A 72,089-nucleotide genomic window follows, 5' to 3' on the forward strand; every position below is an offset into this window, starting at 1 on the left:
GTGAGTTATTACATTATAGTATTATGAATATACGAGGTACTATGAATAGAGCATAAAGTTGAACTAATTCAGACTGCGTGGGTTCTGCTTTAAAGATTAATTACCTAGAAGCGTACATAGCATTAATATGTTCGGTTTAAAGTTGGCAAACTACGATATAACCTCACACCCTCTCGATATACTTCTCACAAAGAAAGCTTGAATTTTCGCTATATAATAAATTCAATACAACATCAATGTAGTATTTAAATATTTATTTGTTTGTGAGTTTTGTGCGGATTGTGACATTGCAACAGTAAAATGGCAGTCAATTTAAAAATACAGACCGTCTCAAAATCCGTACCGTAATATTCCAGTCATAAATGAAATTCTCTTCAAAATGCGGAATGTCATAATTCGTACGAATTGAGTTCAAAGTCTTCACATTTAAAGATGGGCTTCTTTTTTTAAAATATGTAACTTTTACGGAATTTTTTTTTACGAAATTTAACCGACGCAAAGAAGACGAAGTGATTTTTTGTATGTGTGTGTATATAAAAACATATAAACATTATATTTTTATAGACGTAAGTGAAATAAATTAATCTAAAATTGGTTATAAATAGAATCCCTTACATGTTTAATTAAATATAAAGTAAACAAGTAGCAGGATACATTCAATAGGTACGTATCGAGTAAGTTTAATAAAGTTGGAAACTACGTAACACACAGGTATAGACAGGGTTAATTCTACGGGCGCACTTGTGAGGGCATTGTGTTTTAATCTAATTTATAAGGAGAGGATTTATGAGGCCGTAGAGGAGGGAAAATAGCCTCACGCAACGTGTCTGTGCCGGTTCTATTGGATACGTGAGTGTGATACATCGAACGGCTCTCCACAACACGTACGCCGGCGATTTATCTCGGCGACTCTTTGACAAAACCCGAGCCGCGCCGCCGCCCGCCCGACCTCGCAACACGCACCCACGCACTCCACTTGTCCGCACACAATAAAATAAATAAAACATATCTTCATCCGAGACGTTTACTTAAACGTCAAAACGTATTTACTCCAGCGAAATATCCCAAACGTTTCTAAATTTAACTATAATTAGCTCAGGGAAAGATTTCTCATTTTTATTTAGTAGCGGAAATGAAAAATATTAATGACACAAATTTGAAGCTGAAGCCAGCGAGTCGGGGCCGGGCGTACTCAGACCAAATGAAATGTTGATTTTACGACGCGCGTTTTACGTTCTACTGACGGCAGATGAAACAAAATACACGTTCATTAGCGCAGACCGGGAAATTATATTACAGTTGGTACTTGATTATGAAATCACCGGGGCCCACACTGCGAGTTCAAGTACCTACTTTCAGGTATACTACTTCACCCGCCTACTCTGCAATTAGTGCATTCGGTTTCAACGCCCCGGCTAAACTTTATCTTTTCATCCCTTTTAGAGGTCTTCAAAGGGTCGTACTATGAGTTACAAACACAGCCCCTGATTAAAGAAAACCTTAACAAAAGTGAACAGTCGTACAAAATTGAGCAGTCGTACAGAAGCATTTGATATCGTGGATTTAATTAAAATAATGGATTCTTTCGGGCTCGTTGCCTTTGCAGGGTTACATACGTGACTTCTTAAGAGTTCGTATTTTAAAATTAGCATTTGCGCTTTGAGCGAGGCTGTGAGCAGCGGATGACATTAGTGCCGGAGCTGGCGACATGAAACAGAATCCTCGCGATGCATGCCGACTTAATCCCAGGTAATGGGACGTAATAAAATGTAAGAGGCTAAGGGTAACGACAGACGTGCGCGCGTGACCTGTTATCTTTACCTTTTGGACTACTTAGGAGAACACAAAATCTGATTTTGTTGCCTACGGACGGAATCTCTTATGGACGTAGTTTAAACATAAAATTAAACGCAGTTTAGTCCGTGGGTTACGGTGTGTGTCGATAATGCGATGGCTTGAATGAAAGTGATCGATAGAGCGCTGGTAGAGTCATCATGTGTGAATTTTCTAACTTTTTCTTTATGACGTCGGGTTTTGACAAATTAACACGTCAGCGAAGAGATACGGCGCGCGCCCCCGGCCCGCCCATCAATATCGACACGGCCACCATTACTCAATATCACTCAAGTGGAACTGCCCAATTTACAGCTACATTTAACTGATTTGATTGAATCCACCAAAAGTTATCACCTTCGATCGAATCGCCGCTCATATGCGGTCAAGTAGGTGAAAATTAGGTGTAAAGTTTAGGCATAAATTACACCGGCATCGTGAACTTATACTGCCAAGAGTCCTTGCGGCATGAATATTTATGTATATCAAAGAGTTATAGCGCATAAATATAGGAATACATTAAGCCATGTATGCATATGGGTTCTTCAGGAGTCCCTTTTCTCACACCGATTTGTTTGAGCGCAATTTTTTAAATTCACCGAATAATAATATCTAATAAAGTACTATTTCTTTTTCAGATTCATATACATCATAAACCAATTTATTACGGATATCCAGAATTTCTTAAAAGCTTTCCTAAATAAGGAACTAACGCGATATCAGAATTTCAGTTCACGTTCCTTGCTCTTGACCTTGATAACATTGGACTTAACCTTCCTCAATGAATATAATTCCGTGGGGTGAAAACATTATTGCACGTTATCGGATTTTCCTTAAAATAACTTTACAGATTCTGGAAATCAGTGTGGAGTGACCAATCTTTTATACACAATACTTCTAACAATAGTATATACTTACCTTGTAAATGGAACTAGAATATTAGATATTGTAGTTTCTCACAAATAACTGTAACAATTCAACCCAACACACTCACAATTCATAAATTTAACGACACAATCTCCCAGGGTAGTTACTCTGTTCGTTCTTATTTAATTTCCGCCTGCTGTTTGTCCTAGGTTTTTCATTTGTGGCGTCGCAAAGTTAAACATAGCGAGAATTTCCGGACGCGACACATAAGGAGGTATGTTGTGTTGTGTATGAGTCGACACGACTTTGATGTATCGTAGAGCGTCGGCAGTCGGACCCTGAATATTTACGAGTAGGAAGCGAAGGCCGGCGCGTCTCGCTTCGCCAAGCTTGTCGCCTGCCGCCTGCTCGCGCCCCGGGAACCCTGTCACATTATTCATGAACTATATTTTATGTTACATCTGCCAAAATACACTCATCGAGCGTCGCGTATGATGAATGCTCTGCCATCTTCGGCCATCTAAATATTGGCACAAGCATGCCTCTTGAATACGTAAGGACCCATCTTCATATTGAGTAATGAGTATTCTTATATTTCTTCCTATAGTTCTAAGAAACACTTCCAGTTTCTGCTCGAACCATTTGTTTTTCGTTATCAATGAAGATAGTTGTATTCATCTTGTTGAACTGACGAACCCGTTGTTTATGTTATTGACTTAAAAATATTTTCTGTAAACATAAATGTAAAATACGATCTTGACAGCTCGACGCCTATTTCCGATACAAAATCCTTTCTTTAAACCCTATACAACATTGTTATATCAAATATTTTCGCATACATTTTATGTTATAAGAGCGCACCGAATTACCTTACGATACCTTTTATTTATCGTTGATTACCGACTTCCTGACTGAGCATTTCGTTCCAGTTAACGGAGCAAAGAGGTATTTTATTTTAAACATTTTATTTACGAACCTGTACGCAACAAAACAAAGTGTGCAATTATTCGAGCAATAAATATCTTTATTTTAAACTGGCACGTGCGTAAAGTAGAACAATGCGCGAATTAGGCGTACCTCAACCGATATTACCTGACATTCGGACCTAAATGGTTTGTACGTTAAATGTACTGCCAAATGTATTTGTATTCACGAACGTTAACTACCGTCACGAACATTTAAAGCTGAAATATGATTATTCTAGTTCAAATGATCGAACACCTGGCCTTTGTTCGAACGGAAGCTGCATTGTTCTGAAGTACAAATCAATTTTATGTTAAAACATTTAATTTCAGGGCTTACCTTTGTTAAATACAATAATATGAGTATACTTGAATCTGGACCCAAAATATCTTTACAAGTATTTTATAATTAAAATACCATATTTGACATCCAGACTTAATACTGTATAAATATTGATGCCTTTGATCATATCGTTGTCTGTATATTTTAATTTCTAACAAATATTATGTACATTTGCTTATTAATCTGCCTTTAAATAAAAAGTTCAACATCTTAGACCAATTTATTAAGTACACTGTTTTACTCTTTATCATATTATTATTATAATTTAGATCAATAATTTCTGAAACGGTAAAAAGCCTGACAAAAGTTATTGTAAGCAACACAATTCAAACAACGTATATCTTAACTAAAATTAACTGGAGCCCATCTCGCCGCACAAGTATGTTTTATTCAACTAAACGAAAAATGTTAAGAAATAAACGAAGAGGTAAATTACGGGCACTGCAATAATTTCTCTTGTGGACATTTTGTTTTCCTTTATTGGTCATATTTATCAGTGCGAACGCCCGGAGTGGCAAATAAATCGCTTGCTCATTTCAAGTGAATCTCTTATTTTCTTAGACTGGCGCATACAACAAGGGACGATTAAACTACAGGATTTTGTTCACATTTTCTGCACAGTTTTCGCGCCGTGCAATGGATTGCGGATGTCCGGTATTCGACATGACTTTCCGGTATTTATCTGTGCGCATCAAAATAAAATAAAAACCGTTGCGAAAAACACAAAAGCACTGTTGACGTTGGTACGTTTAATTGAAACTTTATGCAGAAAAATATTGTACAAAAATAAAAGTTCTTACAATAACGATTAGCTTGTTTCCCAGTTTTAAATAAAGTTTATTTTTAGCTCGCATGCTGTTTTACACTTTACAATAAGTATCTTTCAACTTTTGCCTATACGTATACCTACACACCTGACGCAAGTGCGTGGGTTCGCTGATCAAGAAGGCGCTGTATAAGCAAGAATTATTGTTTTACCCTTTAGTATGACCTTTCAATACCTAATTAAACATTTGTATCTTATTTCTAAGGAAATAAATTATCCTATTTTTACTTATATGGTAATGGGTGAACTATTTACTACGTCCTGAAAGTTAGATCTATTAATGTATAGCATAGATACAACTTAATTAAAAATACATCAACCTTCGCTTAATATAAACACCTAATTGAGTTTCAAATATACGAGTAGGCATTAACGGGGATTTTATTTAGGATTATACTATCAGCTTGGATTTACTTTGAATATTCTGACAACAAATATAAGCCCTAGAATAGAGACTGCTATATTTTTAGAAATAAAGCCTTAGATTTCGCACCGATTAATATTATGCAGTACAATTACTGGCAGACAGAAACAAAATAACAATATGTAATAAAAAATAAAGCAACAATGCAACGCGAAAGTATAAAATAAAGTATTTTAAAGCCACATTATCAAGCGCAAAATATAAGGACAGTAAAAACTGCCTCGCTATTTTATGTGTGCTCATTTTTCCAGTGCGATGTCCGCTACGTTAAGGCTAATTGGCGACTTGGACAAAGAGAAGAATCAGCTTACGTAGAAGCCACATCTAGGCTTTAATGACTCATGAATCTAGGTGCTTGGTTGACTGGTGTTTCACGATTAGATGCTCCGGTGACTACTTAATGGTGCGAGAGTGGGTCAAGCCTTCAGTAAAAGATTTTTATTTCTCTTTATAAACATTTATGTTATTTGTTGCCAATACGTTGAACATTTGAAATGTTGAGCATTTCACTTCATTGTCTGTCGTTACAAGTCTTGTTTTATAAGTTTCGGCGTTCAATCCACTCAATAGTTTCACCGCGTTTTCCGTTCGCAAGTTGGCAAAGACAAGCCGTCGTGTATTTTACATTTATTATTTAACCAACCAAATATAATATGGACAGGAGGGTATGGCATAAAACTAAATCTTCTACAATGGGATTAAAAAACGAAAGTACACAGATGAGTTAACAACTTCATAGGTAAATGTTGGACAACTTTATCATAACGTATATCTGTCTGTTTCGTGAACATAATCTAGAGTGCCAACACAGGCGTGTCTGAACTAAGCTCGCTACACTCTACCGCGGAACACGCTAGCAGAACACACCTACGTAAATTGTGGGCTTATAGCTTCATTCCGGATGTCTTAGATATTACACAATGACGTAATTGGATCGTAACCAAGGTGTAACCCGCGTTAATGGGAAATATAAAGTCCGCAAAAACCCAAAGAACATAAAACAAGAAATAATATTTTTTTAAATGGAAAATTTTGTCCAGTCAGATTCAAAAATCATAACAACAGCGCTGATTCGGAAAAATATTCTTAGAACAAGATCTCATGAATATAAGATTTTACTGGCACAGAAACTTAGCAAAACAATTCCTATACCCGACATTTTCGGAGCAGTAAACATAAGTCAAAGACGCTTAAAGGTTCTGGGCTTAATCGAGCAGAAAGTAATCGGTGTTTTGCTAGTACGGTCTGAAATTATGCTCAACAAACAACAATACAAGACTCTCAAGGTTTTTTCTCATAAAATACAATATTGGCGATGAATATATTACATCTGTCGCCGTACCGACGCTATATCAAAGAACACATAATATTTCAACACATTTTCCAATCCCAAAGTGTAAGACGTTCGATCCAAGGAGATCGAATTATGAGTGAAATCTCGGCGGGCGCCCACGGGAGCTCAGCCGGTAAATAGGGAATATAAATTTGTCTTAAACAAATTCTCCCCTTGATGACGGCGATACGTTCCGAGGGAAATTTACAAGCATCAGTTAACACCTTTTTTGGTTAAGCTTTTCATTCCAAGGTGGTTTTTGATGAGGTGATAACATTTGTTTTTGATCTCGCAATAATTACGTTCACGTGTAAGGTTTACATGTCTGCATGCAAAGCCGTGTCTGGCAAATGAGAATATTTCACAGTTTGATAAGTTCACGCTTCTAAAACAACTCTTTGGAGTTGGTTCGTCGATTATATTTTCCGAGAAAGATCCGTTGTCATGCAAATAATTTCTGAGAACTTGTGTAATCTACTTTCAAGTTGTTAATAGATTTATAGTTGATCAAATGATATCCATCGACCTTAGGTTACCTTTTTACCCATATTTCCGGCCTAACAAAAATAGCAAAGTACTTAACGGCTATTCAATTAGTAAAAATATGGGCTTTAAAAATATCTAAAATTTAAGTGCCTAACATGGTAATTCATTAGTTGAAAAAATAATTAAATTAATAAACTAGCCCTGAATCCAAAGAAACCTCAAAACTAATTAGAGGGTTTTCAACTCACGTACGACGATTGAAAATTAAAAAGCTAGGTCTTCTGAAGTAAAAAGTTGCTTATAATTAAAGCTGTAGGATATTCGAGACCGAAGACAGACGAACTGATAATTACACGAACTTGCTAAAAAATAGTGTTTCTTGCCACTGTTAAGAACTATATTGTCATTGAACCAGAATGAGAAGTGCTTTTAAAAACAATATACAAAGTGTTGGCAAAAGTTCACGCAAATTTAAAAATCCAGCCTAAACATTCATTACAACTTTCCACGACTTAATGGTTTTACGACACAACGTTTTACAAGAAAGCGAAACGGTTATAACAATTATGATTTTTACAACTTTTTTCATGTTGTTGTATATTCTAAGTAGGCCTACAGCTATAAGGTATCATGAATCTAGTTACCCTCAAAGGGCTCACATATTATAATTGTTCCAGTCGAAATACCACCGACGTAGTGACTAAATTCATACATAATTAATTTGGTGATTTGTACTGTACGCATACGTAGTTAGGCAATATAAGCTTGTAATTGATTACATAAGCTTCAATATTATTGCTCGATGATACGACAAATATATTGTATTGTTTGGTTGATTAATCTCCATGGATATTATTAGTTTCGTTATAATGAAACAAAGACGTAAAACGTATCGGCTTATCTTGAACGGGTAAGAATCAAGCGAAATAGGTTAGTACTATTAGGTATCCTGAGGTATAGTCTAGTGCAGCTTGGCGATGCGCCAGCTCACTCGCTTTACTTAAACAGCATTGTAGTTTTATGTGCTTTCAAACGATACTATCGCGACTTTTTGTAGTACCGTAGCCTTCTACACACAAAGTATGAACGTATACCTGACAAAAAGGTAGTCTTTACCTTGAACAAAAGTTACGGGTCGCTCGCAATATTGAAATTTCCTTAATACGTTTATGAGTCGGTCCCTTTAAACAAAGGTAAGATACCTAGCTCCCAGAAGAACACTGAAGGTCTAACACAAGTTCACAAGTAGCCGACTCGAATTTCGTAACACGAAAAAGTTTGTGTAACAACAGTGTGCGCCGGCGGTCTTCCCCGAGGACGCAGCCACAACAAATTACTGGCAAACAACTTCGAAATAAATTAACTCTCAACTTTCAAGCGTTTTACTTTCTTTTTGTTAGACGAAAAACAATTTCCTTTGTGTTTTGTTTACGTTGTAACGTCCTTTGGCGTGGAAACCGTTCGGTAAAAATAAACATATTTTTTATTTATTGGAAACTGACTGATGTGAAAGGATCAAAAAATAAATTTTTCATCTCGCCCACTCAACAAATATGTATGCAAATATAGGTTGAGTTCTGAAACCCTACTACCTCTGTTCATATATGTTAAAAAAACAAACGAGAAAATAAAAGCTACATATTATATACTTACACTATATACAAACATTTTTATTTTAAAGTCATTGTAAATAAATAATATCGTTGTCTATATTATTAAAATATTATTATTACTATGACATTGTCAAGCGTTCGTCTGAAAATTAATAGAGATAGCCAATATTTGCTTACAGAAATAACAGACTAGCTTTCGTGTGTATTACATTGTGAGTATATTTGTGTTTGTCTGTTACACACTATTCAAAAGCGTATAAACTAGACGTTGTAAACTATGCCATACAAAGTCCCATGTCAATAAGACGGGTTGTTTCTACGTGAATCTGTAGCAAACAAACTTGCGTCCTCATATTGTTCCTAAGACGTTTATGTACTCATGTAAATTAACAACCTTCACACAAACAATTTACTGTGACACATTTTTGATACGATTTCTTTTGTATACTAAAATTGAATATAATCTTCCAATCAGTGTTTTAATTGAAAGTATTTTATATTGATAGAGCTGTTCAGTAGAAACTAGTAAGAAAACATTTTGTGTACAAGAAAAACAAAGAGAAAACGTTATTTCATTCTGTGGTTCTTATCTCGGAATACATCTATCTCACTACAAACTAGAGCTCACAAGCATGCCCGATACTACGAAGGGTCGGGTAGAAGGACACGACCTTACAAGGAATGCCCACTGGCGATGAGACCTCAAAACACATATCCATACACATATGACAGTAACCCAGAAACCTGTTTACATAATCATCAAAAAGACAAATGTGATTCCGTCGTTATGATCTCGGATGTTATATGGTTGTAGGTAGGACAAGTTGCGGGTGTTCAAGTGCGTGCAAGGCTCCGCATAAATTGCTTTTAATTTCCCGCCTTGTCCATAATACATGATTCCACGTTAATGAGCACAGGACTTTAATATTCAAGGTCCTCTGTGTAATCATTTCTGTGTACCGCCGACAGGTAAAACAGACCCACTTAGTTACATTTACTGTAAACTTCCCCCAGATATTGTTGTTTTCGCAAGAAATTTGAATTTGTTTATTTAATTTTGACTGATTCTGAAACATTTTGTTGTCAAACAATATGCAAAGGATACAGTAAATTTGATTTCGTCTTTGATTTTATAGAGAAAATTAATTTCGGGGTGCTTATTAGCCCTGACGAGACGTCTATATTATGTTTGATAGAAGTTAACAAGCGTAAAGAAATACGAAGGAAAATTAAGAAGATCTCTCTCAAAATGTAATATTTTCGTAAGAATTAAACGTACGGGATTACAGTTCACTTTAATGGCGTACGTATTTCGTAATGCGAAAGTTATTTGGGTTAATCATTTTTGTTTAATTACATGTGAAATTCGAAACTAGGCTGTTTAAAACCTGACTTAACGGCTTTGGACGGCCCACTTTTTGTATTAATGGGGAATATTAATCTAATAAATGAATATAAATGAACACAATGAAGTAGAAGTCTTTATACAAACATAATATCACTCCTGTTATACCTAACAATTTAGACAGAAGTGTATGGTATTCATATATAAGGTATAACTTGGAGATGTCCACACGGAACCTGAATTACATGATGATCAAATTTGCCTTTGTCTTTTATCTCTTCTGTGCTGTGTTTCTTTCTTTTCACTCATGTGCTGTATGGTTAGATTTAAAACTATTCGTCTATGTTATCTATAAACAATGACTACTAGGCCTAGCACAGTTATTCAGTGCTATCTTGAAACTCCTCTGTGTCGGACACAACAAAATCTAACGCGAAAGACAACGTGTTTGACAACTACACAACGTGTTTTTTTGTCGATAAGTAGGTAAACTTTCGTAAAATATATTCTATCTCATTTTTTTTATCGAAGCTATATCCAAACCAATATAGGTTAACAATGATAGATAATAGTGACAGAATAATACTATTAAATAAAAACTAGTTAAACATACCCTGATAATTTAAAAGAAATCCAATAAAGCCGCGACTAGTAATATTACTGAAAACGAAAAAAAAAAGCAGAAATAAACTCTTTACGGAGATTGAATAAATATACAATTTTCCTTTAACTAGGTGACCCTCCGTGTCAGTTATGAAGTAAAGGTAAAACTGAACGCTGCTGTAAAATGTATTTAACGCGAACATTTCATTTAAATTACTACCTTTTAAATATTAACAGCTAATTAACACAGATCTTAATACAAAACCACTGTCGATAGACGTAAAGATGGCCATTCCGTCCACGACAATACAGATTGACACATAAATTGCGGTACAATTTCCCTTTATTCTGCGAAATTAGACATTCAAAACTCAATTCTCGGCCAAGAGCCCAATTTTAGATGCAATTTACGGCTAATTAGACTCTTAAGTACAGGGGCCGGTGGCGCCGAGTCGCGAGACTCAGAGGAAGTTTGCAATGGCCGCGTTAATGTTGCCGAGGCGCTAGTGCCACCCCTAATGTGCAATAACTAGCACTGTTTTGTTACTGTCGCCAACTTAGCATTCAGCGCGCGGACCACGCGCATCTTCAATGGGATCATGCGCTCGCCGCACACCCACAGATCATATTATTATATGTATGTATGTGTATCATCTGTATTTTGTCTCAATGTTTTTAGCGTTTAGCTTTGTTTAGAAATTTTGAAAATAATCAAATAGTAGGTTTGTTGTATCAAAATACCGATAATAAAATTACCTGTTACGTTGGGCACCTAAAATGTTGCGGTGACCGGTGAGACTCTCACAAAATTAAATGTCCAATTAAAGTCCTTTGAGATTGTTTTAACAATTTCTAAACCACTCTCTTTACTTATTCAAATATCCGCAATGATCAAAACTGAAAGTAATATTTTCTCAAAATATTCGCCGAAATTATTTCTTCCCCTCAAAATTCGCCTTAGTTACATTCACGCTAAAAGCATTCCAGAGCTTCTTAATCAACGGTCTACGAATATTAATTTAATTAGTTAAAAGTTTTTATAACTTTTAAGTAAAAAGGTGGAAACGAAAAAAGCTTCCGCGCGCGCGCCGACGTTAAAGAACTTCAGCTTTTGAAATCGGACAAGCAACGTTTATTTATCTTACCTACTTTGCAAATCAATTAAGCGAATGAATAGGCAATATCTTCTTTATACTTACCTGGGAGGTCATTTCTTGCACGTTATCGTGTTCTTTAGGAAATATGAGTGTAAATTGTGTAATGACTAATGTATATTCATGGCGCCGAGAGGCGGGCGGCGAAGCGGCGAGGCGGCAAGGCGCGGCGCTTCGCAGAAGCAAGATGTATTACAGACGTGCAGGTTCGCCGACGCGGCATCCTATAACAAATGTATGTGCCCTGTGTATCTCCACCCCTGATACATGACATGCCGCTCGCGTCAATGATTCAACTACAAATTGCGTGCCGCTCTCAGATAATCGCGCTTTGCATTAACAATCCAAGGATTAATTGAAACATTTCATTTGAATTGCGGTGTGTGAAATTTTCCTTTTGAAATAGGAACATTGTTTTTGGGGTAACGTTTTGAATTGGAGGAAAATGCGCTTAAATTTAATTAAGGATAACCCGTTCCGTATTCCAGGCAACAAACCTTGACTGCGATTGCATTTTAACATTTCTGTATTTTTGAATATAAAATATCATCACCGCCGAATATCATTGAAGGGTTGGGAAGGTGGAAAGGTAAATAAACGTAACAATTTATGAAACGAGTCTATGGTGGTTAACATTGTATTACATTTGTTTTATTTTAGTTAGCTTCTGGGCTACATTTATTGTGAACTGGCGATGAAGTCATTAGAGCATATTAGAGATTTTATAAAAAACATAGATTATACACATATTACAAAAGCATAAAAAATTATACTTTAAGTTATACTTAAAATTAATTTTAAAGAAGCTCATAAGTTAAGAGCCCTCGTAAATTACTTTGCAGAATATAATTTGTCACATAATAACATACTCTTCAGTAAAATCACAAGGGATTTACAGTACAACGATAATTTAAAGTTTCAACGCACATATTCTGTAGTAAAACCAGTTCGTCTAATATCATAATATCATGGCGGTTCATCCCACGAGGATGACGTAAAGTAACGCATATTGCCAGTCATGTCGAAGCCATTTTGATCACGGATACTTTTAATATTTCCGAGTTTGACATCGCTATCATCATGCACGGAATAGTACAATGTCCCTGAAGTTAGTTAAAAAAACTCATTTTATTATTTTTCTCATTATATAAAAGGAACGATCAAAGTTTAAAAATAAGGCTTTCACAAGTACAATCAGTAAACATAAATAAAAATAGTTTGTAAGCAAACAGATATTTTAAATTCCACGCTTAAAACCTATTGCCCTACCTGAGTGACCAACAAATATTTTACCATAGCATTCCACATTTTTTTGAAATAATAAACTATTACTAAGCCCTTGGTAACATAATTGTTGACATAAAAAATACAGAATTACAATAAACTATGTTCGAACAGCTATATTCGATTTGATTCGATTGTGATAAGTTCACTTATAAATATTTAAGTAGACAATTAACTACAAGGCTGGTAGATATCGTAAATCATTTATCTATTCCAATATTATTTATGTCCTTCAAATGTAATGTGTTTTATACATATTTACCTTGACTAGTTTAAGTTACTAGATTCACTTGTATTTTAATTTGAATATCGCTGCATGTTTGCATAACTAGCAGGGTTACGATTAACCACGTTAAGCTAATATGACGTCATAATACGGTTGTACCATTAGCAATTCAAGTATCACATCAGAAGTCATTCTGCATCTTCGTAGAGTCAATAGTCGATCAAACGACTGTACTATAAATTTATTCTAAGACAGGTTTTTCTTTCTAAGTTTCTCGAGTTCTACTTTAAGTCTAAATTTGCTGAAAACGAACTAAGTACAAGCACGTATCTCACCGATTCTACCAACAAATAAATCTCTCAGAATGCCTAAAACATATTGCTGATCTACACACCTATTTTTCTACATTAAACCTAGAATGTTTAGGTTTTTTTTAACCCTAAATGAGATTTTCCCGAGACGAGACTTAGCACAACGTTTAGGCGGACGGTAATGCGATCATATTTCGTCATAACATTTAGCGTCCGCTTTAAGAGAAAGGTTTAAAAAACAAAATATATGTATCGTCTTAATACCAACATTTTTGCTACCTTACTAGAATAATATTTTACTTTTTACCTAGCTTTAGCAACAAACCTTACTACACAAAAAAAAACTTAAGCACAAACGGACGCTTGTACTTAAAACTCAACATAAAATATTATAACACGAACAATATTGTACCATCCATTGCACCAGTATGACGCGGACTGAAAATAATAACATTTTGATTGACGGCTGCATTTCACAGGTTATTGAACTCGAAAGATGGCAATAAAGGAACCCCGAACAGACTTTCACATATCTTATCCCGAGAGATAGACTGAGCGCCGTATGGCATCACGTGTCTTTCGAAACCCGTTTGTATGCGGACTTACCGAGGTGAAATCCGAGAGATTGCTGGTTAATAATTCCTTCGATAACACTGACAAGGCTTCAGAAACGTGTGTTATTCTTTATTACATTGAAGTATGCGGAAAAGTGAAGGCGTATGAAGGTTTTCAGGTTGTTGTACAAAGTTACTTTGAAACCATTCATCACTTTTATATTAATGTACATTGTGTACAAATCAATAATTATATTATTATTACAATTTTATGAGCAATGTACTCGTACTCTTTTCATATTTATGTTAAAAGTTGTACTACTTTTTATTTGATATTATTTTACTTGTCTTTGCTGCACATGTACGAAGCATTAGATTCGACAGGTCTCATTAAATTTCAACTCAGCAAATCCTCATTTAATGCACGCAGATTATCGTAACATTATCATCTAAACCACATAACGTAGAATGAACGTAGAATATATCTGAGTTTTAAAAGAGATTAAAAGATTACTCAACGGTGCCGTCTAACAATAAAACTACAAAAACATTAAAGATTTAGTGGTCCGATACAGCTCTAGTTTAGGAAAAAGTTTAAAACCCCAACACGAAGTTTTTCGTTAAACGACAAGCGAGTTACTATCATTGTTACAAACTTGGAAGTCGCATTATCTGATAAGTGTTAACCTCCTTTTTCTGGAAACTTCCGAGTTATCTCGGTCAAGTCACGGCTTAGTTCGAGATTGTGTCGCTCGCTAATTCATCTGATCCAACCCGTTTACAACAGATTTACCCGTCATGTAATTTATTGATTTATGCTTATAGTTTTGATTAAGATTTTCGAGATTTAAAAAATGATTTCTTTGATTAGTTTTAGCCAAGTAGCATTTTGTAATACTTTTGCGATATAAATATTTTTTTTACTCGACAAAAATGTAAGAAGTTTTAATGCAGTATGCATTTTAATGGCATACTCAGTATATGCGTTGACATTTTTTAAAATAAAATTCAATACAATCGAGATAAAATTTATTATCCCAAGCTGGCTTACTAGCACTATTTTACTTTACAATTTCTGTACATTTTTGGAACAGTAAACTGTGCTAAGCTCGGTGATAATTCTGTGTCGTCTAATTTGGCAGCGTCCCATATCGGCTAAGTCTGTTATCGCTCTTAATACTGGCCGCTAACTGCTATTATTGTAGGTACCTATTAGAACAACTACATTGTAGATTTTAAAGCGAATACTAATAAGCAACAGTATTATTTGTCGGCAAAGCATATTACAATTTATTAGATTATTTATGGTCGCCTCTGGATCCAATTTGATAAAATTTAGTTCGCTGATGTTTTCTGTTTTTAAAACATAGTGCTAATCTATCTGACAACGACTTTAGCAAATGTATCACTTTGTGAAACATAATATTTCTGTGCTCATAAAGGAAGCGAATAAATATACTATTCTAACAACGTAGAGAATAACTAAATTAATAACAGTAGTTATAAGAAAATACTTGTGGAAATATGAAGTTCTCTCGTTAGTGTTCTAGTGACTTGTCAATTGTTGCCGAACTTTCATAACTTTACTGTGTAATGAAGTACGGCTGTGACTTCAGGCTTTTGGTACGCAAAAACGACGCAACGAGATACATAAATTTATGTACCTATAAAAATACACATTAAACTGCGGACTAAATCCAAAGTAGAAGAAATTTTTCAATACGCCATTAATTTATACAAATATAAGATCCTCGTATCGACACGACACCTCGTATTAACACGACACCTCGTATCGGCATAATAACTATATATTTTTGGTTTAAAAAAACTACATTTTAGTATTGGACTAATTTTCAAGTTTCATAATTAATATTTCGATTGCTATCTTATTTATTGCTAATCAATAATAAGGCCAATCTTCCAGCATCCGTTAGATAAAATACCCGACAATAAATGTAGAATAGTGTGTCAAAGTAGTAAAAAACAATATTGACTCATAGTAAATTCCTAGTTCAGTTAATAAAGCTACCAAATGAATAAAACTAATCAAAAACAGCCAAACACAAGTAGAAATCTATCGGTGTACTCCTGTATAAAAATAAATAAATACAGAGTTCTAGTCAAATCCCGAACTTCCCTTAACCCCATTTTTGTTTCAATTTGAAAAAAGTTCCTCTAAATTTAGGCGTACCGGATATCCATGTCTTTTAAATATGTAATACGGTTTGTTTTTGTTTGTACCAGTGGTTTATATTCGTGCTTTGAGTTATATACATACTTACACTATTCTGTGCCGTACTACATCATACTACAGTCCTAAATAAAAAAAGCATGAAACGCTTCAACTAGGATTTTCTCTACATTAAATGACTGTGTTCTATTTAATACATTACTTTACCCAGGAAAAGTCTGAAATTTCTGAAACATTTCACATTTATCTATACTAATATTATAAAGCTGAAGAGTTTGTTTGTTTGTTTGTTTGTTTGTTTGTTTGAACGCGCTAATCTCAGAAACTACTGGTCCGATTTGAAAAATTATTTCAGTGTTAGATAGTCCATTTATCGAGGAAGGTTATAGGCTATATATCATCACGCTACTACCAATAGGAGCAGAGTACCAGTGAAAAATGTAACAAAAACGGGGGAAATTTTGACCCATTCTCTCTGATGTGACGCAAGCGAAGTTGCGCGGGTCAGCTAGTTACTTCTATGAAAACATACACTTCTGGTATTATTACACTGAAACTCCCCAACTAAGAGTGAGCTTTTTCTTTATACCCTTTCAGTAACAGAGTCGTGTGATAACGTCACAGCACTAACAATGGTAATGCATCCTGTGTGGTATTTTTAAGCCAGCCTTTGACGGAGCGCCGCTCTTACCAAAATACTACATGAACCAACTGACTTTGAAGATAAAGTTTCAATTAATTCTGTTTGTAGATAGAATCCATTTATTTCATTTGTTAAAAATGTATTCATTTATACGTATGTATCCAGTTCAAGTACTTTAAAATTCTGGTATAAAATTGAAAGCAAAAATATTGCAAATGGAATATTGTTTACAGTACAACAGTTATTAAACAATGTTATAATAGAATACCTAAATTGCTGCGCTACGTTCAATAAAAAAGTGTGTTTGCTTTTAAATTTGCTTTCAGGTTGTATATCATTTTAAACACAATTACTGATCTTGCATATAATGGAGTCTAGAATATTTAGTAAAAAGCTACTAAAATATTTTTTTACGACTTCTTTTAAAACTACAACTTATTGAAATAGAGGAAAACAATACAAACTTTTACATTCCAAAAATAATAAGAAAGTCAAATATAAGCCCAAAACCTTTTAAAATAAGAGTTTTAGAGTTTTAGAAATGCATGTCAACATCGTGCAACATGTTTCCTGACACAAAATCCCGCAGCGAGAACGTTGAGTCTCATTGTCGCCTGCTGAGTAACAAAATGTTCCCCCGTGGATACAACACTTCCAACAGCTTCACTATAAAAGCTACGTTTAAGTAAACAGAATCATCGGTACGACTCAGACTAGATTAAATAGTGCGGCAGAAAGTGACGCGACTACCATAATCCAGCTTTTAAGTAAATACAACGAGTCCACGCTTAGAGAATAACTGCCGCGGCCTTCTAGCCTCTTTGAATACATAATGAGCGGCCTTTTTGATAATTAAAATTATTGTTTATAATACAAATACACTGTCAACATTCTTGTGTTTTTCTAAGGGCCTCGGGGATTTGTCAAGTAAACCGTAAAATAAGTAATTTGTTTTGTAGTGAAACTGCGATTGTTTTGAGAAAATGATTTGTTTTATTTAGTAATTCGCTTCTTTCGTCGTCACGATAAAGATTTTGTTAAAATACTTCTTTTTAGAGCCGATAAAACGTAATTCGAAAATCAATACCAAGGTAAGCTAGTGAAGAATAATAGTGTCTACGCATGATCGTCGTAGCCAGTCTACGACGTAGCACTCTACGCGTAGGTATATGGAAGAGTACAACCAAACCAATTGTGAAATCAAATTGGACGATTGTTCACCTAAACAGAAGCCGACACTCAATTTGAATTCGCACTAATGTGTAACACATATAAACGATGTAATTGGACAATTACTGTAAACCTGCGGTGGCATGTGTTGTACGACATTTATACGGAAAGTGTCATCGTAGTCACGCAAACGACTAATTATTATATGTACACGCACAGCGTTATAGCAAAACCACTGTCATTTATGCTCCATCTTGATTTCGGTGTATTTTTATACCTCGTAGTATAATAGGGATACTTTAAATTAGCTTTTGCCGCAACTTCTGTTATGCGACCTCCGGGATTGTGCAAAAATGTTTAAAGCTCTTAACATAACGTCGCTAAATGGCTGTTGCGGTTTTTACGCTCATTGATTATCGAGGTTTTAAAAGTATATGAAACACGAAAAGTTTCATCCACAGAGTCGCGATAACAGTCCTGCGGTTATCGGACAAATATATTATGTACGCTCATACGAGGCCCGGCGATGTAGCGAGGACGACCTCGGCCGGGTAATGTCAAACGTCACACGTGAGCTAACTCTTTAATTTGAATTCGGTGTCTGTTGTTGAATTTGAAAAACGACACTTTGCCTTTATCTGAAAGTCCCTTTCCATATTTATACGCGTCGATTACTTTATAAACGATTGTAATATGTCTATTACGGCCCTCCAATTTTTGCCTCAATCTTGAACCGTTTAAAATGTACTTGGGCGTAAAATAAACGAGGTACAATATCGAGCTTAAAGAAACAACAGCTCATTCGAAAATTATTAAGACGGTATAAGCGTTCGGGCGTTCGTTATTTCTAGAAAGGAATTCAGGAATCCGGGAAGGAATTCTCAAACACAAAAATATTTATTTTGCTGTGAAATAATGAGCGAGGTGGCTAACGGAGATAGCTACTGGAGCTGCTTGCCTGACGGAATTAAGCTGCGGATTGTCTTCCAACATTACTTTTTTAGTTTTTGTACAGATTTCTCCCCAGATCTGCAACACAAAAAATACAACTGGTGGGCGCTTTACGTAATTTGAAAGAACAAACTGTGTGAATTAAATGATTGTTGTGTTCTTAGCCGTGGACTTAAGTAATTCTGAACAAGACAGATGTAAAGTTTTAATAAATTATGCTTTCGTGATAGTCAAATTACCTAACTATTCACGATTGGGAAACTCCTTTGAGCATGCAAGTATAGTTTTTATGAAATAGGGGAAAAAACATGCAATTATTTTGTGTTACAATTACCTTTATTGGTTAACGTCGATTACATCTGAGTAGACATACAAAGGAGAGTCCTGTTAGATCATTTTGCTGAGGATAGCTAGTTAAGCAATGATTTCAATCTATACTTCTATACTAATATTATAAAGCTGAAGAGTTTGTTTGTTTGTTTGTTTGAACGCGCTAATCTCAAGAACTACTGGTCCGATTTGAAAAATTATTTCAGTGTTAGATAGTCCATTTATCGAGGAAGGTTATAGGCTATATATCATCACGCTACTACCAATAGGAGCAGAGTACGGGTGAAAAATGTTACAAAAACGGGGACAATTTTGACCCATTCTCTCTTATGTGACGCAAGCGAAGTTGCGCGGGTCAGCTAGTATAATATATATGTTACTGTAAAAGTCCGAACGGTGGTAAATCCTAAGATTTTCCGGTATAACCTAAGATTTACCAACTCGGAATGGTAAAAGTCCGAACAATTATTTTATTTCGAACTTTTACCTATATTCACTTGATGATGGCGAGATGTCGCCGGAGCCCCGCTTCGCGGGGCTCCTCCTTCTGGGTGGTTAAAAAAAAATAACCACGAAGGCTAAGGTGGGAGCGAGCGAAGCGAAGCTCCCACCTTAGCCTTCTAACCTAACCTACCCATGTCGCTGTGCCCAAAACTCCTTGTTTATAACTATGTCACAGTATATAATTATACCGTGAAATAGTTATAAACATAGTTATGAAGGAGGATTTTTTTATATACCGTAACATAGTTTTTAAACTCCGGCTTGTTCGGACTTTTACCTTTTACCTACCTTTTTTAAGTTAGAAGGCTAAGGTGGGAGCTTCGCTTCGCTCGCTCCCACCTTAGCCTTCTAACCTAACCTACCCATGTCGCTGTGCCCAAAACTCCTTGTTTATAACTATGTCACAGTATATAATTATACCGTGAAATAGTTATAAACATAGTTATGAAGGAGGATTTTTTTATATACCGTAACATAGTTTTTAAACTCCGGCTTGTTCGGACTTTTACCATTGAGAGTTGGTAAATCTTAGGTTTTACTGGAAAATCTTAGGATTTGCCACAGTTCGGGCTTTTACAGTAACATATATACATATTTACTCATAAGATATGTAATGTGTTTAACAACTACCATGTTCCCTTGGTCCATATTATTTTCCCTGTGAAATATGGTATGAAAATATCTGAACAAACAGAGCAAAGCACCCTGCACCTCGGAGAAAAATGCAACTTGATAAACATTCTCTCTTTAGCAGGTAACTCAGAAAAACGTTCATAAATTCTTAACGTAGAAGGAAATAAGGAGCGCAAATCGATTTTGAATTTAACGGGTCGTTATTTCGAGTAAAACTTAGCAAGTGATTTTGTTCATTCATTTACTTGATAGTTAAGTGCGAACTTATTCTGTTTCGTAGTACGAGCTTTGCTACGGAAATGCAGTGCACTTCGAGACGAGCTCGACTTATAAATTATTCAAGTAGTGAGACACTTCAAATATAGCACAGCCGCTGCGCGTTATTTTGAGAACAACGACTGCTCTGCCGACGCGGCAGGCGCGCGGCGCGGCACCACGCGGCATCACGCGGCTCGATGCGGCCGCCGGCGACGCCGCGCCGCTTGACCCACTTCTGACCTTAGCCTGTAACAATGCCACACCACACAACACCTAACCAAATCATTTAGCTTCGCAATTACTAAAGAATACACTAACCAGTCACATAAACGCTGACAAAATATTAGGATGAGCCTCCACGAGCCGAAGCAAGATAATGCAAGCGATGATCTTACTTTTGTAATTTATTGCCCCATATAACAGTTTATTGTTGAACAAAGACGCTGCTTTATGGTAATTACCTCGTATTACGCGTTCGAGGCTTCAAAAAGAGGCCACGTATGACTTTTTTGATCATTTTAGTTCTCCATAAATGGCGGGAAATGCGCAATCGTCTTTTATTTTTATTACCGTTACATGTATACAAATGGAAGTATTTTGGTACCGTTTAAAATGTACTGTATAAAATTTGGATTTATTACAAACGAGTTGTTTGACAATATATTTTTATTAAAAGATTGTTGTATTATTTTTATATCCGAAAATGGTATCACATGGCTTCACTTTGAAATCGAATACTTTCCGCGAATTCCAAATTTTATCAATATTGTGTCCAGTTTAGTACGTTAGTCAAAGTGAGCTCTGTAGTTTAAAATCACATTTTTGGAAAATAACTCATAATAAAGAATATGTTAGCTTGATAGCTCAATTACTAGAAGCCGATCCTGAGTAATCATTCCAGGGTTGCTCACATGTACAAGAAAATTCAATAGGTACATGTGGAGTGTATAAAAAGCTTGAAAAGCCGATGAGAGCCGGTATATGCCGCAAGGGGGCCGTGGGACGTCGCCGCCGGCTGGGACAGCGTATTTGAATAACGTTTGTACCAGGATACAGTTCAATATTTTCAAACCAGAAAGCTTTTCATTTCGACACCAATAAAGAATGCAAATGCCTTTGACGCCAAATATATTTTTCATAATGCCGTCTCTATTTAAATAACGTTTTTTGTTGCTCATAATTCTGCGAAATATTTTAATGTAAAGTCTCGTGATACGAATAAAATTACTCATATGTGTATTCAGAACGCGATACAATTATAAACAGCCTACCATTTGAACTAAGCTTTCTTTGAGCTGTATATTGTAATATAAAACTCGTTCGTTACACAAAAGCATTCAAAAAGTTTCCAGCCACCCATGTCAGATAACAATTGAACATTAAACATGGTTGCTCGATATTAAATACCGTTTTATTATTCCATCGTAACACATAAAATCGTATCTATTTTATTCACGTAAAGCGTACAATTTAAACACTAACATAATTTACCAGCGTCTGCAATAATACGCTTTATTGAATTTTACGACTGTTTTAAATTTGCGAGACGTGAGTACGATTCCATCGTTAAAAATAGAGAACGCCATTTGTAAATGATACCAGAGAGCAGATGCAATAAATTTTACAACAACAACGCGCCAATGTGACTACAATATTCACTTATACTGCCAAAATTGTAGCCCTGTCTATCATAGGGTTTATTTAGCTGCTTTTATGTTCGCGTACGGGAATTATGTTGGTATTATTAAATATTTAATATTTGTGACAACTGTTCATAAACGCCAGTATGTTTAAAGACTACTATAAAACACAATGATGCCTACTCGCGGCTCTATCAACATTTTATGAGGCCAGTAGCTAATATACAACATTTACCAATTAAACTTTAATGTGTTAACATACAGTGCTTCATGACCAAATAAATAATACGAATAAACGAAAATACATACTATAATTTTTAAACAATTATATATTTACAATTTAAAGTTGTAGATAGGTTTTGTTCAATACTGACCTCATCAATCTCAATATCATTTGAAACATGAAGCGGCGGAATGATAATATACTTAGCAGAAGCAGGTGCTATACATTATGCGGTGAAACGATGTAAGCGTTGTTACGTTCGCTCATCGTCGCTTATAACGGCGCTTAACAGCACAATATTCGCGCGTATCCGGGGGTAAGTAGAGCGGCCGAATGATCGCTGCAAACGCGCCGTCAAGTGCGCCACGGTACCCCGTGTCACACAGAATAATGACACAAAGGCTTTATTTTAAGAACCGCTATTATCTTTCCGCTGCACAGCTTTCACGCCCCCAGGCTAAATTAAAATATCTCGCTAGGAATGAACTTCGAGCAAAGCTTTTCTATGACACTGTTTGTGAAATATTAAATGAAGTTACAAAGATATATACGATCGTAAAAGTTTTCTGTTTAGCACTTCCTCGAGGGTCGGCGAGACGTGCCGCCTCTGTTTACGATAACCGTCGTAATTCTACACTCAACTGTCATCTGTATTGTTGTGTTATAGAGTCTATTGTACTAAACGACGTACTCGACTGATAGTCTACTTAAGAACCAGTTTTGGCCTATGCATTGCGCTATAATTTACTTTTAAAAGGTTCAAACTTCGCCTCTTATGTGTCCATTTATGAACCATAAAGTGTCAAAATCCCGTCAAATATCGATATAAACAAATTACAGGGCCTACATTTGTATTCGACAAAATGAAAATAAGCAATAACAATATTTTTATGTAGCGCCGAACTCTTTATAGGCAATATTTCTTAACGAATTGTGTTTTGATGATACGACCTGATTTGTGTATAGGTACTTCGTCTAGGAATTATGAGTCTTTTAAAATACTCACATAAAAGGACTGCTTTATAAATTTTATTTCGATGGTAGGTTACATATCAAATAGAGTGTTTTTGATTAAAATGTCCAACTACGATATCGAATATTTTAAATATGATTTTTCAGACCGAATATAACTTAAAAATATATAGCTACCTAGTATATATAGTATATAGCTCAATTTTCATTTGTGAAAGATTTTAATAAAAATATTATTTTTGTATGCATAACGAATTCAGTTCATAATGTGCTGAGATACGATAATATAGTAACTAGCCGGGTAGGCTTTAATCGAAAAAAAATGCATAAGCATTATATGATCAAAATTTTCCTCTCCTGAAATTAATCAAGTGTGCTATTTAAAAGAGCCTATACTCCAGAATTTATAAGTTTCCATTGGTTTCCATGCAGTAAATTAACGCGACGACATTTAAAATGTCACCTGAGTTTAAAATACACCATGTTAATTGAAAAAGATTAATGGTAAGTATAATAAGTTATCAATAGCAGCATATAAAAGCAAAAAAACCGAAGTAAGCTACCGTTCATGCGTTCTTTGCATCATGATTTGTTAAAAATTTCATTATAATTATCTAAAACAACATTTTTTTTCTCAGGTTCACTTTCGTTAATTTCAATACAATCGTATAATGTACTAGTTTGGATCTATTACTCTATGTCCAATAAGGAAAATACAGAATTTTGAAGTCAACAACGAAACGTCGCGTCGTGATAAGAGAAGGAAAGCAATTTAATTAACAGACCTAATGTTTTTTCTAACTTACAAAAGTAGCGAACGAAGCCTTAATGGCAGACTTCGGCATTGTTGCAACGACACGCTGTACTTCATCCGAAAATAAACTCTGCGGCTACGTTCTATTTTTGTAGAAGAAGACGCCCCGCAAGTTTTATTATCAATTGGATAAAACGAGTGAAGCTCGCTTCCAGGAATCGTGCTTCATCCATAAATCCGTTACGCGTACAGTAATATCTCTATTTCTTACACTAAACGTCATGGCCAACATGCACGGAACTATAAGCAGCTTATACACTGTTTTTCTTTAATTCCCCGTACAGCGAGGAAATGGATCATTGTTGTCCAGGAAACAAGGCACACCCGAGCCTCGAGGATGTATTCTTTGAACGAAACAAAAAAGCTTTAACGATACAATGAGTAGCTAACTGTTTGAAGGCTGCACTATGTTTAACTCAAAGCTCATCGCGGCACATCATTTATTTCCGCACTTCGTGAAACTCAAACAAAATTGCCTAGCGTGCTAAATAAAATTATAATTTGAAAATAAATTAGAGGCGCAGTTGGAATAAAAATATACGCGTGCAAGAAAACGAGAAGTGGCGTATATATAAAAGCTTATGAATACGTACGAGTAGGTAGGAGTTCTTAACACGGTCGCCGTGGATGGCGGCGAGCGCACTTGGCCTGGGCTCAAGACTCTTCATTCCCCTATGTCTCGCCGGTAAATAATTGCGACTGTACCGCACACCACTCACCTTGACAATTATGTGCACTTTATTTGACGGTGCTTCGCGCACCTCGCCCTTTATATTAGGCATATTATAAAACACTCGGATTACAAAAACAGCTGTATCAAATAATTACTCGAACAGAAACTGTACAATTTGTTTTTCGCGAGAGGTTTAGGTCTTTTTGTGAAACTCAACAGAGATAAATGGGTCGCAGTAGCGCCGTTGGCACTGAAAGCAATATGTTTTAGTGACCAGTCACTACTTAAGTATCAAGAATACTATCAACGTTAGCGTAGTGAATAAAACGTGGAATGAATAGACTATGTACCTATTTTTCACCTGTAACGATAGACACTAAAAACTAAGATAAAAATAATGACTTTTATTAATATAGACGAAGTGTAAAATCCTATCGGAATGGTTTCCGGTGGAGCACAAGGTAAAAATAAATCAAAATGGCCGCAAATGTACTGCAGAACGCGGCAGTTTTCTAGACAATTAGATCGGTACGTATGCACGTACGAGCACGAGCAGCCAGTAGTAACAGTAGGCTGCATAGACATTGTGACTCCGAGCTTCAAGGGAGTCGCGCCAACACACTCGTCATCACGTACAAATCTACCTGCGCCCTTAGAATACTAACGAAAGGGTTACCGCAACTGTTTGTATCAACGTAATCAGAATCGACCAGGGACTTGTTTAATCTACGAGAATTAAATGACGATTGATTAAAATATGTACCTACAGGGTTCGTTTCGTTTCGTTAATTAATGAGGTTTTGTATCTATGTGCTAACACTTTTTTATCAAAGAACTCTATGTACATATATCTCGTACGTTTATTTTTGTTTTTATAATTGGACATTGCAGGTTTTCTTATTTTTATTCGTGTCTTATGTCTCCGTTTATATTTTTAATTGCTGGCTCGAAGCCATGGCAGCAAAAAAGGATAACACTTTGTTACTGTATGAACTGTATCTTTTTTTACATATAAATATTAAATCATGTCAATTCATTTTATTTAAGCTGCCTTTGTTGTTATAAAGCCAGGGATATTGTTCAGTTTATTTTACCTATTAAAATATCCTTATTGTATTCGTCGGGAATAATTCAAGTAGTCACATTATTACACATAACATTAACCCTTCATCTTGTCCTATTACGATTACAAATGCAATGGTACCCGGTGACGGGAATATAATTATGTGTGGTGGACAAGGGTCTACTTTATAACGTACTCATTCAATTAGCCAAAGATAGCATTCTACTTGTATACGGGTAAAATATTTTAATGTGAAACATTCGTAATGAGTCGTGGGCACTGCCCGGTAAAGAACAAAAGGCTTGGTCCCTGGTAAATGCGAGTAAATAATGCTATGGATAAATTGTGGCTGGACAATATAGATACTGAACTTACCCCATTTGTGGTCCTGATCTAAATATTTAACCTAGTAATTGTGGGCGTCCGTATACACTTTACTCGACAAAAACCATATTACTTTATTTAACCATTCAACCTGACTAATCACCAGACTGTAAAAATCATATTAGAATATGAATGGTTCATAAATATAAGTCATCTATCAACCCATTAAGGTATCCTAGATTCTTTTGATAGATATCTTTATTTTTAGGTCAAACGAAACCTTTACAGCATAAATATGAACGAAATCTGACATTTATTCAGCGGTCCAAACCATTGAGTTCCGAATAAATCGTGATTGGAATCATAATTTGTCGAGCACTATTATGTTATCGTTACTTTGTTACGTTGCTAAGAAAAACATGGTGAGGACTGTTCGGTTTATTTGGCTTCAGTTATGTAGGGGTAAGTACATAATATTTGTTGTTTTGTACTTTACTTGGTTTCTCTGCGTCATATTTTACAAGTTTTCATTCGTTTGAAAATCAATGAAAACAGAAAAACCTGTTCATAAGTTGAAAACAACATGTTAGTGGCCTCAGTGACAATGACACTATATGTGTATTTTCGTATTATAACTACAAAGTAATTCTGTATAAATAATAAAACACGGATTCCACGAACTATTTGTTGGGTTCGTGTCGGACTGTACGTAAAATAATATAAAAGCCCCCTATTACGAATCATCGACTTGCTATCGACAATTTTATTTCGTGTGACTATATTTTTTTTATTATGTAGTTGTAACTCGTTCATATTTAATTTTCATCATTGTATTAAGCATTGAACTTCATGGTGTATTCAAATCTCGATAACAAAAGAATATGATATTATCGAAAGTTTATACTCGCGTTCCAGTTTTTACCGTCATTAAAGTTGTACGTTTTCCCTGTAAAGCCTAGCAAGGGGTCTTTAAAAAATGCGTATGTTAAATATGGCAGCATCCTGTGATATTTCTTTTCAGTACGCTTCATTACTCGCAATACAATCGTTTGGTGCGCCGCCCCTCAACACAATGTAGTCTAGACGCTCTCACATGCTCACTACAGGGTGTTACGCGATGCATTCGTAGAAGCTATTAACCGTGTTTGTACACTAGAATGCTGTAAACCGTTTAATAACGATAGTTATGATTAGTGGGGCTGGCGTGTTACCGCTGCTGTTAACGCTTTGATTAAAAGGAAATTGGGATGAATTACTATGTATGTTAATGGAGCTAGGAAGTTTGCCTTTATGTAAGAGTTGAACGTCGATACGTATTATTATTGCACGCCTTTTTGCTTCTATAAATAACTCTTCATATGAAAGGAAGCCATTAAAAGTTGTATAATAATAAAATGAACTGTTATATAAACACACATTTTGAAACAATAATAATACAAGGCTACGTTAAAAACTGGAAATATTTATATTTATACGCGTCCTTAAGTATGAGCCTAAACACGTGGAAGGAGCTTTGATTCTTATGAAAGCCTTAGCTTAACACATCCTTTGAAAGTAATGCTACAACGGTTAGGTGCCAAATCATAAAATTACTTAAAGAAATTTTATATATTACTAATAGTAGCATAGACTTAAAATGATACGTCTATGTTACAAGTAAGATTAAAGAAAAAAAATAGTTTTATAGATAATCATCATTTTTAACACTGATGGAATCGAGTCATAAAAAAGTTAAATTATAACATGCAATAGACGTCGGCAGTATTTATTTGGTAACTTGAAACCTTATAAAGAAGCGTTACCAACTAAGTACACAACTCTAAGTTTGTTAATATTAAAACCAGGTTATTAATAAAACAACTTCGCCCAAAGATGACCACAGAAACTAAGTAATGGTGACTCCTCTTTCGCTCACAAACTTGGTTTCAATTTCCCTCGGCTACCTTCGTCAAAGGACCTCTTATTAATCTCGAATTACACAACTGTCCAAGTGAAATTAAACCTACTAAAGAGTCTTATCAGTGCAAATTTAAGTAAATGCTTAAAAAAGAATGTAATTTAAATAGAAGTAGGAAAGAGAAGAACACTTAAACACCAGTTTACATTTGATATGAAGGTAGAACTAATAAATGAGTGAGGCACGCACATTAATTAGTTGATGAGATAAGACCTTGAAGGGGAGATAAGGTGGATACCTGAAAGGTATAATTTGAAGCGTCGATCGCGGGCTCGGGTGCACGGCGCGAAGGCCTCAGTCCGACTTCGGGTGCCGAGGCTCGCGGCCGTGTCGGTGCCCGACTCCGCCGGCTCTCACCCCCTCCGACTGCGACTCGCGCAACTTTAAAATGTCCAACTCTCGGTTATTGTTACCAGTGAACCGCAAGCTTCAAAGTGACTGATGAAGTTGAATAAAAATTACAATTATAATTGAACGTTCAAACGCTCGCCAAACTTTGGATTTCTATTGAATTGTAGTGGTTTTTGAGATGTGATTAATTAATAAGTAACTATTCGTAAGTATAATTATTGTATTAAATATTTTTTTTATTGTAGATCACTGGTTTTACATGCGGATTTCTTCTATAATAGTTATAATATTTTTTCGTTCATTACTTCATTTATCAGAAGTAAATTCTCCTAGGAATACCTTATCACTTCCCATGGGTATCGTACCGTCGGCCGCTTTTGCTTATGTACTAATACTGGTATAATCACCATCCTACATGTCAATTTATGAGGTCATTACTAGCCGTGGTGATTGTATCAATCCCCGGCCACGGCGCTTGGTGACCGTATGACAAGGGACCAATACATTTTTGCGGATAGATATTAATATCCTACCGATGATATCTTTATTCAGTTTAACTCATTTTGTACGATATAAAATTTGGTAATTTTAAAACAAGACTCAGCAAATTGCTTTAGCTATTAATAGACCTTCTAATTAGACAATTTGAAAGCTTAATTATAAAAAACTGTGTATCAGAACGTCGTTGGTGTCCACCCACATTTTATGTAATGAAATAAAGCAAAAATGAGCACGCTGCCATTTCGCTGCGGATTAAAATTGGGTTACTGAGGTGTCCATAGGTGGCTGGTTTCAGAATAACCTACTAACAGGCGCTATTTAGGTTTTATTTTATTGATTCGCGCGGCTCTCGGAGATGCACAAGTTTGTCACAAAGCGTACGTTTAAAGAGCTTAGCCATTTGCCGCCGGCGTCAGTTAAGATTAGTCCGTCGGTCGGTCCTTCATACTTCCTTATCGGCGTATACAGTTCAATGTGTGGGACAGTTTGTCATTCCGATCCGCAGTCGTAGTAGGATTAACTGTTGCTATTTATGTGTAAAGGATCTATTAACTTTTGATCGGTGGGATTGATGGCGCCCTAGTTTGATTTCCCTCTTCTTACTTTTGCTAAGGATACCTTCTGATATTCTCTAGATTACAGATTGAGTTACTATTTGCTTTTTTATAGCAAGGGTTCATGAGTATTCAACTTATGATACAAAAAGTAGCTTTGGCTTCAGAATAAAGATTTTTTTGAAAATGATTTTTATAATAACTGATTCCCTTAATCAGAAACAGAATAAAGAAATGAATATTTAATAGTTAATACCGCTGAGACTTGTACATAAAATAAATGGCCCGTTACTAAATAGCTTTTGCCTCTAAAAGGCAGCAAAAACGTTGTGTTTTTGAAGGTAACGGAAGAGGCTAATCGATCTCACACGACTAACAAAGCAAATATTATGGCGCGCTTAGCTTTAAGTTAATAATCCATGTAATTATACTCGGCTTTCCTAAAATAGCGGTCCAATTTCTAAAGACATTAAAAATAGAATAAACCATTAAAAAGAGACAACATTATAGCTTATCCCGACAACGTATTTGAGTAAAAAAAGCCTATAAAAGTTTATCTTCAACGTTTTATGACCGTATCGTCGAATTACTTATATATCATTTGCTACACTCAATTCGGCTATTCTACGCCGTAGCATTGATCGTAGATTGCTACAGTGCTACAAATAGAATTTGAATTTATCGAAATTCACTTGTTTATTAATACCATTGATATAGAACACGAGAAAGGGTATAACTTATTCAAGTGCGGGATGTAGTTGAATGTGATTTGTTTTGATTGTAGCTTAACAATGCTTTTGCTAGATTAGTATCCGAAAATGTGTGATCATTGAATAAAATAAATGCAGTATAACATTACGTACTCAAAGTAGTTGAGTTACAACATAGTATATGTTTGATTGGGTATCTTTATATGTTTTAATCAATATTGTTTTCGTGCGGTATGAGATAATTGGAGTGAGGTAATGAGCGCGTTAATGAGTTAACGGTATTTGTAATCAGTTCACTTGCGTCTTTGAGAAAGTATTTTTTTGTGGTTAAAGTCGCCACGCCGCTACCATTGCGTTGGGATTGATTCGGGTCGTGGGTTCTATTCTCTCGTGAAAATAAATAAAAATACATGAAAAAAAATACACGGAGCTCAAAAGTAGTTCGCAAAAGTTTGCTTCAATAAAAACGATCAGTATGAGGTACAAACTGTGTAAAAACGCTCCAGTTAAATTCAACCAACAACTTTTAGTTTTAACGTATACCATAACTTAAGTTCGTATATCTCACAGAATAAATACCGCGGTTTTTTGTACAACAACCCCGAGGCTATACCCGTATTAATAGCTCTCGAGAGTAACAAAAAGTTTAAACCACAGACTCCGCGAATTTCTGATCAAGAGTTGCAAATCAACAGTTATCTGTATACAAAACTTCTTTATGTATATTTTGTAAAAGATATTATCGAATATAATGTAAGTATGATATTCAGCCGAGCAATTCACGATTTGTAAAACAATGAATTCATACTGTTGACATAAGTCGCTTTAAAAATAAATTGGAATTATTGATGATGAGATAATTGAGATTTGATTTATGATGATTTTTTAATTTTGTTAACGTTTACTTTCTATCAAAACGATTACCACATTTTTGTTACAGTAATTAGTATTTTATTTTATTACAAGAGCATGTGAAACCTAATAGTAATGTTAAAGAATAAATGCTTCGTGCAAATTCTGAAAGTAGGTACTTAAACTCGCACTCAGATGATATAAGCAATCTTTGTTCCTTGCATTTTGTAAGCTCAAACTTCAACATGATACAATGTTCTCTTAAATTATATGGGTTAGACTATTTGTACTCAGGCTTGCAATATCGGAGTACCTTGTCCTGTATCCCTACAGGACAAGGTACTCCGATCCGATCTTTGCATCTAACATAAAAATGAAATCATGTTATTCTTTTTTTTTTTGGCGCTCAAAAGCGACGGTCATATTCACCGCTCACTAACTGATCAAGGAGTTCAGCGGCTTTTTGCGTTTATTTTCGTAAGATGGGTGGCCGCTTAATAGCATATGAGTATATTCTGACTTCGAAGGAAACATTAGACAGATGACTTCTATATATTTTTTACTGTTAAATTTAAAATAAAATTAATAAGGTCATTTAGAGTTCAGCCTGCTTCAACAACTTTGACGATGGGTTTACCACTAGCAAAAAAATATGAACGTAAAAATGAACCACACATTGTCCGTACCTTTTCTAACCCTGTGGTACAATATGCCTAACTTATAGCTCCAATCACACCCTAAATAAGTACAATTTGATTTAACAACTCAAATCAAACGCCCTTCAAAACCATATAAACAAACGAGTATTATTCACATCACCACTGTAACAAAGAAGTTTACAAGAAACTTTTTACTCAAAACACGCACCCGATATTGATTAAACTAATTACAAACATAATTAGTAAGGAAACTATAATTACGTGTAATTAATTGTGAAACTGAAAAATACCCGTAACGGCTACACTTGAATAATTAAACTTGTTATTACGAAGTTCGGGCGGAGAATCGTTTAACAACTTTTCCGTTAGTGCGTTCGGTTTATAAAACACGCCTTAAGTTTCATATCAAAAGAAAGGTATTCTTTTCTTTATTAAGTTTTTTGATTGCTCAATATGATTACACGTGTTATATAGTTCACATGAACGTATTATAATTATATAGTTCAACATTACTCGGCTGATTATGAACCATTTGAGAATTTGAAGATCGTTACTAAACCATTCTGCTACTATAATAGCATGAGCAACCACACACAGAACATTGATTTACACACAATAATGACAGAGTAATAATATATTATGTTACAACCCAAGCAAAAATTGCCAATCCAAGTTGAGTTGCAGACAAGAATAAGTATAATGTAACACCGATGTAAATATACCGTCAGTGATTCCTAACAAAAAATAACGTAAATCCACAAATCCATCCCTTCTCCTTCTTTTTGATTCCTATGGTTACCGGTCATGGTGGCATAATGTTGTTCAAGCCGCTTGAAAGGCTTTTAACATAGCTTAACGACTGTTATCTTAGTAGACAACAACTGGCTGACTTTTTACGTGCCCTCCAAAGCACAGAGACGCCCAGCTCAAATACCACTTTGCAGTCACCCATCTCTAGAATGACCACGCTAACGTTTGCTTAAACCACAGATCGTTTACAGACCGGTGAGCGAAATTGGCTATCCATCGCTATAACACGTTTTATTTTGTATTCTCAAAAGGTTGTCGTCATAATTGAAACAAATTGAATCACCGCAATGTTTATAACATAATGCAGGTTATAACACTGACCATACATAACGTTAATGTGTAGTTTGTTGTAGTTAGTATTGATCCTTAATCATGATAATCGCGGGACAATTACGGGCGCTGTGCCAATATTGAACGGAGGCAGTGATTTTTTCAGTGGGTACACTAGAGTAGTAGTGGGACAATAGCCGACTCGTATAAACTCCTAACTGTTCGGAAAATTGGCACCTTTTTTAAGTACTTTTTTTGTTGATAGTGTCATATCTAGTACTTAGGTGTAACAACGCTCGCTTGTATCGCTTAATTAAGGTATAAGCAACCATCAAAAAATATAGTTACATAATTTATCAAAGTAATAATGCGCTGTAAGTATTAAATATACTTGTGCGAAGGCTGCAAGTGTAAAGTTGCCAGTAAGAGCTCGTCTAGAATATCCATATTTTACGTTCCTCGCAGCTCAGCTCTAGCTTTAGAACCAGGATCCGTTTTCCAATTAAAATGTTCTCGGAAACAGCCTTTAAAACACCCACCACACAACGATCACATTTCGGCCCGTCCCTGTCCATCTAATCATTAGAGCTTTATAATGAACTGCATTTCAACGACCTAACCCAACTTTACACAACACAACCCACAAAATCGTACATACAAGAGTAGTTAAATTACAAAATCTAGTTAAACTAATTGGATACAAAAACATCGGTCACAACTTGTTTGCGAAATGCTAATTTAGAGCATGTGTGTACGCGGATTGCAATTGCATTTACTTTGTCCAAAATCAACTGCAGAATGTGGCTTTTTCGAGAATATTAGAGATTGTTCGTGCAGCTGGGCTAAATAATATTTGAACTTTGTTTTGTTGCTTGATTGCCGCTACATGGAAATGTGAATACACTCAGCTTTCGTAGTCATGTTTTGTTTCTATCCTGCGTTGAATCAACGCTAATACCATTTGCACTGTTACTGACTTATGTTTAGTTCTAATACCACTTGCGGTCAATGATCTAAGAAAGCCTCAAGTTGCCTTACAAACAATTCGTTTCACCTTTTAGTAAACACCGTTGGCCGTGAACTCCTCTATTATGCTATATAACCTATAATTCCTAAACCACTTAAATCCTTATTTCTAAATTTCATAAGCTTAATTATACGTAAATCGCAGAAGGCCATCATAAATGGTAACTATTTAAACACCAATACCAATTTATTTGGCCGCCTTGTAAGCCGTCAATTAATATATAACGAGCTAAGAAACTCGATTTAGTCATAAATGGGATATATCGAGATAGTTTCGAAGAAGCGATATGAATCAATAAGTGAGCGATTCGCCTGTAATTAGTTTTTATTCCAAGAAGCAAGCAGAGGTTAAAAGGATTGAGTACAATTACAGAATACACTTGTACTCGCGTTATTTCGCTTTTCAAAGTTTCGGGTAACTGTTATCATTGTAATTAGTTATAAGGAAGTTGAGTTCAAAGGAAAGTTATTGTTTTGTTCGTACAATTCATTACTCCGTCTTGAGGTGCTTGTAGCCAGTTGCACCCAATTGTCGTTAAACTTTTGACAAACGTTAAGCAAACTTTGTCACGGTTCACTCAAAGATCGGTTGGCCTTTGTGGTATACAAATTGAAATTCTCTGTAAAGGGTACGTTAAGGTAAAACAAGATTGACCGCTAGCAAGTAAAGAGATGTATTTGCCTTGGTAGAATATCATATAAAGTAAAAATACCTACAGTAAATAATTGGTCAGGTACAAGTCAAACTTCTACAATTAATGTGACGTATCATGATTGATTGACCAGCACCTCTAAAAGAGAACTTAATTTTCTTTATTTGGCTTACTTTGTTGACTTTTATATGGCCAGTGTGGTAAGAACCGTGGCAATTTTCCGGCGGTAGAGATCGTAAAGACTTGAGATTCCAGTTTTGATTACGTACCACTTAAAGTACCACAAAATTTAAGACACGATTCGTGATTTTATGTCTCTTTTTAGTATTAGAACAGTTTAAAAGAGTTGTATATAAACGAGCACCGCTTGAAATAAATAATTTGACAGAAATACTTCGAAAGCTCGAGAAAAATGTGAGGATTTCTCCGACGATATATCACGTGAGCGAAGCTGCGAGCGGGAGCTAGTTAACAATAAATTATATGTACGTCACAAAGGCATGCAATGCCTCAAGATTGCAGCAGCCATATATAAGTTTCTCACATTTGGTTGCAGTTAGCAGTTAAGCGCGCCTTGCAAGCCATTTCGCTGCAAATGTTTAAATATTTTCTTCTTAGTGCATTTTTCACTTACCAGTCAAGCACATACATGCGAATTAACACAGTTACGTACCAGCTATTGTTAGTGGCGATCAAACCTAATTCCAGAATAAAGAGTTATGACGTCATGGAATCCTCAGGTGCAGTGTTTAACTCTGTTTTGAGGCCGGCAAAAGCACCTCCCATTACATACATATTATTATATCTAAGTTTACTTAGCAAATTCTAGGTACTAATCATTTCTGGGAAAAGCTGATATAGACAGTTGCAGTCAGCAGTGCGATTCGCTACAGTCACTAGCGCAATTTTCTACCGCTATGGACAACTGGCTAGCTATAGAGAAATGTTGTATGAAAATTTGATTATTGCTTCTAGCGGGCGCCGTAGGAATTATTTTGGCAGAACATTTTAACAACCGTTTCATTCATTACTAACCGTAAAGAATCAGGCTACAGTATTATCGAGTATTGAGAAGTTAATACTTAAAATTTATTTCAAAATAGTTCTTACGCTAGAGGCACTGATAAGATTTTCATCCAAAGGTGCTGATCACATACTTAGATAAAATTTGTAGTAGGAAACCGATTCTAAAAGGATAACTCGTTTCTAATAAACATATAGGGTGTTATGATTTGGTGTAAGTAGTGACGAAATAAAAAAGTTGTTTCTGACATTAATGATTTAATATGTAATGTAATCTTTAACTTTGAACAAAAGGAGTAAAATACCAAGAAATGGCGAGTTTTGCTGTGATTGTTTTACTCTTATAATGAGTTCAATAATTTCTGAGAAACACAATAAACTTAAGATCAGTTCATTTATGTTATGCTTACTAATTAGCAAAAAATCATTTTGATTAAAATACCAAAATTCGTTAAATTCTGTGAAAAAATGCACTCGACACTTTTCTAAAAACTTTTTTTTATAAAAAGGCAATTCCCGCACTAAGAAATGCTCTTGTATCCTGGGAACTTTTAATCGTGGTAATCGTGTTAAACGTGGTAATCGAACCCACGACCTCACGACGCAATGTTAGCGGCGTGGCGACCTAAACCACTGCGCCACGGAGGCAATCAAACCGAAGATAGATATAGGCGAAATAAATTACTCAAATATTAAGTATATTTCAAAGCTAAGATAGTCCTATGTCTATACACATAAATATATCGTCTAAGTAAAGAAGACAAGTTGACTTCAATTTTCTCTATTACTTTTTATACGAGTCTCAAAGGAAAACATAGGCTTTAACTACATACTGTTGATCAGAAGCCTAGATCTAAAAGTCCTTTATATAGAATGGTTTATAATAGGATTCGAATGTACTACATAGAAACTTTGTTATTGCATTTTGACCATTCAACGTGTTGTATTAACAAACGTGCCTACTTCTGCTTCATTGTGTGTGTTAAAGCTAAATAGTCCATTGAAATGTTACAATTTGAGGGCCGAATATTGCATTTCTTAGAGGACGCAATTTTATTTTTGGAACATGTAGGAGGTGTCAATAGAAGCTTAACTTGAAGTTTGTGGGGTCGCCACTCTTGTCCCCCGGGCGCCATCTTGGAAAAGGGGGTAGAAACACTTTTTTCACTATATCTCGGAAACTATGCGTCTTACAATAAAATTGTAAAAGCATAATGTGTAGCAAATTATTTTGCCTACAAATATGTCTAATAACTTTTTGTCCTAAATTACCAATTAAAGAAGTTATAAGCAAAATAGTGAAATTTTTTTTACAAAAATTTTCTTTCCAAATCCGGTCTATTTCGGAGCGCTGTTACTGAGTTTCTAATTAATGAAATAAAAAAAATATATAAGGCAAAAATTTCCTCGAAAAATACTCTACAAGATTGGTCTGAGTTATTTTTTTTTAATTTATTCATATCAGCTTAGCCTTTTTTCCCAACTATGTTGGAGTTCGGCTTCCAGTCTCACCAGATGCAGCTGAATACCAGTATTTTACATGGAGCGACTGCCTATCTGACATCCACAACCCATTTACCTGGGATATAAAACGATACCCCTGGTTAAAACTGGTTGTCAGACTTTCAAGCTTCTGAGTACTGTTAACGACTGTCAAAAATCTTCGAAAATGACAGCCGGGACCCACAATTTAACGTGCCTTCCGAAACAGGGAGGAACTCGATATGTGTAAGATGGTCACCCATCTACAAAACAACCTTGGCAAGCGTGGCTTAACCTCAGAGATCCATCCGCGCGGCTGTCGCTAAAAAAAGTTATAGAGCAATAAAGAAAATAATTATAAAAAAAATTGCACTTTTTTGCTTATAACTTCTTTGATTGTTAATTTAGGGCAAAAAGTTATTAAACATATTTGTAGACAAAATAATTTGCTACAAATTATGCTTTTACAATTTTATTGTAAGACGCATAGTTTCCGAGATATAGCGAAAAAAGTGTTTCCACCCCCTTTTCCAAGATGGCGGCCGGGGGACAAGAGTGGCGACCCCACAAACTTCAAGTTAAGCTTCTATAGACCCCCCCTACATGTTCCGAAAATAAAATTGCGTCCTCTAATAAATGTAAATCTCATGTAACATTTCAATGGACTAAAATTCAAACTCCAAAATTGGATTTAACCTTAACACATAATAACTAAAACATTATAGAATTATATACGGATAAAATGTGGAAACATACCCAGTGAGAGACCTCTGCTGCTGAAACACAGCAAAAGCCCGTTCCTTGAAAATCCTTTGAAGAAAAATACAACTATAGTTGCTTGTCAGATCTTAGCTGGAATCTTCAGTTTTTCATTCATTTTTTAATCCAAGAAAATATTATAAAAACGTGATCTTTCAACTGATGCATACTCATTGGGAAAAAGCAAGTTTTATTCAAGAATTCCTTATCCCTTAAGCTTTGAGATTTTAAGTTATTGCAAAATCTTTTATACTTTTCTTTAAAACTATGAATTCTTTGCTGTAATAGAATTTAGTCTTGCGTAAATTAAACTTGCCGAGATTTAAATTAAAACCGAAGATACTTAGAAACTAAAATCTTATTGATATAATAAATATTTAAATTCCATTTAACGACTTCAAAGTTTTATATGTTTAGTTAAAACATAAATAATCCATTATTTAAATGGTTCACGTCTACACTTTATGCGTTATAACCGAAACCAATTAGTATTTGTCACAGTAATTACAGTTTTGACTAGTTAAACCACTCAGCAAGGCAATTTGTTTTAAATTATGAATACATAACAACGTTTTTATCCAATCATTTAATAAAATTATTTTCAGTTAACAATATCATATTTTCATATAACTCTTTTCTGTATTTTGGTAAAACTGGCTGCACAACGTTCACCAAATTGGATGAAACGAATCATACGCATATTTTTATTATTGTACGACATAATATAGACAAGGCATTTATTATTGGCACTCAAGCATTAGATATTGTTTTATTGGGTTTATATGTCGGATAATTGATAGTTTATCTTTCTTCAATCTTTATACTCAATAATTTATGTAATGCTACGAGAAAAATCTTATAATAAAAAATCGTCTGCAAGCAATCGGCTGATTAAAGTGGACGAAAATGTCTAGCAAAGTAGTTAAATTCATATTTGAAAACTTTCTGCGTATCTCGAACATCGAGCTGAATTTTCTAGTGAATGACATTGACTTGAATCTCAAAGGGATTATCTTGATAAGCCAGAATAGTGACAAAAGCATAAGAAAGAGAACCAAGTACTACTCCAACGGTTATTGTATCTAAACGAAAATTCAATTTTCTAAGTAGATAAACGGTTGTATTCAACAGAACAAAAGGCACTATCACTGATTGGAATACAAATACCTACGGTCCAACCCACATACCTATAGGTACTTACGGGTACATATATGTACATAAAAGCACTTAAAGGAATTCTCGCATAAAACATTACCGCAAGATAAAAGTGACAAAACGACTTCTGATAAGACTTAGGTATTTTGTGAGTGAATAATTTGAAAGATCCCGCAAATACATCTGAGGTGACGCCTAATCTGATTACCGTACTCCGGAATTTCTAAGATTACCATTTAACGTGAAAATCTCTGCGAAAACTTTTGTGCCACTTATTACCGCTTCAAGTGCCTTAAAATAATTTCTCACTTTTTTCGTCGTGGGCACTTCGTTACGGTCTCTTTCATCTTTTAATTTCTTTCTCTACTTCGTTTATTTTTTATCCTTTTCACATTCCGCTCCCCAGTGCCTAATGCTTCAATTACAGTGTAAAATGGAAATGCAGTAGACAAAATTGAAATAGAAAACGTTCATTCCGATGCGGATAATAACAACGGAAATTCAACTTACAACTGAAAATATTTCTTTTTGTGTTTAGGAAAAACGGATCATTGCTTTCGTGTTGCGAGAAATCTGAATTGCGATAGCGTATTTTAATGTTGTTTCTTTTGCATGGCTTATTGTGCCATTTTTCTGTTCGATAAACGCTGAAGGCAAATTGTGTATAGCATTGCGCATACATATAGGATATTCGTCGCGGTTCTGTTCGTCCGTAATGCAGATTGCTATTCCAAAGAGGTTTAACATTAATCTAAAGTTACACCAGCTATTCGTCTACATTCATTTGATAACAGTGGAACAGAGGGAACCGCAACAGTCCACAGCTGCAATCTAATTTGAAACCCTACTCGAATGCAGCCAGAATTTTCCCTACCACCGACCCTTGGCGCCACTCCAATCTTTATTTTCTCTACTACTACGAAGCACCTTCGTAAAGCGTAAATAACCGAAGTTTGGCTGTCAAACAAAATCCCTTTGAGAGTCGGCGTGTAAATATCGAATTATTGTTACACTTTGCTGTATTCAAATACACTTAGTAATGTTTCTAAGTAATCAATCCCTGTATACAGAAAGTTTTCGTGGAGCCAATCGATGGATTGCGTTTATTCAACGTAAGAGAGCAAGCTTTTGCGTGCCTTGTTTGATAACATTGATTAAATGCAAGCATGCCCCTTATTAAATCAACATTTTTCTAAACTCTGCACGGAAGAACCGGATAATACAAAATGAAGGAAATTGGATTTATATTTTGCTCAATATGCACTTTTATTATTAGTTCGTTCCGTTAGAGTCCAAACGGACGCGAAATTGAAGATTTGCGGATATAGAAGTTTATAGGTGAAATCTTGTAATTGTTTCAATATAACAGGATTGTTTATTTGACTCCGATGTGACTGTGCCATGATAATTACTTATTCAAGTTCATTTAAACCAATTAAAACTGTAACTGGATTCTGGGTGAAGCAAGCCAGGATGGCTAGTAATATGTACACAAAATGAGTAAAACAGTTAAGCGGACTGAATGCCATAGGCATTTAATCTGTAATAGTGGGGCTGTAATAAATTTTGGAAAATCGGAAAAGTAACGTTCTCCGTGTAATTTATTGCCTGGACCTTAAATATAACTACGCTATCTACTAAATGTAATTGGTAGAAGATATGTACCTAGTTCATTCTGAGAATTACTAGCGAAAAATGTGAGCCAGATACTAACAATGTTGTTTTCAAAGATTGATTTTGATGATTGATTGAAGCTCATACTCTTATTACTAGAATAGAGATATGTTATGATTCTAGAAAACGAATAAGATTTTTATGTCACGATCGTTTCATATCAAATTTGATGTAATCTGGTTAGTCCTAATCTTTATTTTAATACAGAGATAAGGCAAAAAAGAAAACACTCCTCCACGTGCATTTTATAATGTCACGTAGAAGATATAAGCCCTAGTTCATTCAAAGAACACAAACGCCGAGCTACGTTTATCTCAAAGAGCGTATTTTATTATTTAATGCTAGATTCACCAGCAGTTCTTTCGTAAAATGTTTGAGACACTAAAACCTCCCGGAATAAGTATGCTACACAATGAGGAAAATCTCGTCAAAATCTCTCTGGTAGAGCTCAAGTTACAAGCGAACAGACAGACGATGCGTGTAAAACGAAGTCACGAGAATTGTTTGAAAATACTTTTTTATTTTGTCCTCGCACTCTGGTGAATACGCAAAGAGAATTTATAAATGATTTAAATTAATTCACTCACTACTATGACAAAGCTACTTAGTATATTACTTTTTTTAACCCTCTACTTTTAGTTTACAGTTTTTTGTTTGCATTGCGCCATATAGTGGCTTTTGTCATTGTGTATTTACTTTTTAGAGTATGTGAATGTCTTTTATAATATTTTATTATATACGTATTGTATTGCAAGTATAATATCATATAATTTATTTAACATCCAATTTCAAATACCAATTGAAAATTGAAATACATGTTTGTTTACGATTATACAATTTTAGAATCAATTCAAATACAATTCGGAAACTATTTTATTAATATATTATACTACATGCATTTCAAATAACATATCAAAACACGAGTATTCAGTACATTGGACTGTACAGTAATTATAATATGAAGGTTTGTGTCCGGAAGGCCCTCATTATCATATCAACCTAATACTTTGAGCGTACACTATTCAGTTTGGGGCTGGCTGTATAAAATTTGAACATTAAAGTGAAACTAGTTCGGTGAATTTAATAAACGTATTATATGAAGCTATGTGAAAGACTTGAGGGACCGAGGGTAAAGGTGTGACTGTAGAGCGCTCGTTGGAATAGTTAGGGCGAAGCGCGTAAAGAACTGTTTACAAAAAAATATATATAACCTTTAATTACTGCGCGTATTATCCAAATGTAATATATAAAAATCATAACTCAAATAGTCTCTTTTACATACAGATATTATGTTGTTTTATCAGTATTTTTTTCAAAACTTTGTGTAAAACAGCCTAAAGACATAAAAACATAGGAAAGGCTACCACATTTTAGTGTTTGAATACTCATCAACGTCCTCAACACGTCCAATTTCGATGTTTGAGCATTCCAACAAGCAAAATAAATGCATGGAACAGCGTCCGTTTGGTAAAAAACAGACACTTGATGTACACTGATATTACTCTGGCCCAGAATTTGCTAGAAAATTTTGTTTAAATCCACTGCAGCGTTATTTTTACTGCTTTATACGAGTTATTTGATTCAGAAATCCGAAAGATGTGCACTATAAAAATACGAAATAAATGAAATCAATTGCGGGTCGATTCGTTCATTTATGACGTCACAGTCTCGAAGTAAGTCGTTTCCTAAATAAGCTCCGAGAATATATAGCAAGATTCTCTACGTAGGGAACTGATTGCACTTTGTAGCAACGCGTTAAAGGAACGTATTTCTACAAAAAAATACTTCCCAGGTCGGAGCAAAATACTCGTTCTTATGTAATATTAGCAGCTTACACCCGCGGTTCCGCCCGCGGAATAAGGTAGCTTATGTTCTTTCTAAAGCTATTAGCTATCAACCTGGCAGAACTATTCCGTCGGTTCAGCCAATTTTACAGAAAAGAAAAAAGAAATGTACACACATTCACATTTTAAATATTAGTCTGGAGTTTTCATTCATGTTTAGTGAATATAATATACCAAACTTGACTTATAATAGAGACGCTTTTTGACTCTCTTACATATAAAATATTTAAATGTATGTAAGGAAAACTTAAATGCGAAACATTAATTTAAAAACTGCGTGGTGCATGCAGTATAATAACACAAGTCAGTTTCGTTCAACATTACATACAAATTCATCCAATTGCACGGCCGACTGCCAATATTGGGAATTTAATAATCGACAAGCGAAGATTAAATTTTTAACTTTTATTACAGTGGGTACATAAAAGCCATAACGAGAAAATATTGTGAATGTAAATTAATTCAATTTTAGCGTCAGCTTCCAGGACTTAGTTTATTGAATAAACTGGATTAAAATGGAATACAAACTACGAAAAAATACGCGGAATATTTTTTTACCTGTCAATAAAACGTTTTTAAAATATTTCACCCTTTATTTACTCTGCAATCAAACAAGTGTACCTATTTACGTTCACTATAGTAGCATAGTCTCAACCAAAACAATGTCTGTTATACAAAAGTTTGCACCAAAGAGTAACATTTACTGTGTAATGTGGTAATTCCTACCTGAATTCATAGCGTAACTTACTATTAATAATCGATAAATCAGCAGAAAACACTAATGCTAATTTAGACCAAAGAAAATTCTGATTTTTTACACATTACGACCAGTCATCAAAAATTCAAATATCCACTTTTAAAAACGCTAGTCTGTCTTTAATTGAAGCTTAAGTTAATAAAGGTGAAATTGCCGACGAGCGTCCATTTTTCATGGTATTTTTCATTTTGTTTGACATAGCCGTTTTTAGGTTCACGCAAACAAACCGCTTTAGAATTACTTTACAAACGTAAAAAGTGGTTGAATAATTTATATGAAAATTTTACGCGTTACTGAGAGGGACTATACTTGCAAACACTCACATAATTTAACGTTACATTGTGTTACTCAACAAGGTTTAAAGGTACTGCTACGTACTAAAGCAGAGATTGGTACAAATAATGTAGGTCAAACGTAATTTGCACTGCATTATAAAATTATGGACCAGTAATTATTTAGTTTACTCGTAAAATGTGTGTATGTTATAAAAATAAAACTGAAACACGAATATTGGAATGTGATCAATCAGTAAAAATAATAATCGCCGTGCACTGCCATCCATTCATGTCATTGTTTTGAATACGTACGATTTTCAAATAAAACCAGTAACTGTAACGTTGCCCAGTTTATAATTTTGTTACTGTTTCATCATCCATCATTCTCACACACTCATTGAAACACGGAATTCAGTCATACCCCTAACATGATACACATAGAACAACAGAATTCAGGGTAAAAGCATAAGGCTAATTTAGGATTAGATACGCTAAGTTGCTTTACAATATAGATCCCAATAGCTTATCTGATTTGCAAGCCAGTCTGTTAATTCGACCTCAATAAGATTTTCCTAAATATTTAAACACTAGAGACATAGCTTTGGTATTTTATTAATATAGATAAGAAGATAATAATTTAGCCAAAGTTCTACTACAGTAATTAAGGCTGAAATTATCAAGTAATTAAGATACTACGACCGAATTCCTTTGTAACAGGTTTTCTATTTTAAACTTCAAAAGATTTACAAGCTGATCTGTCGAATAAAAACACAAAGAGTGTCTTCATGGTTATTTTGTCGTGCAAATTACAAGCAACATTGTGGTGAATGTGAGACATAGATTGTAAAAGACTTTAGAATTCTTTGTCAATACGAATCTCGACTTCAAGAAGTGTTCAATTAGAAATGTCTCAAAGGAATACTAGTTAACTCTTGTAATTTGTTTAGGTGTAGGTGGAACATAAATCAAGCCTCTTCTTAAATATGATTTTATCTACTAAAATTATCACCAGAACAGTCAGAATTTGTTCTAATATCAATTAGAAATCAAGTTAATTTTTTTTTGACCCTTGCCTTACCGCTTCATAAAGGAATGCTTTAAACAATCATTGTACATTGAAAAGTATGCCTACAAAATCCTAATTTTAATTCAAACAATTACTAGTGAAATAAAATTCAATTCAAGACAAATTCAAAATTGAAGCAGCAGCGGATAGAACTCCGCCACGTTACCATAATATATCATCCATTGGACTCGGAGTACTTCAAACTTTGAAACAAAATCTTCTCCCAGTCATTCTGCAAATACATTAGGATTTGAATTCAGGAGAGTATTAAGTGCAGTAAGTTTGTCGAGTATTTTATTCGAAGAAAGATAGTACTTGAAGTTAGGTCATTACTTAGTTAATAGATATCTACTACTTGTATTTGTATTTTACAACATTAGTAGTACTAATACACTTCTTGTGTAAGCGCACATTTTTTTTATTTGAATTAGATTACTCTCAATTCCAATCATAATTTTTTTATAGGTATTAAAAGTTTGTACATACAATATATTCTCTGACGTTTCCTTGGTTGGACTGAGTGCACCAATTGAATGGCAAGCAGTTTAATGAAAAGGTTTTTTTTTTCTGTGTCCCACTGCTGGGCAAAGGCCTCCCCTTTTTCTTTCCATAACTGTCTGTCTTGCGCCGTATTCCGCCATGATGAACCCGCAAATGCCGTCAGATCATCATGTCACCCACGTCGTGGTCAGACGAAACGTTTTGATCCTCATAAAAAAAATATTGTAATAGTCATGATGATTGTTTACCATAAGCATAAGTTTAATGATTGGGAACAAGAATGTTTTAAATTAATATGATTTTCAGTGCCATTATGAAACTTTAAGTAGTCTGTACGAAAGATTAAGTGACGCCTGATATAGCATAATGTGTTTTGGCCAGTGATGGTGTTGGGGCATGGCAGCGCGCGTGTGGCGCTGCAGTGGGCGGCTCTGGTGGCGTGCGCGCTGGCGGGCGCGCTGGCCCCGGAGCGGCTCGAGCCGTGCGCCGGCAGCCCGCTGTGCTCCTGCCGCGCCGCGCACATGTCCTGCATTGCCGTGCCACTGCACAGATTCCCAGGTATGCAAGCTATTCACGAGGCCAATGACCTTTCAATACTAACCAAGTTAAAAATCAAATGAAACGAAGACTATTGCACATAACTGTCATTAGCAAATCTTCGATTTTTCTGTTTTTAACGCTGTAATGCTACTTTCAATTATCTATAAACCTATGTTTTGTTCGGCTTCGAAATAAATAATAATTAACTGAATTATGGTATATTAAAAACGTCGTAATATAAATTCTTATTCTAGCTTAAATAAATAAGACAAATGTTAATCATGAGAGATAGTCGTGCCCAGCTGAAACTTTAAGAAGACTAATAACATTTTATACTTAGCTTGAAACACGCAAGTTCTTTGAGTATTTTATAAGTTATACTAATGAAAGTCCTAATTGAAATAGTACGGCACCGTAAAGTCCTCAAGTGTGGCTCAGAACTATGTACCCATTTAAACTTCTCTTACAGAATGGCCCCGGATAGAGCTGCAACATCTAGATATAAGCATGTCTAATCTAGAAGTGCTGACAGAAAGCGCACTGGATGGATTGAGATTGCAAACATTAGTCTTAGTTGCTAACAAATTACATTACATCGAGATGCACGCATTTAGGTAAATTATATTTTGAAACTTTATAACAATTTCGAGAACTTTAATTAAAAGTCAAGTGAAAGGAACATTAAATAAAACTCATTCGTTTTCAGCTCCATGGCTGGTACACTAGCATCCTTAGACCTCGGTTACAACGAATTCACTGAAATACCGCAGCAGGGCTTAAAAGATTTAAAAGTTTTAAACTGGTTGAATCTGCAGAAGTAAGCACAAGTTTTCAAACTAAATTCTATTAAACTTTTACTCTGGAGTTGATTAATTTTATTAATATATTAACGTTTATTTTAGCAACAACATAGTGTACTTAGGAGCTGAAATAAAATGGCACCACTTAGAAGAGACGTTGACGAGTTTGTCACTGAGCAACAACCAGGTGACGCAGCTCAAGTCGCAGGCGCTGACGTCGCTGTACCACCTGCTGCAGCTCGACCTCGAGGGCAACCACCTCCGGAGCATCGCCAGCGACTCCCTGCCGCCATCCCTCACACTCCTCAAGTTATCCAACAACTTCATACATGAACTATCCTGTGATTTACTTTATAGTCTACCTAGGTTACAATCTGTACATTTACGTCATAATTTTATTACATTTAAAGATAACTACGTTTGTCCAAGTAATAAAACTAAGAAAATAGAAAAGTTAGATTTGAGTAATAACAAAATCAACGACACTTCCCCGATACTTCTACTCCGAGAAGTTCAAATAAGGCAAATTATATTAGACCTAAATGAACTTACCAAGATCCCCAAGTCGGTATTCGCTAATAATAGAATCGAGAGATTGTCCGTGTCATACAACATGTTGAGTTCCATCAGCCGCGAACTATTCTTATCGCTGAAAAACTCGCTGGAACATCTGGAAGTAGAGCACAACAAATTGTTCCACTTGCCGGACAGCCTGGCTCAGGTCGTGCGACTTCGTCATTTATCTTTAGCTTACAACCAGTTGGAGGAATCGCCCGCTCTCCCGAGCCGGATCCAGACGCTCTCGATGGCGGGCAACTTTTTAACTTCAATACCGTCTGCACTTCAAACGCTCGAGCCCGGTTCTATTCGTTATCTCGACCTAAGCTACAACAGGATATCTAATTTGTTACCAAACGAATTTCTGGACTGGTCCACCTCTCTGGGAACTATCAACTTAAGAGGTAACAGGATTGCACAGATTTATAAGAACGTTTTCCCGGCAAGTATGCCATTGAAGGAGATAAATCTAAGTTTTAACGACTTGTACTACGTGCATCCACAATCTCTTTCGAACGTGACTAGTTCGCTCCATGTACTAGAATCTTCTTCTACGCTATTTAGCGGCTATTTTCCTTTTGAAATCGAAGACGGGCTAGAGAATCTCAGCTGGTTGTCGTTCGATAACAATGATTTTCACATTTTAAAATTGTCGGATTTGATTGCATTCCCATATCTAAAATATTTAAACTTAGATTATAACAGGATTGTAGATATTGTCATAAGTGAAGACTATCACAATACGTCGCTATCTCTGAGCAATCTGAGACTCGCGTATAATTTTTTGCATTCATTGCACAGCAGAAGTTTTATATTCATGCCGGAGTTAAGAAACTTAGATTTATCTTATAACAGAATCAACAACTTAACTAAGCACACTTTCACAAACTTACCGAACTTAAGATATTTATCTCTTGCGGGTAACATAATCGATTCGATGGAAGCTGAGACGTTTGCTAATTTACCAAAACTGGAAATATTGGAACTCCAGGGAAACAACTTTACGTATTTATCACTGAACTCATTTCATAACGTATCTAATATAGACGTGACGTTCACTCTGAACGTTAGCAGAAACCGCATCAAGTTTGTCGATGGCGACTCAAGCGTCTCTGTTAATATATTCGACGGCTCCTTTAACGAGCTGTTCGAAGTGCCAAACATTTTTTTTATTGCAGTCGAATCAACAATACGACAGATTATTTTAGCGCATAATAAAATTGTTCATGTATCAAACGAAGCATTTGGAAATGCTAAATATTTAGAAATTCTGGATTTACACAAAAACAATATCACTATTATTAAAAGAAAATCATTTTCAGACTTGGTTTCTCTACAGATATTGGATTTGTCATTCAATAAAATTACACAACTATCAGTCGAACAATTCTACAATTTAAATAAGTTGAGGTACTTAAAACTAGATCATAATAATTTGAGGTTGCTTCCAAGAGACGTGTTCAAAAACACTATCGTAGAGCATTTGGATTTGAGTTACAACGATATGTCACTTTTCCCCGGCACAGCGCTATCACAAATCGGCTTCACCCTTCGATACCTCGACTTATCGCACAATCGTATAGAATATTTAGACAGTAATATATTCCGGAGCACGCAGTTTCTATTGAGTCTATATTTAGGTCACAATCTATTAACGGTACTATCTGATAACACGTTTTCGAGCCTCGGCGGACTGCGCCAACTGGACCTAAGCTCTAACTCCATAAAGGCAAACTTCAAGGAGCTGTTTCACAACCTTCCCAACTTGAGGCATTTGAATCTTGCAAATGTAAGCTTAAAGTCAGTGCCTTATCTACCTTTGACAAACTTAACTAGCCTCAATTTGACGTCAAATTACATAAACAGTTTTAAGGAGACTGATGTTAAGCGGCTAGTAAGTCTTCGCCATTTAGATCTAAGTCATAATCGTCTTACCTCTTTAGTGCCAAAGATGTGGTTTCATTTAAATAATCTAAACATTCTCGATCTGTCGTACAATCCTATTGTAAGAATCACGCCAAATAGTTTCAAATGGTTGAGCAATTTATCTCATTTGAATTTAAATGGACTGAAATACTTAGACATAGTTGACCAGGATTCCTTCCGTCCCTTGATATCGCTCCGGTCCCTGCATATCCAATCGTGGTCCACTATAAATCATGCTACGTTCCGTATTTCCAATATCACTTCTTCCCTTCCTTCCTTGTACAAATTAGTGATACATTGGACAGACGAGATCATGGACAATCAATTACACGGGATCGATGCAAGAAACATTCGCTACTTGGAAATCAGAGGATCAAATCTCAAACGAATATCCGACGAAGCTTTTCAGCCGTTTGCCGACAGTCAAGAGATATTTATCAGGATCACAATGACTTCCCTAACGAAATTGCCGACAGCATTTATGAGACATTTGGGACAAGTCCCGCAACTTGGTATCGACTTGAGCTATAATCAACTGACGACACTTAATCCTGCCATTTTCTATCCAAATTTCACCAGTTGGAGTCATGTAGCAACCAAGTTACTGTCAGGTACGTCAACATTATGTTCGTGTGTAATCTACTTCATCCAATATTCCTACAGTAGTAAAACTTGTAGTTAAACGGTACATAATACTAGTTACAATATATAAACAAGATAAAGTTCTCATTTCAGAGCAGATGATTTTATTTTACACTACCTATCTGCGGCTCGGCTTAACGAAGTTGAAAACCTGCATTTTTACGCTCGTTTAAATTTTAAAAGTCAAACTTAGTTTAATGTTAGTCTCGCCGAGCTAAGAGAACTTGTATGTGGAGCCGCGACACGGTTTTCACACCTAAAAGCTTGAAAATTAACGCACAAATTTTACGATTTACCTGTAGTCAAACCACAAAATCTCTTTAGAAAACAATTTAAATATTTTATAAGCTTATAATTAACGTTGCGATATCTCTAAAACGAGTTACGTACTTCATTAAAAATGTACAGTGGCGCGAGTGAACCACAAGCAAATGCTAGTATTTTATTAAAATTTACCGAGCCTCTCACCACACAGAATGAGGCGGGCAACTCTTCTTAATGAGTTTTAATTCTTAATACGCCACTCGAAACTTTTCTAGGCGAGGTATATCGTCTACTTGTATATTAATATTTGGGGTGAATTGTGTTGTAGGAGGGCTGATACTGACGGGGAATCCTTTGCGCTGTGAATGCGAGCTGGCGTGGCTGGGCGGGTGGCTGCGGCGCTGGCTGCAGGAGAACGAGGCGGGCGCGGAGCTGCGGCGTGCCGTCCGCGGCGGCACGTGCAAGGACGCGTCTGGCCGCCGCACGCCGCTGCTGCAGCTGCGCGCCGACGAGGCGGAGTGCCACGCCAGCGCGCTGTCCAGCGACGCACAGCCGCACTACACGCGCGCCGTGTACACGCTCGCCGCCGCACTGTGGGCCCTGCTGCTCAGATGATGTCCGTTCTAACGCCTAACTTTTATATTTTACTAGTAGCTAAATGTAAATATGTTTTAACACCACCGAGTTTAATGTTTGCAAACTGACTGTAGCTGAATTTTATACACGGTACGATTAAAGATTTTGTAGGTAACGTGGACGTGTGTTGATAGGCGACGACGCGAGAGTAATTTTTATGTCTATTTAATAATACTTTAATGTGTAAAGGTAGATACGTATTATAATGTTAATAAGATTTTTAGGTAATTCTATAGATATTGTATTATATAAACACAATAGATTGCTCACAAAATGCGACCATTTTGAAACAGAATATTAGTCATTCTGCAATATTTATAATTTTTTTCATTATAATGTATTTAAAAAATATACGTAACATGCATACGTTAAACGTATCTACCCTATTGTGGCCACAAATTGTTATTCTTTTGTAAATTTACTTTATACTCGTGTAAATATGTACAAAAGTAAATATTTTTACAAAACGACATTGTTTTATTTGTTCTCTCTAAAGCTCGTAGGTACATATCTTAAAGGAACAGCTTCCGTAGGAATCCAGCCAAATGTTCCATAATTTCGCAAGCTTTCGTTTATCAAAAGCGTAGCTTTGTGATTTCAGCTGTGGGCACCTAACCTACTTATATTATAATTCCCATTGTGATTTCTCCCGCAGACATTTCCGAAACATTGAGCTTAATCCCCGTACGAAACTCAAAGCAAATTGCTTACTTTATTAAAGTTTATTGTTGTAGAAATTCAATTCAAATTATTGGCTAGCGCAGCAGTTTAATATTAAAAATCAGTTTATTACCGAATGAATGTAAATGGGAAATGATGAAATCGCAGGTCAACTGTATGGCGATGTGTAAATAAAATAGGGGAGGATTAGTGGTGCGGCGGGAATAAATCAAAACGTAGCCAATGAATACATTTAATTTCCGAACTGGCTTTGATTCCGTATCGATTGGCCGGCTATTTCGGTTGTTACTAATGCGCCGGAATTAATTTAATTGGTCTGGATTTGTTAAGTTTATGTATTCATTCTCTTTCAGATTGCTTTTATTCCTTTTAGAGGAAGAAGCTTATTGTATTTTAACAGTACTGCGATTCTGTTGCTCGATTCTCTATCACTATCGACTACCGACTAGCTACTAAGAAAATTTGTATAAAATCTGTCAAGCGCTTCTAGACGTCGTAGTTGTAGAAACTATATTTCCAGAACATATTAAATGTCAAACTCTTGGTACTCGATAATGCTGACTGTAAAGGATCGTGATACTGCAACGCAATTTTTATAAACGAAATCGGGCTACCTTAGGGCCATTCTCCACAACGATCGACAACCAAGATTGCAGTTCATTTTAAATGTCGAAGTCTCGGTATTATCGAGTATCGAGTTTTTCTGAAGCTTAGGTTTAAGACACATAAAGAAAAAAATAATGAAATAAAGAACATCCCTAGCACCGCATTCTGCACGCAGCACAAAACTGCACAGTGCAATAAAACATTTTTAAATGGTTTGTATGCAGCAATGCGCAGTCACCTGCCACTAAATTACCTGCGTATTGCTGTATGCAAACAAATACCTCTATGGGACTTTATTATTCGTCCACACGCACAAAGCACATGTTTAACAGCATGGATATGTTATATAATAAGCAGTTGGAAAGAAAAAAATAATTTATGTCTGTCTTGACAGCTCATTCGTTGCAAATGAAGGGCAACGCCATTCCCTACCACTATCAACTATAGACAATCGGTGCGTTAGAAAAAAAAATTGCAGTACATTTTTAAATGTCAGACTCTCGATACTCGATAGTGCGACTATAGAGAATCAGGCAACGGATTTAAGGTAAGTATGTATTTACCAGTAGAAAAAAATGGAAAGTGTGAAAAGAAACTGGTTATTTTGTCCAATTCAATCCACACAATCCAGATTATTTCATCAGAATTAGGTAATCTCGACAGGTCAGGTTTTATCTCATTCCTGTTTTCCTCAGTAAATATTTATTTGGTAAACACTAGGTGACATCATGCCCACAAAGAGCCCACACACAGCACAAAATGAAAAAATCTTCCTGTGATAAAAAACGTGTACGAACAAAACTAACATTTCTCGTGGATTACCAACCTTTTCCAGTGAAACGTCCCAAAATAATACGTTCTAGCGTCAATTTCTCTGTCACAAAACATCGCTGCTACAGCATAATTCAATAGAAAGCTCTCTAGAAAAGTTAGAAAGGATATATTCGTAAAGACAGCCACATTATTCTGTAAAAAGGCGTCTCAGTGTGAATATAAATCTGTCCAGTCGACTCTTACATAGATAATGGTGAATAGTGGAGCAGTGGAACAGAGAGCGAGCTAGTACGACGTGTGACAAGATAGATCTAGTAAATCATTGTTGCGATGTTCGCAATTAACTTGCCCTCTACGCTATTCGCCTATCCAGTGCCGCTCTTCAGGACACTACGGGGGCACTTAGCTTCACACTCCAAGCATTTAGAACAGTTGCCTGACAAATATATCACATTCGTGAGTTCGCACAAGTGTCACTCATTTAATTACCTATGGATTAAATATTATATTAGCCGAATTTAGTATCGACTAAAGTTCAGTGTGCGGCAATTTACATCATATAACTATCAATCACCCAATAAATTCAACGATGCCCATTAATATGATTTACTAATCAAATTCGTCAACACATTAGCAAAGTGTAATGAGATAGAAAAACACATTTCACTGCCTCAATTTGTTGATCCATAAATAACAATAAAACTCGCTGATTGTAATTATTCTGTACTACGTGCGTACTACCGTATTACAATATTCAATGACAATCAAATTAATCATAATATTTTTTTTTTTTACATACTAGTAAATCCGATGGCGAACAAAAACTACAAAATTCGGACCTCAATACATCCACATAAACTATAATAAAGTGCATAGTGCTAATTAGATTTTGCTAATAGAAAGTACCTTTTGTAAAAGCGCAGTCTAAGAATGGCAGACACTTTTCTAATTATTATAATTTCGTGTACTGCAAACAAACAGTTAACATCCAGTATATTAGCTTAATCGTACGAGATTTACTGAAATCCCGCAATTTCAAGTACAAACCCAAGTCTCAACAACAGTGGTATGTGGTTATGAGAAAGTTAGCTTCAGTCGAATGTGACTCTCAAGAAATTTCTTGTAAGTAACGTCTAATTAGCTCTATATAAGTCTAAGCTTTTAGAGTCAAGACACGACCAAATTCAGTGCATACTCTGGTAATTTCCTATAACTTGTATCATTTACTTAATGAATACCACAAAATGGCATCGCATAACGGCATGCGTACATGCTTTTGACATTATCTATACCTATTGGGGGTAGTACAAAGGTCCCAATTACACTGTAGGGACATTTTATTATAAATGAAGCTACCATAAAGCGAATAGACATGGAAAAATAATCATATTGAAAGCTCGGAGGCTCGTTTTTGTGTCTCTCCTGAGTTTTTCGTTGTATTGGAAAAAAATAACTACTCTACTATATAGTAGTTTGAAGCGTTTTGTTTTTCGTGTTTTATTAAATTATGTAAGCATATATTATATATAAATAAACTTTCTTAAAGTATGACCGTGTATTTGTATGAATAACCTTAACATAATATTTTACTGCAATCAATATACAGGGTGTCCCATAACTCAACGATAATCCGAGACAGGATAAAAGGCCAAGTCATACCGGTTCTAGGAAAAATAAAAAAAAAATTCCATATCACTTAGTTCAGCAATAATAGACACTTTTCAAAAAAGTTGAAATTTCACACCCTTGGTCGCATTTTCAAGTCCTGTGATCACCAATGTCACAATTTCGCTGTGTTTTTTTGAATTTCGTGATCTTCATTAAATATGCTATTAATCGTAAAACAAATTAATGCACAAAACATTGTTAATTTAATAAAAAAAGTTAAGTTTTAGTGAGTCATGGTTCACAAAAATATCGTTAGTTAACTTTGACGCTTCATATTGAAAAAAAAATGTACTACACTACCCTTGGCAAGTTATTTCAAAAGTTGGCGCATTTCATCAAGATTTCAAAATGGTGCAACACTTGTCACTTTTCTTGCCACTAAAAATGTTATTTTTATTTGAACGACGAGTATCCTCGAAAATGGATCGAACGCAGTCGTACAATTGTATGGCCTCCTTGTTCCCCCGATCTTAATCCAGTAGATATTTTTTACTGGGAATGTATAAAATAAAAAGTCTATTCAAAATCAATACAAAATCTATCAGAACTTCGCCAGAAAATTGACACAGCGTCAGAAGAAATAAATGCAAGGAATTTTGCTTGACTGGTGCAAAGATCTTTTGTACGCCGTTGCAGAGCCTGTATTCGTGCCAGAGGAAAGCAATTATTTTTAGTAAACATGTAATTGAGTCAGTCCATAACCAATATTTAATGTAATAAACATAATAGGTAATGATAATAAAAAAAAAGAATGAACGAACCATCGTTCTTATTAAATTATTCTCCTTAAACTAAAGTAATTCCGAATTGTTTTCCTCTGGCACGAATACAGGCTCTGCAACGCCTTACAAAAGACCTTTGCACCAGTCAAGCAAAATTCCTTGCATTTATTACCTCTGACGCTGTGTCAATTTTCTGGCGAAGTTCTGATAGATTTTGTTTTGATTTTGAATAGACTTTTTATTTTATACATTCCCAGTAAAAAATATCTACTGGATTAAGATCGGGGGAACGAGGAGGCCATACAATTGTACGACTGCGTTCGATCCATTTTCGAGGATACTCGTCGTTCAAATAAAAATAACATTTTTAATGGCAAGAAAAGTGACAAGTGTTGCACCATTTTGAAATTTTGATGAAATGCGCCAACTTTTGAAATAACTTGCCAAGGGTAGTGTAGTACATTTTTTTTTCAATATGAAGCGTCAAAGTTAACTAACGATATTTTTGTGAACCATGACTCACTAAAACTTAACTATTTTTATTAAATTAACAATGTTTTGTGCATTAATTTGTTTTACGATTAATAGCATATTTAATGAAGATCACGAAATTCAAAAAAACACAGCGAAATTGTGACATTGGTGATCACAGGACTTGAAAATGCGACCAAGGGTGTGAAATTTCAACTTTTTTGAAAAGTGTCTATTATTGCTGAACTAAGTGACATGGAATTTTTTTTTTATTTTTCCTAGAACCGGTATGACTTGGCCTTTCATCCTGTCACGGATTATCGTTGAGTTTTGGGACACCCTGTATATGAATGCATATTCAATTTTGTCCTACGTTATTTCGCTACTGTGTGGTCACATGTATGAACATAACGGATGCAGTCTCGTTAGTACTCTTTGTGAAAAACCAATAGAGTGAAGATTATAGGCTAAACGGCTTATGTATAGTTTTACTGCAGTCGAGAGTTTTCTCGCCTCGTGTGCATCCTGTGCGAAATCAAGAAACTATGTCCCTTGTAAATGTTTTTAAAACTACTAATTAAAAATACAGATGGCAACAAAAGTGTGCTTATTATTATAATACTAAATATTCAAGTGTTAGAATAACTATAAATGTTAATCTCAAAACTTCTTAATTTTCTCATCTGTAAAGGCATCTGTCTCCCAAGAGGCCAAATAAGAAAATTCAAGTGTCAAAACACAAAATTTAATTTGTCAAAAGTCTAATTTGGTAAGTACAAACGACGTCTCTGTAGTCTTTGTGTACAATAGCAATCTGAGATATTTATATCTCCAGAATTAGCCGCTCACAGTTGGCATTCATTAGCTAGAGGGGTAGGTACCGTATGTAATATTCGCAATTAGAGGGCGTGATATATCTCTCGAGTGACAGTAGCCTAGAAGCCGGCCTCGTGCGCAAGGATTAAATGGACGCATTCCTACAGAGATTCAGCGAGCCAACCGAGCGCGACTCTCCGCTCTCCGTGCAACTACACCAACTATATCAACGAGCTTCACTCCTCACGCTTCACACGATTTATAGTATATAACACCGACTTAACTTACCAACTTAAATCACTTTGCCCAACACCAAAAACATCTTGTTTCCAAGGACCGACAAAAATTCGCCGACGAAAGTCATGACCTCCTTCTTCGCCGTTAATATTTTAACAAAAGAAGGATTTCACTCGAAATATATTGAAAAGTATTGAAACTTTGCGGAATGTACAAGAATTTGTAAAACATTCAAGAAGGCAAATCAAAGTAAATTCTCCTTTTGACAAAAACATCTCAGTGTAGAGACGTGAGCGGTGACCCAAAAATTTGCTCGCACCTCATACAAACACGGCTCTCAAATGTCTTCAGTGTGTGTTTATTTACTGAGTTACCTTTTGTACCACTGACAATTTTGTACACTAAAACATTAATTGAATTCGCACAAAAGTTAATTATTACTGTTAAAAGCTCGGAGGCTTAATAAAATAGCTTTTAGCGAACGATCATTTACTTATATTGAAGCTTAAAAACTAAAAAGCTTATGTTAGTAAAATGGAAATTAAATAACAATATGCACCACATTTGTTAAGCACGAGCATAGATACATTTCTGTACTTCTATCAAGCAGAAAATGTATAAACGAACCTACTTTCCAATCTGGGTTACAAATGTGGAAGCGACGTTTTTCATAATTAAATATTAATGCACAATGAATGCAATAGCAGATTAATAATGCATAATTTTAAATTCATTTCACAGTCAATTATACTGAGCAAAGTCACAAACCCGTGCATTCAGCACGGAACGGGAAATTAGCAGCGGTGGCTTGCGTATTATTTATTATAGAACGGGTCAGTGCGGTTAGTACTCCATCAATTTTCACATTGTGCTACTGCCATTTCAAGGCCTCGAGTAATCAAGCTCTAGGTCACTCGCCTTGTTACTTTGATGTATGTAAATTGTTAACAATTTATAGTTATAGTTGTGTTATGATGTAGGTGTGTGAAGGTATTTTGCGCGTGCGTGCAAAGGCACTATAGTCCCGTAGGAGATGGAACTCGGCTGGCACGCTTCAATTACATTCCACATACGCTTCCAGAATCGGCAACAAAGGTAACTCTCCTAGTCAGGAACGACTGTCATTCAATTTAATATCCATATAACGTATTTTAATATACGAGGTGAACTTTATTTATTCTCATGACTCGTCCTTTTAACACAAAAATGCGTATTCATAAAGTTCACTCAACCAGTAAAAGAAACAATAAAATATTAAGCTATGAATAGCAAAAATGTAAACGATCCAAATCATGCGCTACATTGGGTCCGTTAAACGAGTTCATTTGTACACTGACGCGATTTAATGACTAACCGTGTTTGATCTATATACCTAATGTATGTATATGTATGGACGAATGTGTACAAAGAGAATTCGTGTACCTAAATTGTTCACCCTTTCTCAAAGTCAGCATACTTTTCATTTAAAATTTAACACAGTGAAAATCCGAAGCTAATTCCACTCTGAAGAAATCTCTTTAATTATCTGCATACCTTATTTAAAAGATGTTCCAAATTACTTTTTCTTCTAAAAATACTTAGAGACAAATTGAAAAGGATCGCAGGATCGTAACGAAATGTTTATAGTTAGGAGAATTATGTTATAAACGGCAATATCGAGGGGCGCACTAGTTAAACACTCGGTACCTAATCGTTTCGATTCCAATAAAGAAATGCGAATTGAAACTTGAAAGAAGGATAGTCTCGGGGCCCGAATGTAATTGTCCGTGCTCGAAGCAAACGATTTCTTTTGCTTATTGCCTCCGAGGGTTTCTTGCAATTCTCTTAATGTTATTCTCTGACAACTGAATTTTATGACGTTAGAACAAGGGAAACGTATTGGATGAATAGAAAAACTTCTCTTGCGAAATGGAATTCTAAAAAGTTGTTTTACATAAAAATACTTTCACTATACAATCGACTTTTTTACGTTTATAGCATGCACACATGCGTGAAATAGAGTGAAATTAATAGTTCTATCAAACTGTATCGAAAAACGCTCAGCGCTATTGACGATTTGTTGAAACATGATGTTTTGTTACAATTAACTCGTGCATACATAGAACTTCATTTGTGTGTGACGTTGGCAACGGAACTAGAAATACAATGTGCTAACTGCGCGTGCAGCTACATACATAAGTACGTATAATATTCATGTTATTTAGGTACATAGGTACTATTAACAAAATGCGTAAATATCCCTCGTAATGCGTTGCAAAGACAATAATGTGTTTTCACAAATCACAGTTGAATGGTGCAGTTCGTCACCGTAATGGACATTGTACGTTCTAACAAATGTCCCGTTATGAATAATTCTCATACATTATTTATCAGTCCAATGAGCTTTTGCTTGTCATTCATCTACATATTTAGAAAATTAGAAGCTGTTTCAAGGGCTGTTCGTTAAAAAATATTTCTTGTTAAACGATAAACAAACTTGATATTAAAGCCTACCTCGTAATTTATTTTTTTGCGTTATTATTTGTGTTTACCGATTACAATTTTTAAGCATGATTGGCGAAGTAATTTCAAAGATAAATCTCGGTCATTAATTAAAAACGCTTTTCATATTGACTTTTAAAAATATGAATACCGTTTCAGCGGAAATAAGTGGATATCGATCAGAAATATCTGTGGGCAAATAAACTCACCCGGTGCACGGAATCATTTGATATACTTTAAATAAATTAATGGTAAAAGTTAGATAAACTTTGACGTTCAGAGCTTCGACCCGCAACGCAGATTTGATATTTGTATAATTATGATTATTGAAATAAGGAAATCATATTTTATTCATAATCTCTTTCGGAAACATTTCGCATTTCCTTTTATCATATCCTATGACTGTCTTAATCTTTCTAGTTGGAAATTATTAGCACCGTATGAGTCAACCTCTTATAAAACCATATTTTTAAAACACTATTTGTTCTATTATTACTAACGCAGCTGACCACCAGGTTAGCGCTTAAAAGCACGAATAATAAATCTACGCATATTTTAGCATAAATGTGTTTTGGTTTGAATATGCAAATTGATTTGCTGCAACACAAGCTGAAACATCTCATCTTTGTTTCAAACTAATAAGCAGACATCGGCTCATGACTCACGTCTAATGTCGAGAAACAATGTTGAGCAATACACATTCAATTACAGAACGAGGAGAGAGGCAATTCGGTAATAATCTCAAACAACATGTAATCTCTTAAGAACTCCCATAAAAACAAAGATTGTTTTACTAAAGTTACTTAGTACTGAGATAAGAGTATACAATTATATGAGTTAGCAAATAGAGAGAATTGTGCATCCAATACACTATTATGAATATAGCAAAACTATCGAAACACAGACAATTAGGTAGCTGTCCGAAGTATCTGCTCCGTAATAGCTGCTCCTTTTGCCTCCACTAAAAACTGATGACGCGGAAACAGAACGAAATGAACGACCGATGACTTTTCGTTTTCTTATAATTCTTTGTATTGTTCCGGAAAATACCGGGCCACTTGAGTTGCTACCTGATCTAACGACAACCCTCCTATTTCTTTTATTGTATTAGAAAATATACAAGTTGGTATTGGCATAAAACCGATAGTAAGCGTAAGGGAGAGAGAAGCGACGCTTGTGATTTAAATCGGAACTTCTATTGTGTAAAATTTTATTACATCGACACGGGTTGTGGGTGAATCCAAAGAAAATTGATTCTTAAGAAGTGCTATGGTTATCGGTAAGTGACTTACGGATGTTATCGAACGGTTTTCCTGAAAATAAATAATCAAGCTACCCTCACGTATGTAATTCAGCGCGGCTACCGCCGAAAGCGAGGGTAGGGGTGTTTTATTATACACTCATGGTTCACTGATGGCGGTTCTAAGTCACATATGGTGAGAGAGGTCCTGTTCCACATCAGGAAATAGAAGTTTCTAGGATAAATCCAAGCTATTCAAACTTATTCGTAGTCAATTTGAGAAACAGTATGCTAATATATAGTTTTAAATAGAATTCCTTACCCGTACAATATATCTCTGGTACGAATGGAGAACTCTTTTGTGAATACGTTTCGTATCGATCATATCGCACATCCATTACTTAATCATGTATGCGCGGAAATAAAAATTAAACCTCGAATTTCATTCATATATTCGCTTATCCTCGTTGCAAACTGTGTCGATTTAAAATGCGGAATTATAAATCCAATCTCTTCCGCACACAGTTCCTGTAATTATGAAGTACAATGAGTACATGAAGGACCTCTTTATGATAGATATGTAAATGACGTAAAACGGACAAACCCTTTAGATGAATATTAATAATTATTCAGAATAACAGGGACGTTATCAAGATAACTGATTAAGTGGACCGTTCATTCCCACTGACCCAGGTTGATATTGAATAAAGACAATGGATATAACTTTGAAGGCTTTCGCGGTGAGTGGTCGATGTCATTACCGTATTGGTTTAGGGCTGACAGCCGGAAGCTCTCGAACAAACAACATCGCCCGACCCAATGGACGGGTATAGATACAGCTGCCTACAGTTACGACCAATAAACGATTATTTGCAAAATATCAACCCTTTGAGCTCGCTCTATTACTGCATCATATCGATGTATACCCTCCGGTACATTATACATTACAGCTACATTGTTCGCTTTTATGATATAATCATAAACTTGAATATGATTTTATTGTAAGTTATATCATATCGCCTTGCTACATTTGCCACAGTCGTAAAATTGCCTACATTTGTTTGTGTTGGCTGGTTTCATTTCAAATGAAACATAATGTAATTAAATCGAATAGTTAAAACGCCATATTAATAAATAATTAGAATTCAATGATAGCGTTAATCGTATTTGCAGATTTGGAGAATTACTTTGCAGTAAAAGCTAATCAAACATTCAATTAATTATTGGATTATTAACTTTTATTGGAAAAAGAAAAATATACTAAACCATTTATGCTTTGAGAGTTATTGAGTACTGCAGGAATTAGTTGTCATTTCGTCAAAATTACTTTTTAATTATACAACGAAACTCATATTGTAGAAGAAAGAGTGACTGTAAGTAATTAAAACAAATCACACATTTTAACCGAAGCTACGCGGATGTGAGTCCGATCGTTATCTAGTCTAACAATAAACTATTGCATTTATAGACGCTCAAGGTAGTGCCACCAGTCTGGAGGTTAAAAGTTCAGGCATTAAAAATAGCTGAGTTAAAACGAGCTAGACTGTAACGAACGCAATTAAAGGGAATGTGACGCGGAACAGAATTGATCTACACTATCATAAAGCACGTCCTTTTATTAAAGGCAAACCTTTGTCTTTGTATGATTAAGTAGTGAACTTCTCACTAAACGGCCTTTTGAAGTTTATAGACTGAAAACACAAAATACGCAAGAAAAGGACGTTTTAGTTAGGTAAAACTTAAGTCGATATCCAAAGGTTTCAAGGAGGAAAATATGACCGATATTTACCGACTGAATCCACAAAGATCACCATAATGGTTCGGATATTTAAGTAGATTGCCATAACACGTATCCGTAGCTCTTTACCCTTGACCCGGCAAAATATAACAGGAGTTTTGCAATGCTTGCAAACGCTAGGTCATACACAAGATATCAGAATGCCTCTTGAATTCCCAAGAGTATACATCTCATGGCCTTCTTTTCTAGATGCAAGCGATCGTGATGACCCATTTGAACAGCTCCAACGACCAGGTAGGGGCTTCCCTAATGCTATTTTTCCCTAACACTCTAAGGCCAATGCGTATCCCAGTGATTTGATTTACGAGAGGTTGTAGGTAGCCTCTCTTTGTTAACTCAATCAACATAAAAATACTCCGGTTGTTTAGCAAAAGAAAGCCTTCCTAAGAACAAGAAGTAAAATAAAATCAATAGGGCAGCAGTAATATCTTTGTATTTCCCTTTTATCGCGAGGCTCGTTTGTCGCAATCTGTTCATCGGAATTACACTAACACAATTACGCGAGCAACGGGGGAAAAATAATAAAATTACTCAATTCCTCTCGTACTCAAGAATTTACATGTGTAAAGAGTTTAAATAAATTTATAACTTTGAATAAGTAATTGGAAACGAGGACAAGGAAATGTCTTATTCACTTGCGTGTTTTATACCAAGTAAAGATAATTATGGAATGTTAAGCCTTCCACGTAATGCAAAATTTAATTAAAACAAACTTTTTAAAGGAAATTTGATACCGTATTTTAAGATGAAATAAGTAGATCTAAATGATTAAAGTGTACTTTATGTGGGTTGTACAATAGTAGAACTTGCAGTAAGATCATCTCTTATACCTGAATAAAAACGCCAGCTTATCGAGAATAAAAACTGCTGAGAAATCGTCTTAAAGAAAATCAGAGTCTCATTGTATCGACATCCAGGCGGCGAACCGCAAAACAGCCAGGTATTTTATGAATGCACACAGAATTCTCTACGCGTTGAAAATCTATCGAAAAATGAATTTCAGGCCAACCACCCGTAGTCTAGCGAGCCACGAGCTGCAGCGTTGTATACTGCAGTTTAGGCCCGAGTGGATTGAAAAACCTTTTGTGTGTCGTTTTAGGAGCCCCTGTTTGGTTACTTTAGTTTTTACTGAGAGGAACAAACTATAAGCCCATTGATCGGCGTAAAGATACAAACTTTTACTGATAAGCCTCCAAATACATATTTAGAAAGCATTTTGATTTCAGCACGCTTGAATATTTTTTCTAGAACACCGAACGAGTGCACTCCTCTTTTATTGTTCGCTGTTCCAACAAGGAAACTTCCTTGTTCAATAAATTTGATCGTAGTTATAATGGGCTCAATACCCGTAAGTACTCAATAAGCCAGTAAACAAACTCGTTTATTTTCCCATTTTATCTTAACTTATTCGTATGTCATCATATTTTATTAGACGGTCTCGATATTGGTACCGAAACAAAAATATATCCGAAAAGCTAGTGAGCATTTTATTGTGCGTATGTTAGTTATGAGCATGTGTCAGTGAAGCATTGTTCGCTATTTATTGACTCGTGTGAAATAATACATGTGTTTCTGTGAATAGAATGTCTGAAACGTTCAAGTCCTATCAGATATCATGATTCTTCTTCGTAGACGTTGATATCCACAATTTATAACAATGACAAATCGTTGGACCTGGCTGATCCACTCGCAGGTATACACCCACGCGCTAATACTTTCATAATTAATAACCTTTTGTACCCATGTAATACAAATTTGAGCTCTACATGTAAGTATCCTTTGTTTAATAATTCCCTACTAAACTACCTTCTCTGTTTTTATTGTCCTATTTTATATTTATTATGTTATTTGTTTAAAAAACATCCATTCTAAATTAGGGTTATCATGATATTATGTTACGTCATGTTACTGTCTTCACGTCAGTATCCAAAGAATTTAAATGAACTTCGATTAAGGTAGAGTTTTAAGCGTCTGGAAACCAATGCAACTTTACTTGTACAACAAGAAAAAGAAGGTAATTTAAAAGCGATCTACAAATGGAATGGAAACGGAGAGTCCTATGTAATCAGACCTGGCTGCAGTAAAAGCTTGCTTTATCCATATTCTTTATTCAATGAACGGGACATATTTTCAATCCGACTGTCGTCACCGATTGATTGATACGCACTCACACATACGCAGATGTCACACACATGAACAAATAATGGTCATATGTCTCTGCCAAGATAACGCGCTCCCCAGGTACGATGATCACGAGTTTTTGTTTGGCGTGTGACAAAGAGAAAATTGATAATTCATCAGAAGCCTCCATTGTTGCCGAGTGGTATTTGATGGGGTCATTCAAAAGGAACAATTTATATTATTGCCTTTTGTTTTTACCTCACTTCACAAACATCCTGTGTAATGTGATTGTATGTGTAATAAGCCTCGTTTTATGAAGAGATTTATGTTAATATAAAAACTGGTTTAAGGGTGTAAATTCAAGTGCTACTCGCATGACACGACTACAACATTACGGGCAACAAAATACTTTCTACATTACATAGTATATTACAGCAACTCGGTAAGTACTAAAGCAATTTTATCCAAACACGGAATGCCTTCGAAAATCGTCCATAACAACCTGATCGATAAAACTAATATCAAAACTTGCGTCTATCTTTAATATCTTTGACAGAGTGATTGTTCGGTCGCATCAAAGAAAAACCAACGCTCGCGTGGAAACGGTGAACGTTCAAAAGCCATTAACAGACAGTAAACAAATTATCTTTTAGTAGCTCAAAAATTTCTGAGCACTAGTATAATGGAATTTCTAGGTTGATGACAGCCCAACTTGTATTAAGGTTATTACATATTCAGAACGCTATGGTACCAAGTATACGTATGTATGGTTCAAGGCTAGATCAAGGCGGGCAAATGAACTGAGTTACATAAGCACCCACTTTAAGTTTGATGAAACTTTGTATCGAAATTAGGCGCATTATCATGTGGGTAGATTTAAAAATAAAATTTTTGTGTATATTATTTCTCATTATTTTCAGCAACATCATTCTATCATCTATAACAAGTCGCGATGGAATCTCATACCTCTTCGAACATTTCGCTCATGCTACTCGTAATAAATGCCACTTGAATTCAGTGCATAGTAGTAATATATCAGGAAATACTTGTATATTGTCTTTATGACGAGCGAGCAAGACAATAATGCGGACGCAGGTGCACTGAATGTTCAGGTATGTCAGGTATCTTATAATGAAACTGAATCGTGTGAACAACAATATCTAGTAGCCGTACGTCGTATCTGGTCAAGGCGTTAAGGTCGATGGACACTGAGTGCTAAGCTTATTTCGACAAAAAAAAGTAACTGCCGGTACACCTTACATGGTGCATGATGTGTGCATGGTGGGTGAGCATACGAATACAACGTTCAAACAACATAGTTTTATGAACAACATGTAAATATGTGTATACCTAGCATTGACTCTACGTTTATGATATTTTAACCAGGGTAGAAGATGAAGGCTTGTTGCATATTTTGCATTATAATAAGATAGATGTACGCATATCACCCCAAGGCTGAGGTACATAACGCGAGGCGATGTCAGGGCCGGATTAGAAGCCTCGTTTTGCGTGCACCTGCTAGCACAGAGATGAATTTAGGCGGCTGACGCGAGCGACACCTGTCTGACGCGAAATAATACGCTACTTATTCGCCGGTGAAATATGAAATTCTTCGCGGAGGATTATCTAGCGAAATACCTGCGTTGTCATAAGACATGATATCTACATCACAATGATGCGATATGTCACGGTAACGGGGACTGAGTCGACTCGCAATCTCTGGAATTTGTTAATTTTTTCTCAACTTCATGATGTTATATCGCGACGTTTTATGCGTTCTGTAATGTGAGAGTTTTATGTGTTGTGTGCTTGTAAAATGTCACCATCAATTTACGTTTTTGAGCGTAATGTTGTCTTTAATGTTTGAAGAAAATAAAGTTGGAGTATGGATAATGTGGTTCTTGTTAATAAAAGTACGCCGTATCCATTAAAGATAAGAGTTCGCCCGAACACTGTTTATGATTATGGCGATGGGATATCAAGGTGTTATTACTGTTAACCTTAGATTACGATTTTGTGTATATTTTATAAAACAGATTATTTTTTGCAGAATTCATATTATATATTTCCTGGCAGATTGTAATAATGGAATTACACAAGAATGAGTTTATAATTAATAATCGATATGCACAAATAAATCTTGAAATCGTTTTTATAAATATGGCCTTGAATTTTGCAAACTTTATTTGTATATAAGGTACCCGCGGGTATTAAGGCCTAGCTAAGGGAGATTTGTAATAAAATGAAGAATATCCAATATAATCAACCAGTTTTTATAATAATCAGTCATGTACTTATATTACTACCGAGTTTAAACAAAAAATAGCTTCTAAAGCTTAAAACTAAAACATTATATCACTTTTAAAAAAACGCTGTCTTTAGGCCTTATTATAATAGGGTAGGGTAAAAAGGCCTATACTATAAACTATTCAAAAATCAACTTAAACTAAGTAAATTAGTATTCTTGACATCAATAATCATTAACATAAGGCAATAGAAAACATAGTAGTCTTAATAAATTAAAAAAATGTCCTTATTCGCATCCATCAGGACATTGAATATCATCAGTATATTCTGCAGTCAAACCGACACATTCTTCGTGGTACCACTTAGAGCATCGCGAACATTGCCTCATAGCATCATCCATTCTATCTTATTTGCAAGCATGACAGTACCGATCATTTTTTTTTGTGATTTATTTTTGTCAGATCGCCTTCTGACCACAATGCTCGTTTGGGAGGCATCGTGACTGTAAGCACTAAAAACAATAATATATAAATTGAAAATATAAACTACGTATATACTACCACTAAAAAACATTTTAAAAACACGCTCCTACTTATATAGCAGTTAAAAAAATAGGAGTATAATAAGGCCTATTGTAAAATTTTATAGGCCTTAATATCCGCCAACCACCTATTTACAGAAAAGAATAATAATATAATTTTTATGACTACAAGTCTCTTAAAACGGTAATTTACGGACAAGCATACATTAATTAATAAGCGGACAGTCAATACAGGTTTGTAAATATGATATTTTCTAAACAACTTACGTTTTACTAGAGTCAATTTTTATAATTCGTGCTGCTGAACCGCACTTCTGAATGATTTCGACGATATTTGCGGGAGGAGAAGTGCTAGAGTGCGTCCGCCACTTTGCAGCGACTTGTATACGCTCTGAGCTTGTGTGACAGTAATCTTGATCGTCAACTACTGTATTTCGTACGTTTTTTGTGATTTAGGCCTTATTACCCGACAGGCCTTAATACCCGCAGGTACCTTATATGTTATTTTTGTACTAGTTTAAACACTGCACCGAGTTTCTGTTGCGCTCTTTTATCTTATAAGGAATAAAAATTCATTTGTTTTGCAATAGTGAATATCAGAAAATTGTAAGTTAATTGCAACCAACCCATTTTTACTACCTCCACCATTGATAGAGCCAAATGTCGAAATTTCGTTCATGATCTTTCATGTGAAGGGCGCGATCACTGATGCAAACATAAAATTTGTTTCAATCTTATTCACTGCGGCGAAATACGATTGTTCTCAAATATTTCAGCCACACAAGTTTTACTGACAATAGGTAAGTAGAATAGTGCACAACACAACATAAATATCATACAAAACGCATGGACAATACATAAAACTGTGATGCTTAAGCATTGTTCGGTTCAGGCGGCGTGCGGCGCGGAGTCTGCGGGCCGCTCGCCTCACGTTATCCATTACGGTAACGAACTTCGCGCCACCAGATTCATTAGAAAACCATTCATCTCTCCACTGCGCGGAGTCTAACTACACCTTTATATTTAATTGAAAAATAAATTACTCTGCAGCGAATCATAGGAAAGATTTATTTTCGAAAGAGTTTCAAGAAATTGCCTTCGTCTACGTCGTTCGTTTTAGTATTCGTAAGCGACTTGATGTTATTGAGTTTTGAGTTTTTTAAGTTGAGTGTTGAATTTCTTAGTAGTTTGTCTGAAAAGTAAAAAAAAACTCCTTTTTAACCATCATGCTGAAGCACTGATTACTGCAAGTGACAACGTGTTTTCTATTTTGCATACTACAATCCTCAAAGGATTACGCTCTATAAATCTACTGTAATAATGAAACATTCTTGAGCTTAAGTTTAGTTAAGATAGCAATTAGAAGGGAGGGAGCAGCAATAGGCTCACATCAAATAATATTTTTATCTTGAAACAGACAGAATAATGCTGATATTTTAAACTTTTGTAGAGTGCGAGATAAAGCGTATATTTTAAAGTTCTATTATACATATATAGATGAGTCAGTGGTCTAGTTAGTGCGACGGAAAGTTTGTAACTTGACAAATGTAAAGTTGAGCGCACAAACGGGACGGCCGTATGCATTTAGTTGAACGCAAACTTTTCGCTTTGTAAGGAAAGTGTTCAGTTTAAACCGTACGCTCGCCTACCCAATATCCGTCGCGGAGTGAACATCGCGCCGCGTGTGTATTCAGGCGAGCGAGTCGCGCCGCGATTGTGTCGCGCCTCCGAGCGCCGCCGACTCGCCCGCGATAACAAACTGCGCTCCGCCAAGCTTATTGTCGCCCGTACTGTTCTACCCGTTATTGTATACTCCTCAAAATTATTCAAAGTAAATATTATTTTGTTTTTGTACTCGTAAAGTTTTATTGACGCGACTCACCGTCGACGTCGCCATCCCCACCCAAAATACGAAATTCCCCGATGAGCCGGAGTTGGCTCGTTAAGTTGTTATATGTACGCGGGAGGCGGTGTTTGCGCGCCGCCCTCAAAACCAGCAAACAGTCTCAAGTTACACCCTCGCAATCTCTGAAATAAACATGCGACGAGGCCACTACTGCTAACAACCTTAGCAACTCAGGCCGCGAGAGCTTTACTAACTCCAGCTAGAGGATTAATCTTAAGCAAGATTCCGCTCATGTGTGTAACTAACTTAAATTACGATCAAATATTAATGGCAAGTGTTCTCCCGAATAATACAACGTTGCCGCTTTGTGAATTAATTCTCAGAAAGATATAGCAGTGAAATTGTTTTCAGTTAACTACCGCATGTGCATACCGTGTTTTGAGGATCTAAATGCAGGCGTGTTTATTAACAAGTTGTATTTCAGGCTTGTGTGTAATTGTTTACAATTAGATATTTGATGGTTTAGGAGGCATACGAATACCAGTATATTTTTAAACAACTTATTTCTATTTGGCACATCGCCAGCCCATAACCCATCTCCTGTCTTATTGTGTTATTTGGCCTCTTTGTCGAGTCAATTCTTACGCCATATGCAGCACATCGAGACACTACGTTTTTATTTCAAAAGAAAATAAAATCACATTCAACCTAAATATTTTTCAGTATAAAAATACTCCGGGTTTTAATTCGAATAAGCTTTTACTTTACTGGAATATCAAGCGAGTTAAAAATACACGCGAATTGTTCTAGCAGTGGATTAGTTGACCACAATAGCTGGATTTAAACTCACGAACATTCGAACGCTGGTCAACGCATTTAATTAAGGGGATTTTACCGCGTCAAACAACTAATCATGCACTTTGATTTACAGGACCAAAGTTCACTACACAATTTAATTAAGTAAATACATTTATTATTGCTGCTTTATTAAAAAATAGTGTTAAACAATAGCTCTAAGCCAATGACTTAAAAAGACAATTGTATTTAATAAAATAGCTCTAGTTCATGATCAACATCGTTCAAACTTCAAGCGTAACAATTCAACGTTAATTAATTAATTAATACCTATTGAACGAGTGCAAAAAATGATAACTCTTTAGTTACATTGGTGTCCCTAGGCAGCCTGCCTAATGGCGTTCCGACAGTCTAACTTCCATTCATTCATAGAAACTTCGTTAAAAATTCCACCATGATACGAATAACGGCGACTACTCGGTATGCATTCTACAAAAGCAATTAAATTAATCATGTAACCACAATTTAAATTTTAGTGAGTGAAAACGGCGAGGCGAGATAAAGAATTTGTTACAAGTTAGGGGACGGCAAACTCCAAGGGGCTAATTACATTGTTACATGACAAAACTTTTGGGTCGGCCGAAGTTTCTTTACGTTCCTTGCTCGGGCTTAAGCTCTGTTGAGACTAATAAAATCACCTCTGCATCAGAGAACATACAATGTTATTGAACAGCTGATTTAATATTAACTTTGATCACATTATTTACAAGCAGGAAACTGGCGGCGGGAGTGATTTCTGCTCTCTACTTATACTGTTTATCGGTTTCCAAATGGCCTCCCTTCTCCTTCCCCGGTTTGGTTACGATGTGTACATTTTGTTTGTTTGTGGTTCATAAATTATTAGAGACCAGCTTTTGCTCCCGACTTTGTTTGTTTAACCTTTGGAGTAGAAGACGTTGATTGCTGGGTCTTGCGCACGTCAAAGTTTATTTATAATTCATTATTGGATTCTTACAATATTTTCAGACAATTATTTTATTGGGTTATAGGAAATGGGTAAAATATTTTCTACTCTTATAAAATAATCAAGCTTTGTGTGATATTTGCTTCAGTACTTTTGACTCTTACTATGGTTAAGTTTCCTAGGTTATTTAGTTTAGACTAGGTATATACAAAGTCATAAAGTTTTCAACCTAACATTTTCCGTTAAACCTGTTACGAAGAAACAACTAAACGGCTATCTTCAATTCGATGAAACTCAAACACAACAGGGGGCAGGCAAAGCTATTGTTGGAGCATAGTGTAACAATTCCCAAACTCGTTAATTCAGATCTCGTTGAAATCGACAAGGCGAAACCATTCCAAAATTACTGCTCAATGACTCGCAGTGTTCTACTTCTCGCTTAAAAGATTTCCTTGGAAATTAAATAGGCACTAAGGAAAATCTTATTATCAGCTATTGTTTTCCTGAATGAGACGTGGAGAAATTTCATTTAGTCATTCGGATAGACGTTTAATTATTATTTAAATAATTAATGTATCTAGTTGGAAACGATATACATTTGAGTAACATGCAAAATACCATATAGGACAAGTGTTGTTTAAAAATACCTTCGTACTGACTGTCAACAAAGGAGACAGAGTGTTTGACAGTCCCTTAGTTACTAAATAAATACATGTAGAAGATGGATGTATCTGCGCATGTGACAAACTATAGTTAATAATTGACAAACTATTTTAATATTCATTAAAGAGGTCTTATGTGTTTAGTTCACAAATAGTGTGAAACAAATATTATTGTGACATTTCGTACTGATACGGAAACTAAAGAAAATAAAGGCGGTATCAGTTGTCCCGATTACGGCGAAACTTTCAAAGGTCAACTTAGGGAAGGGTCAAGCGCTACGTGGGCGATAGAGACGATAGACGAACTATTAGCAACAAGTCACTGTTTAGCTTCAGACCAACCCTTCCTGTTTGCCCTTTAGAATATCGTTGGGCTCTGAATATAGCGCGAACCGTTTCAGATTGATAACCTAGTCAGCTCAAAATAGGTAGGTAAAGTAAAAGTTTACAACAAATGCCTGTAAATATCTCACGCAGTTGGTTCAGAATACAAGCCATGCTGAACCTATGTTTTCTTGATCCTTCGTTTTTAATCCTCAAAATGTATATATACTTTATTTTAATAAAAATTAATACTCAAAATTCAATCAAAATTTCTACGGGTTGGGATTCGAACTCACA

The 72,089-nt window shown here is 35.5% G+C and overlaps 1 protein-coding gene across 1 annotated transcript; it reads left to right on the top strand.

The window, feature by feature from the left end:
* Positions 1-28,825: 28,825 nt before the first annotated feature.
* Positions 28,826-51,259, top strand: LOC142975004 (uncharacterized). The gene is made up of 6 exons (XM_076117614.1): positions 28,826-29,066; positions 45,814-45,990; positions 46,442-46,586; positions 46,679-46,789; positions 46,875-49,867; positions 50,491-51,259. Exons 2-6 carry the CDS (start codon positions 45,816-45,818, stop codon positions 50,775-50,777), a joined length of 3,711 nt encoding a protein of 1,236 aa, XP_075973729.1. The 5' UTR covers positions 28,826-29,066; positions 45,814-45,815; the 3' UTR covers positions 50,778-51,259.
* The last annotated feature ends 20,830 nt before the right edge of the window (positions 51,260-72,089 follow it).

Source organism: Anticarsia gemmatalis, chromosome 8, assembly GCF_050436995.1.
Source record: "Anticarsia gemmatalis isolate Benzon Research Colony breed Stoneville strain chromosome 8, ilAntGemm2 primary, whole genome shotgun sequence".
NCBI lineage: Eukaryota > Metazoa > Arthropoda > Insecta > Lepidoptera > Erebidae > Anticarsia > Anticarsia gemmatalis.

What these genes read in the sequence shown, in the direction of transcription:
- LOC142975004 (XM_076117614.1), top strand. Translation starts at nt 45,816, where the DNA reads ATGGTGTTGGGGCATGGCAGCGCGCGTGTGGCGCTGCAGTGGGCGGCT. An exon ending in ATCGAGATGCACGCATTTAG is followed by an intron (nt 46,587 to 46,678) that starts GTAAATTATATT and finishes ATTCGTTTTCAG; the next exon opens with CTCCATGGCTGGTACACTAG. An exon ending in AGCAACCAAGTTACTGTCAG is followed by an intron (nt 49,868 to 50,490) that starts GTACGTCAACAT and finishes ATTGTGTTGTAG; the next exon opens with GAGGGCTGATACTGACGGGG.